Source organism: Theropithecus gelada, chromosome 6, assembly GCF_003255815.1.
Source record: "Theropithecus gelada isolate Dixy chromosome 6, Tgel_1.0, whole genome shotgun sequence".
Taxonomy (NCBI): domain Eukaryota; kingdom Metazoa; phylum Chordata; class Mammalia; order Primates; family Cercopithecidae; genus Theropithecus; species Theropithecus gelada.
Window position 1 is genome coordinate 138,657,258 of NC_037673.1, and position 72,089 is coordinate 138,729,346.

Here is a 72,089-nt window from a genome sequence, read left to right on the forward strand (position 1 = left end):
TTCACGCCATTCTCCTGCCTCAGCCTCTGGAGTAGCTGGGACTACAGGCGCCCACCACTTCGCCCGGCTAGTTTTTTGTATTTTTTAGTAGAGATGGGGTTTCACCGTGTTAGCCAGGATGGTCTTGATCTCCTAACCTCGTGATCCGCCAGTCTCGACCGCCCAAAGTGCTGGAATTACACTGCGCCTGGCCCAGGGGGTAATTTTTTAAAATCTCCCATTATCTCCATAAGGAAGCCGAGGCTCCAAGAGACTAGGTAATGTCCTCAACGATACACGTGTGGAAAGTGGAAAATGGATTTCTCAATCAGGTTTGTGCATCTGTCTGCAAAGTCCCAGTGCTGAGCCTCTCAACAGATGAAATAATTGAGAAAAGAAAAAAAGTGTCACTCAAAAACCACCTCCCTAATAGATAGTAGCACTCATATACCATCTCCCTAACAGATAGTAGCACTCATATACCATCTCCCTAACATACCGTTAGCAATTTAGGTTTATTTCCTTTGTCTTATGTATCTAAACAAAATGAAATTAAAAAAAAAAAACTTGGTAACTAGAGGATATGTAAAATGTTTATATCCTGTTTTGATTTTTTTTGTGTGCTACTAACATTATCATCGTAACCATCTTCCTTATTGCTTTGTGTCATCATTTTAAATGGTTGCACTCTATTTAGAAAGTGGTGGCCTTGTGGGAGAGATTCCTAGACGTGGAATTGGTAGGTCCAAGAGTATGAATGTTTTTATGGTTTTTGACACACATTGCTAAATTGCTTTCCAAAAGATCCATTTTAATTTGCACTTCAACCAACAATTTTGAGAGTGTCATTTTCATCACATTCTTTCTGGCATTAGTTATTGTTAGAAAATGAAAACAAGGCCGGGTGTGGTGGCTCACGCCTGTAATCCCAGCATTTTGGGAGGCCGAGGTGGGTTGATCATGAGGTCTGAAGATTGAGACCATCCTGGCCAACATGGTGAAACCTCTACTAAAAATACAAAGAAAATTAGCCAGGCGTGGTGGTGTGCCTGTAGTCCCAGCCCCTCAGGAGGCTGAGGCAGGAGGGTCGGTTGAACCTGGGAGGTGTTAAGTTGCAGTGAGCCGAGATGGTGCCACTTCACTCTAGCCTGGGTGACAGAGCAAGACTCTGTCTCAAAAAAAAAAAAAAAAAAAAGGCCAGGCACGGTGGCTCTCGCCTATAATCTCAGCACTTTGGGAAGCCAAGGTGGGTAGATCACTTGAGCTCAGCAGTTCGAGATCAGCCTGGGCAACATGGTGAAACCCTGTCTCTACAAAAAAATACAAAAATTAGCCAGACATGGTGGCATGTACCTATAGGCCCAGTTACTCTGGAGGGCTGAGGTGAGAGGATCATTTGAGCCTGGGAGGTGGAGGCTGCAGTGAGCCACGATCACACCACTGCACTCCAGCCTGGGCTACAGAGCAAGACTATGTCCCAAAAAGGAAATGAAAACAAGAAAAAGTCTAATATCTAGCAAATTGTTCACAGTAGTGAATGTTGAGAGTGGGCTGGGGCTGGTGAGGTGAGGGGTGTCTATTTTCTTTTCTTTTTGTTTTTGTTTTTTTTTGAGACAGAGTCTCACTCTGTCACCCAGGCTGGAGTGCAGTGGTGTGATCTCCGCTCATCGCAACCTCCACCTCCAAGGTTCAAGTGATTCTCCTGCCTCAGCCTCCTGAGTAGCTGGGACTACAGGTGCATGCTACCCTGCCCAGCTAATTCTTGTATTTTTTAAGTAGAGACAAGGTTTCACCATGTTGGCCAGGATGGTCTGGATCTCCTGACCTCGTGATCTGCCCGCCTCGGCCTCCCAAAGTGCTGGGATTATAGGCATGAGCCACTGCACCTGGTCAGGTGTCTATTTTCTACTGTATCTAATGTGGTACTATTAAAAATATTTTACTATAGGCACATATTACTTTTGTGTGTTTTATATATATATTTGTTTGTTTGTTTGTTTGCTTGTTTGTTTTTTGTTTTTTTTTGAGACGGAGTCTCGCTCTGTAGCCCAGGCTGGAGTGCAGTGGCGCCATCTCAGCTCACTGCAAGCTCCACCTCCCGGGTTCACGCCATTCTCCTGCCTCAGCCTCCTGAATAGCTGGTACTACAGGCACCCGCCACCACTCCTGGCTAATTTTTTGTATTTTTAGTAGAGACAGGGTTTCACTATGTTAGCCAGGATGGTCTCAATCTCCTGACCTTGTGATCTGCCCACCTCAGCCTCCCAAATGCTGGGATTACAGGCATGAGCCACAGTGCCTGGCCTGTCATATATATTTTAAACTTTATTTTGAAATAGTTTGTTTTATAGAAAAGTTGCAAAAATAATGCAAAGAATTCCCTGTATACCCTTTGTAATACATTATTTTTTGTTTTGTTTTGTTTTGTTTTTTGAGATGGAGTCTTGCTTTGTCACCAGGCTGGAGTACAGTGGCGCCATCTCGGCTCACTGCAACCACCGCCTCCCGGGTTCAACCTCCTGCCTCAACCTCTCGAGTAGCTGGGACTACAGGCATGCACCACCATACCTAGCTAATTTTTTGTATTTTTAGTAGAGACGAGGTTTCACCATGTTGGCCAGGATGGTCTTGATCTCTTGACCTTGTGATCTGTCCACCTCATTCTCCCAAAGTGCCGGGATTACAGGCGTGAGCCACCCTGCCCAGCCACATATTTTTAAAGATAAAGTAATTAAAATAAATGTTTTCTTTTTTTTTTTTTTTTTGAGACGGAGTCTCACTCTATTGCCCAGGCTGGAGCGCAGTGGCCGGATCTCAGCTCACTGCAAGCTCTGCTTCCCGGGTTTACGCCATTCTCCTGCCTCAGCCTCCCGAGTAGCTGGGACTACAGGCGCCCGCCACCTCGCCCAGTTAGTTTTTTGTATTTTTTAGTAGAGACGGGGTTTCACTGTGTTAGCCAGGATGGTCTCGATCTCCTGACCTCGTGATCCACCCGTCTCGGCCTCCCAAAGTGCTGGGATTACAGGCTTGAGCCACCACGCCCGGCCAAAATAAATGTTTTCTAAGTGTCAATCCTTACATCAACCTGTAAGTTGAGATTTCGTCACAAGTAGGCTGGGGCTGAACAGCAACTTGGGGAAATGCTTCTTAAAAATGTAAACTCTTATGCCTGAGCCAGACATACTGAATCAGAATGTTTGGGGGTGAGCTTGGAAAATCTGTTTTAAATAGCAATATTGTGGCTTCTTTACCTTGAGAGACCTCCAGTGTGCAAGGTTTGGGAAAAGTGAGTGAAATCTGAGCAGCTTTGTTGTAACTTTTCACCCTTGGTGCTGCTACTGCTGTGCCCCAGCTGAGCTGTCTGTAATTTGTTTTCACAAGAGCCTGCTCTCTCCCTCAAACTAGAAAAGACCCCTCCACAGGAGGCCAGGTCCAGAACGCAGGTTTGGGTGGTGTAGGCCCTCCTCACCCTCACCCCTTCTGTCCTGAGTGCTCCAGGGAGTGGAGGCCAAGGAGGAGGAGGAGTCCTCACTGTCTCTTGGCTCTCCTGGAGAAGCAAGCACGAGGCCCTGAGATGGGGAGGGAGCCCAGATTCTGGCTCTTGGTCTTTCTGCTGTTTCTTTTGTCTGATGCTGGTGCATTTCCATGACAGTTTGTTTCCCTTGGACACTGTGGGCTTGGTTTTTCCATGAGGGTGTGACGCTGTGATCATTCACCAGGCCCTTTTGGCCGTCTCAGTGGGGACCACAAGGTTCAAACCTTACCTGCCCTTTCTCCTGCCTCTTCCACTCTCTGCTCAGCCATCAACATTCCTTTCTGCCCCAGAAGTATTCTTTCCGAAATGTAGATCTGCCCATGTCCCTTAATGATGTCACTTATTGACTTCACTGTGGAAAAGGAGCGATGGGGAATGTGGCTGGAAGGACAGCAGAGAGCCAGACTGTGGAGACCTTTGAATTCCAGAGGAACAAAAGTATTTTGGGTGGCTCACACCTGTAATCCCAGCACTTTGAGAGACCAAGGCAGGCAGATCATCTGAGGTCAGGAGCTCGGGACCAGCTTGACCAACATGGTAAAACCCCATCTCTACTAAAAATACAAAATTAGCTGGGCGTGGTAGTGGGTGCCTATAATCCCAGCTGCTCGGGAGGCTGAGGCAGGAGAATCACTTGAACCTGGAAGGTGGAGGTTGCATTGAGTCAAGAGAGCACCAGTGCACTCCAACCTGGGCAACAGAGTGAGACTCGGTCTCAAAAAAAAAAAAAAAAAAAAAAAAGGCCAGGCGTGGTGGCTCACGCCTGTAATCTCAGCAGTTTGGGAGTCCGAGACAGGCGAATCACAGAATCACAAGATCAGGAGATCGAGACCATCGTGACTAACATGGTGAAACCCTATCTCTACTAAAAATCAAAAAATTAGCTGGGTGTGGTGGCGGGTGCCTGTAGTTCCAGCTACTCGAGAGGCTGAGACAGAATGGTGTGAACCCGGGAGGTAGAGGTTGCAGTGAGCCAAGATCACGCCACTGCACTCCAGCCTGGGCGACAGAGCAAGACTTGATCTCAAAAAAAAAAAAAAAAAAAAAAGTGTTTTATATAAAAACATATGCATAAAATATAAAATATAGGCCTGGCGCAGTATCTCACGCCTGTAAACCTAGCACTTTGGTTGGCCAAGGCAGGTGGATTGCCTGAGCTCAGGAGTTTGAGACCAGCCTGAGCAACACAGTGAAACCCCGTCTCTACTAAAATACAAAAAATCAGCCAGGCATGGTGGCGGGCACCTGTAGTCCCAGCTACTCAGGAGGCTGAGGCAGGAGAATCGCTTGAACCCAAGATCGTGCTACTGCACTCCAGCTTGGGTGACAGGGCGAGACTCCGTCTCCAAAATATACATATATTTATAGTTTTATATATATATATATACACACACACAATATACAAAAATATAGTGTTTTATGTATAAACACACACATAAAATACGTATACATGAAAACATACATACTAATATACATAAGTATGTTATGGACTAATACAGGCAATTTGGAAAAAAAGAAAGTAGAAAGTAGGGAAAAAGTTGCTAGTCGTTCTGCTAGCCACATAAAGCTGCTGGCTGCATTTGGTTGTGGTCGTGTGCAGGATAAGGGCGCAGGCCCTGAATCAGGTGAGTCTGGGTTCAGATGCCTTCCTTCTTCCTTATTAGCTGTGGGCAACCATCGGGCAGCTTTATTATCCTCTGGGAGCTTCGGTTTTCTCATTGGTGAAGTAAGGATAAAAAAAAAAGTTCCTAATGTGTAGGCTTGCCTTGAAGATGAAATGAGGTAAGTATGGAAAGCAGTTAGCTGGCTGCTTCCTAAGTGTTAGTTCTGTTTAATCTTGTTCATTTCCTTTCAGTCCTTTCACTCTTAAGAGGGGGGTGTGTGTGTGTGTTTGGTTTGTTTTTACACAGTTGTGATCACATTGTCTATATAATTTTATTTATTGCTTGTTTAGCATAACATCTGTAGCCAAGCATTTTCCATGTTATTTTCAACTCCTCATAAACATGCATCTTAATAGTTGCATAATAATCCGATGGAATGGATATATCATAGTTTAGTTAACCATGTCCTTATTGTTGGCCATAGGAATTGTTCCAGGTTTTCATTGTTACAGAAAACTCAAGGCATGGCTGGGCTTGGTGGCTCACGCTTATAATCCCAGCACTTTGGGAGGCTGAGGCGGGTAGATCACTTGAGTAGATCAGGAGTTTGAGACCAGCCTGGTCAACATGGCAAAACCCCGTCTCTACTAAAAATACAAAAATTAGCCAGGCCTGGTGGCAGGTGCCTGTAATCCCAGCTACTCAGGAGGCCGAGACAGGAGAATCGCTTGAACCTGGGAAGCAGAGTTTGCAGTGAACCGAGATCAAGCCACTTCACTGCAGCCTGGGTGACAGAGTGAAACTCCATCTCAAAAAAAAAAAAAAAAAACGAGAGAGAAAACTCCAGGTAGGAACACCTTTATGTGTCAAATATCACCAGCAAAACCCGCCCCACTTTTCCCAGCCTGTTAGAACAAGTTCCTTGAGAAAAATTCTTAGAAAGGATATTACAAAGTCAAATTATATGAATATTTATCAAGATTTGTGACTTATCCTGCCAAATTCATTCCTGTAAAGTGAGTTGCCACTTCTATTTCCAAGACAGTGGATGAGGCTGTGCCTGAGGGATGTGGATTTTGTTCTGCAGTGCTGCTGGTGAGGGCATGAGACTAGGGTTTTGATGGATTCATCCAGCAGCCACTGGGTGGGTGGCTGGGGCAGAGTCGGCGTTAGGAGGCTCTCAGCGGTGACTTAACCATCTGTGAACCTGGCCCCATCCCTATGACGATTAGCGCTCCCATCTGTAGGAGAGGGAGGCCCTGTGGTCATAGTGTCACATTCCTTTTCAGTCCAGCATAAGCACTTTCACATTGTTTTTTTCCTCCATGATTCAAATGACAAGGACTCTTCATCTTTAGGGATCACAGTATAAGACAGTGAATAAGTTCGTGAGCCCTGGTGTTATCCTGCCTGGATTGGGATCTCAACTCTACTATTTGTTAGCTGTGTGATCCTGGACCTCAGTTTCTCAGTCTGAGATATGGTACTTACCTCCTAGGATTAAATTAAACAGGTATTTTATACACAACATAGTAAGTGCTGAATGCTTCTTAGGTGTTCTTATCTATCGCCCTCTTTCTAAATGAAAGCACCTGGTTGAAAGAAACTAATTGAACCTCTGTATTCACACTTTCCTCCTCTTGAAAATGCAACAAAGGGACCTGTGTAAAGAAACAAGCCTGGGCGCGGTGGCTCATGTCTGTAATCCCAGCACTTTGGGAGGGCGAGGTGGGTGGATCACCTGAGGTCAGGAGTTTGAGACCAGCCTGACCAACATGGCGAAACCTCATCTCTACTAAAAATACAAAATTATCCGGGGGTGCTGGCACATGCTTGTAATCCCAGCTACTGGGAAGGCTGAGGCGGGAGAATCGCTTGAACCCAGGAGGTGGAGGTTGCAGTGAGCTGAGATCACGTCATTGCACTCCAGCCTGGGCAACAAAGAGCGAAACTCCATCTCAAAAAAAAAAGAAAGAAAGAAAGAAAGAGAAACAATACCAGAAAGCCCATCTGTACATTGCTAGGCAACCTTTCCAAGGTATGTACCCACCCTGAAACCATGGGGATGAAGGAAAGGAGGTTGGGAGGCTACATCTCTGGACATGGTACTTTCAGTGCTAAGACTGGGACAGTCCCTGGCAAACCAGGAGTGTTTGTCTCCCTAACATGTTGAGAGTGGGTGAAGGATCTGGTGAAGTTGTCCAAGGGTGGGAGAACAAGACTCTGGAGCGTTTGAGAAGGGTTTGCTTTTCCTTTAATTGTTGTTTGGCAAATCCCCTTGAAGCTCATTTCACCTGCAACTTCTAGGACTGAGTTGGCTGCCTGAAATAAGACCCACCTGGGGTGGGGGTGGGGGATAATTAAGTGTTTCCCAGGAAGCAGGGGCAAGGATACTTCAATATCTTCCAGATTCCTAGAATGTGAGTGATGTGAGCTTGCCTTGGGGTGAAGGCTGCTGGAGTCAGCTCTTTCCGATCCTGGCTAGTTTTCTGCTCCTAATAAAGGCTTCTTTCATGGCTGGGCAAGAGGAAGAGTCAGATGGCCCTACGTGGACAAGGGTTGGTTCCCGAATCTGTCCCAGGTAACTTCTTGTTCTTCTGGGTCTGTGTGTGTAATATCCCCAGAGACAGAGGCTAAGAGAAGGGAAAGTGACTACACTTACACTGCAGGCCAGCGGAGGGGGTGGTCAATAGCTGGTCCTTCCTCTTCCAGCTCTTTTAAAGCATTTTTAAATTGGATTAGCGTTTCAACAAACACTTGAAGGTTTGCTTTCCTCGGAGAGGCCCAAAGAGCTGAGGAAGAGCCTTCATCTGTTTACTTTTTCTTTATGTGGAAATCTACTTGGGCTGTTTCTACAACTAACTTGCCCCTCTCCCTTGGTGCCCCCTCCCCCAGGTAAACCCTCACCCCCTAACTTCCAGGCAGGCCTGAATTCACCCTCGGGGCCCTGGCTCACCATGGCTTTCTGGGTTGGCTGAACCCTCGTGCCCTCCAGGAGCACTTTGGAGCAGCAGGGCTCAGGCAGCTCTCTCTGACCTGTGCCAGCTTTGAAAGTTTTCCTGGAATGAAGAAGTGAGCTGACAGTGGCCAGCCCTGTGTACTTCATCTGCTTCTCGCAGGGAAGCCAACAGAAGCGGTCTCTTTCCTCCTGTGGGTAGAGAAAGACAGGAAGATGGGGCAAAGCCTTGGGAAAACAGGTGGCTCTCATACCCACCAGGGCTCTTTGTCCTCATCCTTTTTATTTAAGCCCCTGCTAGGAGCCAGGCAGTATGTGTGCGTGTGTGTGGATGTGTGTGTGTGTGAGTTGTGCAAACAGATATGTGCATGCATGTATGTACAGAGAGGAAAAAAAGACGGGCAGGGCATTGTGGAGCTGTGAAAGGGAAGGAGGGCAGGCAGTCGAAGTAGACTTCTATGCTTTATTCTGTGTATTATTATGTTATATATGAACACATTTAAAGTACATATTGAATAATAAGAGAATTATCCTCTGAAATCAGTATGATCACTGTTAACTGAAGTACAGGGTGAAGCCTTGGAAGATTCAAGAATGACTTCCCAGAGGAGGTGGCAGGTAAACAGAGATCACAGAATAAGTGGAGGTAGCTAGATTAATTTTACAGACATTTGTTGAGTGTCTGTTATGTGTCAGATACTATTTTATTTATTTTTTATTTATTTTTTTGAGACGGAGTCTCGCTCTGTCTCCCAAGCTGGAGTGCAGTGGCATGATCTCGGCTCACTGCAACAGCCGCCTCCCGGATTCAAGTGATTCTCCTGCCTCAGCCTCCTGAGTAGCTGGGACTACAGGTGTGCACCACCATGCCCAGCTAATTTTTGTATTTTTAGTAGAGTTGGGGTTTCACTATATTGGTCAGGCTGGTCTAGAACTGATCTTGTGATCTGCCCACCTCTGCCTCCCAAAGTGCTGAGATTACAGGCGTGAGCCACCACACCCAGTCCCAGATACTATTTTAGAAGCAAAGGATCTAGCAGAGAGTAAACACATAAAGATCCTGCCGTTGTGGAACATACAGTCCAGTGGAGGGAGAAAGATGAACAAAAAGATCATACGATGTCAGGTGGTATTAAAGAAGAATTAACACTGATGGCAAGGAAGACTTTATTCAAGACTACTGCAACAGGAGTTGACTTTTTTTGTTTTTGAGACTGAGTCTCACTCTGTCACCCACTGGAGTGCAGCGGTGCTATCTCGGTTCACTGCAACCTCTGCCTCCCAGGTTCAACTGATTCTCCTGCCTCAGCCCCCTGGGTAGCTGGGATTACAGGCACGTGCCACCACGCCTGGGTAATTTTTGTATTTTTAGTAGAGATGGGGTTTCACCATGGTGGTCAGGCTGCTCTTGAACTCCTGACTGACCTCAGGTCATCCACCCGCCTCAGCCTCCCGAAGTGCTGAGATTACAGGCATGAGCCATCACGTCTGGCCTAGGAGTCGACTTTTGCAATAGAGGAGGAGGTTGAGTTCATCACTGAATCCAGCAAAGACCTAGCTGGGCATGTATAATCAGAGTGAGGGGGTCATTGGGTGGAAAATCACTGAGAGAAGACACGAAGGGTAGGGGGACTCTTGCTAAACCAACTCAACAGGATTCTGTGGAAGGCAGGCCAAGGACTTACACAATAAAAGCAGGGGATGAGGAACTTGGTCAGATATTGAGGGTGGGGGAATGACTCAGCTGAATTCTTTGCTAAAGGCAGGCCACATGAAGAAGAGGATCCAGAGGAGCCTGTCTAAAGTTTGGTCAAGTAGAGAGTCTGTGTTGATGTTATGAAGAAAATGAAGCAGCTGTGGGATAGTGAGGTTACAGAGTAACAGGTTAGGCCCTTTTATATTTTTGAGATGGGGGTCTTCCTCTGTTGCCCGGGCTGTGGTGCAGTGGCTTGATCACAGCTCACTGCAGCCTCGAACTCCTGGGCCCAAGCAATCCTCCTGCCTCAGCCTCCCTACTAGCAGGGACAACAGGCATCTGTCATTGTGCTTGGCTCATAGGGGTGCTTTTTAAATTTAACTTAATTTTATTTTTGAGGTGAAGTGTTCGCTTTGTAGCGCAGGCTGGAATGTAGCGACACCATCTCGGCCCACTGCAATCTCCGTCTCCCAGGTTCAGCCAATTCTCCTCCCTCAGCATTCTGAGTAGCTGGGATTACAGCTGTCCTCCACCACGCCTAGCGAATTTTTGTATTTTTAGTAGAGACAGGGTTTCACCATGTTGGCCAGGTTAGTCTTGAACTCCTGACCTCAAGTGATCCACCTGCCTCGGCCTCCCAAAGTGCTGGGATTACAGGCGTGAGCCACCGCACCTGGCCTGCAGTGTTTTTTAATATTCAGTGTTAGCAAGGTCTTTAGGGTTGAAATCTGGATCATGTGTCAGAGCCAGACTTTCAAATGGCCCTCCTGGAGGGTGTATTCTGGGTAAAGGAAACAGCCTGTACAAAGGCCCTGAGGGTTGTGTTCATTGTGTTTGAGCAACAGTGAGGAGGAGGGGGTTTGTAGGCGAAGAGTGATAGGAAATAAGGTTGAAGAGGGTGGGGCGAGAGCAGATCATGCAGGCCTTATAGGATGTGATAAAAAGGGATGAGAAAGAAAGCTGGGAGGAGGGATAATTTGGATTTAGGGTGAGGGAGAGCTTTGCTCATCTGCAGGACCGCAAGGGGTTCTGTGCTGCAGGGGCGTAAGAAGGAGCATGTGCCATGTGGGGAAAGCAGGGAAGTGGGGCAGAGGGACATAGGGGAGGAAGATTAAGAGCCAAGGGGGAGGAGCAGGCATGCAGGTCCTTTTCCATCTTTACAGTCAGGGTTTCTCAATCATTTTAATGACAGCCTCAGCCCTTGCGTAAAAAGCAATAAAGGGAGGAATGCCTCTCTGTTTAACTTGAAGGAGAGCTACAGAGGATGGAAAAGAGGGTTGGTTGAAATAAAGTTGGAGCTGGTCTCGCTTGGCTGGCTGCCCTTTCTATAAATATCGCCCTCCCAGTCCTGGAAATGCAGCAGTTAGGGTCCTTGTGAGCTACTGAGGAACATCCTTCCTGTTCAAATGCCCAGAACTTGGCTGCCTGTACACTTCTGTATGCAAAGTGCCTAGAAGCTGGGGAGAGTGCAGGGTCAAAAGTGGGGAATTCTGAGCCCACTCCTTTTACCCCCCGGGGGTGGCCTCACTTCCTCTGGGGGCTCTGGCAGCTTGCTGGCCTGTCTTCAGCTTAGAAATCTGCAAAAGTCATTGGCCAGGCTCAGGAGAACTAATCCTTTGTGCCAGAGGGGTTGGTGGTGTGGTCGGGAGCGAGCTCCTAGCTGGTGCTGAGCCCTGCTGCCCCTGGGGTTTTGCTGGGGGAGAGGGAGAGGGTTAAGGGGCTAGTGTAATTTGGCAACATGTGAGTAAAAAAGCAGATGAGAACCCACAGAGTAACTAGACATTCTTCTCTTTGCATGCAAGATCCTGCTGAATGTTGGAAGAGGAAGGAATATTTTTCTTGCTTTTTAGACATGACATCCTGTGAGGGGAAGATTTGGAACAGATGGGGGCCAGGGGAGCCTCACTGTATTTGCTTGTTTCACCACTGCCTCCTCCCTCCCACAACCAGAAATGTCTTTTTCTTCCCTGCTAGGGAAGTTAATGTTAAGGCGGGTGGGGAGAGGGGGGGATGTCCTGTAGATGAGGAAAGTAAGTTATCAGGGGTCAGGGAAAGATAATCCATTAGGTTTCCAGAAAGAATTCACTTTTCATTGCAGTCTCCTTCTAGGTCCAAAGATAGACAACTAACTCAAAAGTGTATCTTCGGTTTAATCACTGCTCTGGTGATATTTGCATTAATGAGGGAGAAAAGAAAGGATCCCCAACAGATGGAGAAGGCAGCTCTCTGACTAGTGAAAGGTAAGGAATTTTTCTGAAATCTTGGGTGCACAATGTGGGAAAAACAAAATTGGTAATGTCTCATGGGATCAGTGCAGGCATCTGCACAGTTTTCACTCCGACTCCTGTCTGTCAGATTGACTGCAGTAGAGAAGATCGTAAATGTGGTGATGGAAGTGGGCTGTGACACACTTGATTGGCTGTAGCAGTGTTCCTGGTAGAGCCACATTCCCAGCACAGCTGTGGGTAGCTGGGCAGCTGGTATGATGTTAGCCTCCAAATCACAGCCGGTTCTTTCTGCTGTCAAATGTCCAGCCACTGAGCCCCCTTCCCCTGAACCTCTATAGAAGGGGGAGTTCTGCCGGTGGAGTCAGATGGCCTTGTTAGCCAGGGTGGGCCCGTCTAACTGCCTGTTGCATCTTGTCTGTTCCCCAAAGACAGCTTGGGTTGATGTGATGTGAAAAGGATGGGGCAGGAGGAGAAGGGGACAGATTCTGTGCTTTCCTTCTGTCGTTCCTTTTTGGCTGATGGGAGCCTGTGTTGGTGTTTTTCTCTTCCTTCGTAGGAGGAGATTTTGAGTTCTGGGGTCTGGCTGAGGAGACACGTGCCAGAGTATCTGGCCCATTTGGGTCAGGCTGCCTGACTCTGGCACACAGTTCTGGAAGGATGTCCTAGAGAGCTGGTTTACTGAGGCAAGAGCTGCAAGCTAACTAGGGAAAGAGAAGAGGAAAGTATTAGGTGGCTGTGTGCTCAGGATCCCCGGTTGAGATATTGAGAATTATGTCTGGGGAACAAAATCTAACAGGCTGTCCTCACATGAGATGTGTTCCCAGGCTGGAGTGCAATGGCGTGATCTTGGCTCACTGCAGCCTCTACTTCCTGGGCTCAAGAGATCCTCCCACCTCAGCCTCCCAAGTAGCTGGGACTGCAGGCACGTGGCACACCCCACGCTTGGCTTTTTCTTTCTTTTTCTTTTTTTTTGAGACAGAGTCTCACTCTGTCACCCAGGCTGCAGTACAGTGGCACAATCTTGGCTCACCACTGAGATCAAGCAATTCTCCTGCCTCAGCCCCTCGAATAGCTGGGACTACAGGTGTGCACCACCATGCCCGGCTGATTTCTTTTTGGTATTTTTAGTATTTTTAGAGATGGGGTTTCACCATGTTGGCTAGGCTGGTCTCAGAACTCCTTACCTCAAGTGATCCACCCACCTTGGCCTCCCAAAGTTCTGAGATTACAGGTGTGAGCCACTACGCCTGGCTGCCTGGCTATTTTTTTTTTTTTAGTAGAAATTGGGCGGGGGGTGGTTTGCCATGTTGCCTAGGCTGGTCTCGAACTCCTGGGCTCAAATGATCCACCTGCCTCAGCCATCCAAAGTGCTAGGATTGCAGACATGGGCCACTGCACTCGGCCAAGGAAAGACATAGTTTAAAAATCACTTGCTGGCCAAGCATGGTGGCTCACGCCTGTAATCCCAGCACTTTGGGAGGCTGAGGCAAGTGGATCACCCGAGGTTGGGAGTTTGAGATCAGCCTGACCAAAATGGTGAAACCCTGTCTTTACTAAAAATAGAAAATTAGCTGGGCATGGTGGTGGGCGCCTATAATCCCAGCTACTTGGGAGGCCGAGGCAGAAGAATCGCTTGAACCCGGGAGGCGGAGGTTGCAGTGAACTGTCCGGCCTGGGCAACAAGAGTGAAACTCTATCTCAGGGGAAAAAAAAAAAAAAAAAAGTCTCTTGCTAACAGAGTAATGTGGCCTGTGTGCCTAGCTAGGATGAGATCTCCCATCTGGATTCTTTACTCTTCTAACAATTAGACAATGTAACTTGATACATTCAATGGGAGCTCTAGGCTCTCCCTGTCTTCTCTGTTGTTACAATAGCCATAGGCAGGTTATCTGCCCATTGGAAAGGATGATGGGAAAACAACAAACCTGTCCTGGACCCTGCAGTTAGGACTTCAGGGGACACATGAGTGAATATAAATGATACAGGTCCGCTCCCATAGAACCCAAATGCAAATATAAGAACATTTAACTTGTAGTGGATTCTCTAGGGTCAGGCAAGGCTATAAGCAACAGACATAATTAGTTAATTCAACAAATATTATTTGAACCCTCACTGTTTGCTAGTCCCCATGGATACAGTGAAAAATGGGACAGACACAGCCGCCACCTTCCTGGACCTGTGGTCTTATGCTGTGTACACAGGTTTGTAGACAGGCTCTTGCGATACACTCTGTGAGAGGTGCTGAGATACAGGACATAAGAAGAGTCGTGGGCTTTTATGGAGAGGGGGGAAGTTGGGAAGACCTGCCCAGAGGAAGTGATGTTGAAGTTAATCCATGAATAAGCACAGTTGACACTGAATGTTTATGCTTAGTTGACCTGCTACAGGCCTTTGGTCCTGGTGTCATTTTTATTTGCACCATCTTTTACTCTGAAAAGTGCCTGGTTTGGGTGGTGAGCTCTTTGGTGCCCTAACTATGTGCCAGGCATTGCTCCAGGAACCCCATAATCAGAATAGCACTGGCTCAGAGTGAGTGAGTAAAACTGAGCTGTTTGTCAGTCACATGATTTATGTCACTCGATCCTGAGCTGGACCCCTATTTTATTAGTTAGGGATGCTTTGGGCTACAAATACGGGGAACCTCTGAACAGCGGCTTTAATCAGAATGGTATTTATTATTTTATTTTTGTTATTATTTTTTTGAGACGGAGTCTCGCTCTGTCGCCCAGGCTGGAGTGCAGTGGCACGATCTCGGCTCACTGAAACCTCCGTCTCCCGGGTTCAAGCGATTCTCCTGCCTCAGCCTCTCAAGTAGCTGGGACTACAGGTGCCTGCCACCACGCCCAGCTAATTTTTGTATTTTTAGTAGAGACAGGGTTTCACCATGTTGGCCAAGATGGTCTCCATCTCTTTTCTATTTTTTTGAGATGGAGTTTTGCTCTTGTTGCCCAGGCTGGAGTGCAATGGCGCGATCTCCACTCACCACAACCTCCACCTCCCAGGTTCAAGCGATTCTCCTGCCTCAGCCTTCCCAAATAGCTGGGATTATAGGCATGCGCCACCAAGCGTGGCTACTTTTGCATTTTTAGTAGAGATGGGGTTTCTCCGTGTGGGTCAGGCTGGTCTCGAGCTCCTGACCTCAGGTGATCCGCCCACCTTGGCCTCCCAAAGTGCTGGGATTACAGGCGTGAGCCACTGTGCCTGGCCAAAGGGCTGCTGCCTCCTCGTTGGGGAATCAAACCCCGTTCTCCCACGTGACAGGAGGGGATACTCACCACTACACTAACGAGGACGACAGTCTTGATCTCTTGATGTCGTGATCTGCCCACCTTGGCCTTCCACAGTGCTGGGATAACAGGCGTGAGCCACCGCACCCGGCCTACAAATTACCTTTTCAAACAAGCTTTTTCTTATAAAATGTTCACAGTTATCTATTAATAGTAAAAGGCAAAATACAAGTTAATGCTAACGTTTTAATCAAAATTATTTCAAAGCCAAAGAAGTAATATTTTGAAAATTTAATCTTAGTTTTACTTTAATGAGATATTTAATATCTGAAATTCCAGTGCTTATTGTCCATTTAACTTCCAAAGAAAAGAATTGGCATTGGCTGGTGCAATGGCTCATACCTGTGATCCCAGCATTTTGGGAGGCAGAGGCAGGCAGATCGCTTGAGCTAGGAGATCAGCCTGGGCAACACGGTGAAACCCTGACTCTAACAAAAATACAAAAATTAGTTTGGCATGGTGGTGAGCGCCTGTGGTCCCAGCTACTTGGAGGCTGAGGTGGGAGGATCACTTGAGTCCAGCAGGTCAAGGCTGCAGTGAGCCATGTTTTTGCCACTACTGCACTCCAGCCTGAGCGAAAGCACAAGACCATCTAAAAAAAAAAAAAAAAGTTATTATTGGTATTATACATCCTTCAAGTTTTATTTTATAAATATATTTCCCATATCTATGTGAGATACGTATCTGCATTTATGATACATACGTATGCAATATGATATAATTTTGCAAAATATCCTTCTGCCACCATGTGCAACTGGTGCTAATTTAGTAACACTGATTTGTGAGTCCTCTGGAACCATGAATAAGAACAGAAGCAAAAAAAAGGATATTCAGTGCTCCTGAATATCCTATTCATGCTCCTATTCATTTTGCAAGAATGTATTGCATTTGTGCTGAGAGGAAGGATTTGACAAGCTAATTTGTCTTTTCTCTTCCCTAAGTGCTCTACCACTCCAGTCCTTCCCACACTGCACTGCAGCACTGGTCTCTAGTGTTGGCAGTGGCATAATCCACAAGCTTTCTCGTTTAGACGCAGTTACCTTTTGTTTTGAGGGGGCAGGGGAAGAGGTGTGAAGTGTTTCTCTGGGGCCTGACTGCTGTTAGGTGTTACTTGTGACAACGGATATTGAGGGTGATAGGTCATGCTGTGTGACCCTCGATGACAGAGGTGCCCATGTGTTGTTTAACTTTTAGGCATGTGTTTGAAATAGGTGGGACCCTGAAGCACAGGGCCCAGGGCAGGGGCCTCTCTTGTCTGGTTCTAAGGGCAGCACTCTTGTTTTCCAGAAACCCTCAGTAGGCTTCCTTTCACATTTCATTGGATAGAATTAATCCCTGCCAGAAAGAAAGTAGATTTCCTTAACTTCCTTCTGCCAATCATGAGTCATTGCCTGGGATGAGCGCATGGTCTCTGGACAAAATTGGGGTTCTGTTAGGAAGAAGAAATGGCTAGACAGTCAACCAGTGATATCTCCAAAATTATTATTCCCATTTTTCTGAAGGGGAAATTGAAGCTTACAATGGTTAAGGTCGTACACCTGGAAGTGGTGGAACTGTGGTTTGAACCAAGGAAGGTTGGCTAAGGAATCTGTCTTAACCACTCTACTTGCTGTTTCCCATGGCCGAGGAGCAGGAGTTAGCTATATTGGGGTTTGAGAAAATCCCAGTCAGAGGAAATAGCATGTGCTGAAGCCTGGAGAGGCAAGGGGTGGCATGGTCACTCTGCAGATTGAGAGATGCCGAGTGACTCAAGTCTGTTGTGTGAGGGGAATGCTGGGGGATGAGGCTGGAGAGGGTGTGCAGCTGGGGCTGCTGGGTGAAGATGGGAGGGGACGAGATTGGGAATGGCATGGGCTGGAAGGTTGTTGAAAGACTTTACTAGGGAAGAGATCCAGGTAACCTGAAATAGGAGAGGCAGAAGGGAAGGCATGCAATCAAGAGAGATTTAGAAAGCAGAATTGGGATTTCATGATATGAAGGTGGAGGAGAATCACCTGAGTTTATGACTTAGAAATGGGTTACCATTCAGAAATAGAAGGCAGTGTTACCAGTGGAGGGTCTTGACTGTGAGTTGTCCAGGTTCTTGGCATTTTGAACAAAGAATTGGACAACACACCCAAAGCAATGAAAGAATGAAGCAATGAAAGCACAGACTTATTGAAATGAAAGTACACTCGACAGAGTGGGAGTGGGCTCGAGCAAGCCCTGGTTACAGAATTTTCTGGGGTTTAAATACTCTCTAGAGGTTTCCCATTGGTTACTTGGCTACAACCTATGTCAATGAAGACTTGCCCATGACTAGTCTGTATGGTTGTGGGAGGTGACCAATTAGAGGCTGAAGTGAAGTTACAAAGTTACAACCTATGCAAATGAAGACTTGGCCAGGGACCAGTCTGATTGATTGTGGGAGGGGACCAATCAGAGGTACTTTCCATTTTTCATTTGCAGTGCAGAAACGGGGTGGGGTTGTAAAAGAAGTAGCCTCTGATCCTTTTGTTACTTGGACATAGAGAGGTAAGATTTTCCTTTTGATTCAGTTCTAGGAAGTCAGCATGAATCAGCCTTAGGTTCCCTACCTTCTTCAGACCCTGTTCTCCTGCCTCAGCAGTACCAGGTGAGGGCATAGGGGAGAAGGAGTTCACTTTTTATTTTTTGAGTCTCATTTTGGACATGTTGAGTTCAAGGACATAGAGTGGAGCTGTCCTGTAAACATTAGAGTCTGAAACTCAGGAGAGACATCTGGACTAGGGAGCAATGTGGGCAGCTTCAACACGTAGAACCCCTGGGTTCTATGGTGGGTGAGAATGTGGAACACATGAAAAGAGAGTCTAGGACGGAGCCATGCATGAGGAAAAGAGGCCCATAGAGGAAACCAAGAAGACATGCCTCACACACAAGAAGCCAGGAGAATTTGGTGACACTAATGCTGAGGAAAGGGAGTTTTAAGCAGGAAAGAAAGATAAGACCTGAGAAGTACCACAAAGGTCATTGATGATGACAGCAAGAGTGTAACAGCCAGATAATAGAAAGTTGATGGGAATGTGGTTCCTTCGTTCAAGATATTAAATATGAAGGAAAGTGTATGTGAGGATCCAAGGAAAGCTTTTTTTAAAAAAAAAAAAACAAAAAAAACATGCAGGAAGATTGGAGCATATTTAATTGCTTCTGAGAGGTAGACTTCTGGTAGACCAGAAGTTGAAGATAGAGAGGAGGTGGGTAGTGTGAGGACCTGAGAAGGTGGGGAAGAGTATGGGATCCCGACTCAGATAGAAAGAGGACTCCCATCGGAGCAGGTGGAGTAGAGACCAGGAGAATGGGTGGGACTGGGACATGGAGGAGCTTCATTTTAGATGGTTTGTTTCCTAAATAGAGTAGCTGCAAGAGAGGGAGTGGTGGATCAGATATTTAGGGAAGCTGAGTTGGGATTGTCTCCTGTAAGAACAAGAGAGCTGAGTGGGAAGCAGGGCTGGCTTCATGAGTGGGCAACTTGAGCAATTGCACGGGTCCCTACGCTTAGAAGGGCTTCATGCTTTGTATAGTGCTCTGACGTCACTGTCTTGAAATTGTTAATGATGTTGGAACGCAGGCCCCCTCATTTTCATATTTGTTTTGAGTGTAAGAGTGCCTCATGCAATATCTGGGACATACTGAGATTAGCAGTTACTCACAGCTGGGCATGGTGGCTCACACCTATAATCCCAGCACTTTGGGAGTCCGAGGCGGATGGATCCCCTGAGGTCAGGAGTTTGAGACCAGCCTGGTCAACATGGCAAAACTCCATCTCTACTAAAAATACAAAAAATTAGCTGGGCGTGGTGGCAGGCGCCTATAATCCCAGCTACTCAGGAGGCTGAGGCAGGAGAATCGCTTGAACCCTGGAGGCAGAGGCTGCAGTGAACTGAGATTGGGCCATTGCACTTCAGCCTGGGCAACAAGAGCAAAACTCTTGTTTCAAAACAAACAAACCAATTACTCTTTATCTGAAATTCTAATTTACGTATCCCTATTTTATCTGGCAACCCTAACTGGGTGCTACAAATTATGTAGCTGGTGCTGCTGGGAAGACAGGAGAATTGCAAAGTGGTGTCACAGGCCCGGGGGAGGTTTCCTCTGTGAAGTATCCGAGAGTGGGGAAGTGATGGGTATAGAGACTGGACTTGTGGCTCTAACCTGTGGGGCTGTGGAATGGTCTCCAGCAGGGCCAGCCATCTGAATGTCAATGCAGGACAGCCAGGTGGCGTGGAATATCAGGATTGTCTGCAGACACCTCACTTGGGTGAGACCAAAAGCCCTTACCTTGGTTGGTGAGGCCCTGCTGTCCCTCTCACCCTTGCATACTGCAGCCCGCTGCTCTGCTGGCTCTTCTGCAAACACCCTTTGCTCCTGTCGTCTCAAGGCCTCTGCTCTCATGGTTCCCTCTGCCTGGAATGTTCTTCCTGTAGGTATCCCCAAGGCTTGTGCCTCTTGTTCCCCCTGGGCCCCTGAGAGGCCTTTCCTGATTACTTTATTACTTCCTACTCCATCTTTCTTCATGTCACTTCCCACCTCCTGACATATTATATATGTATATTTTCTGTCTCTTTCCATTAAAATGAAAGTACTGTGAGAATGAGAAGTTGGTCTTGCTCACTGATATAACCCCTATTCCTGGACATGCAGGGGAAACTGAGATATTTGTTGAACTGATATGTTAACTAATGATACATGGGCCAGGTGAAGTGGCTCACGCCTGTAATCCCACCACTTTGGGTGGCCGAGGTGTGTAGATCACCTGAGGTCAGGAGTTCAAGACCAGCCTGGGCAACATAGTGAAACCCCATCTCTACTAAAAATACAAAAATTAGCCGGGAATGGTGGCAGGTGCCTGTAATCCCAGATACTTGGGAGGCTAAGGCAGAGAATTGCTTGAATCCCAGAGGCGGAGGTTGCAGTGAGCTGAGATCACGCCACTGGACTCCAGCCTGGGCAACAGAGCGAGAGTCTGTCTCAAAAAGAAGAAAAAAAAAAAATTAGCTGGGCATGGTGATGTGTGCCTATAGAACCAGCTACTCGGGAGGATTGCTGGAGCCCAGGAGTTGGAGGCTGCAGTGAGCTAAGATTGTGCCACTACACTCTAGCCTGGGTGACAGAGTGAGACTGCCTCTTAGAAAATTAAGAAAACAAACAAACAAACAAAACTTTATCACCTAGATTTTGGTAGTAGTATTTGGGCATTTCTAGTGAATGTTAGCTAATTACTCACTTCGCCTAGGTGACAGAGTAACTCAGCCCTGTGGTATCACTCATGCTTACCACTGCCAATGAATGTCTGTGCCAAAAATCAGATTCGATCTTAAAGCAGGAGAGATTTGTTTAGGTGGAAATCTGTTTTTGGTTTCCTTTCCATTATCGCCCATTCCCTCTGGGAGGAGAACACCTTTTCCTGTGGAGTTGGATGGGGCTGACCTTTGCCCTGTGTCCTTAAGAGTAGGCAGGTGGTCTGAGCCAGTTGAGTCCTTCCTGGTACTTCTCTGCCAGAGTTCTTGGGGAAGATGGTCTATTTCTGCTGGACTTGGTAGGATGTGAGTGTGAGGTTGTTGATTAATATTCTGCTCACTAAGTAGAGAAAGGACAGGGAGAGCTCTGATGTTTGAGGCCTTAGATCCAGCTACTCCCTAGTGACATGAGCTAATGAATTCCTTTTTTTTTTTTTTAATTTATGCCAGATTGACTCTAGTTTCTATCACTCACAGCTGAGCAAGCTCTGACCCATACATGTTATATTGCTCAGGCTGGAGTGCAGTGGCTATTCGTAGACGTGATCAGATCATAGTGCACTGCAGCCTTGAACTCCAGGGCTCAAGCAATCCTTCTGTCTCAGCCTCTCAAGTAGCTGGGATTATAGGCATGCGTCACTGCACCCAGTCCACACAATTTTGATTGAAAAATTAGAACAACTTGACCTGTGAGATAATAGTAGAAGATTAGACAGTTAAGTGAATTAATGAGTTATGAGAGGAGCTTCTCCTGATTTCCCTGATTCTTTTTATTATGGGAGTGGGAGCAGGGGCAGAGGGTAGAGATGAGGATGAATGAAGGAGATTGAAGTGAGCCCACAGGCGTGGCCTTTGCCAAATGGGGGTAGGGATGCTGGGGCCCCGGTTCCCTCCCAGCTGCGGTTCCCTGGCAGTGGCTGAGGAGAGCCTGGGGTCGGCAGGCAGCTGGATTGGAGAGAGCTGTCAACTGTAAGCCAGCTCTGGGCTCCTGTCCTGTTTCTGTGTGTGCTTTGGGGCACATCTTCAACTTTCTGAGCCTCGCTTTCTCTTTCATAAAACGGGAGTGCTGACTGTGCCCTGCTGACCTCCAAGTTTGTGTGAGAGGCTCCCAGGAGCTGATGAGAATCTCTGAAACCATCATGAGAACCATCAGGACTTTCTAGCTGTAGGGTGGTTTGCCTCTTTCATTTGCTTGAAGGCTGGACTAGACAAGTGCTAGGAAGACCCTCAGGACTTGGGCTGGGATCTGACCTTCATGAATTGCAGACTATAGACCTTAGGTAAAAAGTGGTCAAGAGGAGGCCGGGTGCCGTGGCTCACGCCTGTAATCCCAGCACTTTGGGAAGCTGGGGTAGGCGAATCATGAGGTCAGGAGATTGAGACCATCCTGGCTAACGTGGTGAAACCCTGTCTCTACTAAAACTACAAAAAATTAGCGGGGCGTGGTGGTGAGTGCCTGTAGTCCCAGCTACTTGGGAGGCTGAGGCAGGAGAATGGTGTGAACCCGGAAGGCGGAGCTTGCAGTGAGCCAAGATCGCGCCACTGCACTCCAGCCTGGGCGACAGAGCGGTACTCCGTCTCCAAAAAAGCAAACAAAAAGAAAGTGGGCAAGAGGAAGACTAAAATGTATGGCCCATAGCCTGAAAGTTCTTCAGGGTCATGGATGAGGATGTGAAAGGAGTTTGTTGGGCAGGGCAGACTCTGGCCTAGGGCAGGTTTCTGGCTGGAGTAGTTAATTTAGTGCCTTTTACTTGTTGGAAAGACAGAAAGATACTTTTTTTTCCCCTTTCTTTTAAAAAAGTAATACAGAGTTTTCTGAATACGAAAGCATGAGCTGGGCACCGTGGCTCATGCATATAATCCCAGCATTTTGGGAGGCAGAGGTGGGTGGATCTCCCAGGAGTTCTAGACCAGTCTGGGCAACATGGCGAAACCCCATCTCTACAAAAAATACAAAAATTAGCTGTGCACGGTGGCACACGCCTGTAGTCTCAGCTACTTGGGAGGCTAAGACCAGAGGATGGCTTGAGCCCAGGAGGTCAAGGCTGCAGTGAGCCATGTTCATGCCACTGCATGCCAGCCTGCGTGACAGAGTGAGACTGTATCTCAAACAAACAAAAAAAGAACTTTGAAAATAAAAATATGTGTAAGGAAATCAAAACAACTCATGATTATCCAACTACCATAAATAACACTGGTAATATTTTTGTCTATCTCCTGGTATTTACTTCATTGTGCCTATGTGTCATGTGTATGAGAGATGGCTTATAAATAAAATTTGGTATGTACAGCTTCAGAATCTGTTTTTCACATAATATAAACATCTTCCTATATCTTTAGATTTTTCTTACAGCCTAATTTTTAATTGTTACGTAACAGTTTTAACTGTTCTACCATATATGATGTATTCCTTTTATTGGATAGAAGACGTTCCAGTTTTTTAGGATTATAAAATCATATTGTGGTTAAATCTTTACAGATAAATCTTTGTCCATGTGGAATTATGGGGTCCAATGGGATGTCCATGTAAGAATTTTTGTATATGCTCTGGCCAAACTGACCCTAAAGGAATGCTAATTTGCCTTCCTATTGTTGTGTAAGGGGCATCATGATTCTCTGAATCCTGGCCCTTGCTGGGTATTATTGGATTTTTAGGACTTTGCCAAATGCTGGTCTTGCTCTGTCGCCTAGGCTGGAGGGCAGTGGTACAATCATAGCTCACTGCAGCTTTGAACTCCTGGGCTCAAGCTATCCTCCTGCCTCAGCCTCCTTAGGAGCTGGGACTACAGGCATGCCACTATGTCTGGCTAAATTTTTATTTTTGTAGAGACGGGGCCTCACTATGTTGCCCAGGCTGGTTTCGAACTTCTGGCCTCAAGAAATCCTCCCACTTTGGCTTCCCAAAGTGTTGGCATTACAGGTGTGAGGCACCATGCCTGGCCTTGTTTTTATTTGATTATGCCTCTTTTTCTGGTTACCAGTAAGGTTGTTTTGTTCCCCCATATAATTAATAGCTATTTATATGTTTTTGTGAATTGCTTTATTCATTTTCCTTTTGGGGTGCTTGTATTTTTCTTACTGATTTATACAGACTGTTTGTAATAAAAATATTAACGCTTTTTGGGGATCAATACGTTTTTAGTAGTGTGATGAAATAATTTAATAATGGATCAAAGCAGAAGGTTTGATTCCAGGGGGAAAATTTTTTAAGCTACCCACCTCTTGCCCTACACATAAATCCAGAGATAAGTAGTATCTTCCAAATTAAACATGTCTTAAAGCATGGACAGGCCCCTTCCTCCCTCCCTCCCTCCCTCCCTCCCTTCCTCCCTCCCTCCCTTCCTCCCTTCCTCTCTCCTCCTTTCTCTCTCTCTCTCTTTCTTCCTCTCTTCCTCTTTCTTCCTCTCTTCCTCTCTCTTTCTCTCTCTCTCTCTTTCCTCTCTTTCTCTCTCTCTCTCTCTCTTTTTATGGAGTCTCACTCTGTCTCCCAGGCTGGAGTGCAGTGGCACAATCTCCGTTCACTGCAACCACCGTCTCCCAGCTTCAAGCTATTCTCCTGCCTCAGCCTCAGTCTCCTGAGTAGCTGGGATTACAGATGTGAGCCACCACGCCTGACTAATTTGTGTATTTTTAGTAGAGATGGGGTTTTGCCACATTGGCCAGGCTGGTCTCAAACTCCTGACCTCAGGTGATGCGCCTCGGCCTCCCAAAGTGTTGGGATTACAGGCGTGAGCCACTGCACCTGGCCATTACCTTTGTTCCACGAATGAGTTAGGCTGTGGCAACTAGACTAGGGTGACTCCCCACACCCTGCCCCTAGAGCTGGTCACAGGCAGAGCTGAGCTTGAACTTGGGCTTCACACCTGTGTTCACATGTGCCACTTGTCATTGCCTGTGACTTTCCTGTCTCTCCTCCTCATCTTTCAAACACTCCCTGGAGCCATTTAGTGCCTAGATGATGCGTGTTTTTATACCAGCCACTCTACTCAAAAGCAAAATCTGTTTGAAAGCTGTGTTACAGGTTCTTCCAGAACTTCCAGTTTTTAAGACTGCCTTCCCCTTGCTGCAGCTTCCTTTGTACCATGCAGCCACTAGCTCCGAAGGGACCTTCTGCCAGGGAATTTGATTCCTTGGATAGAGCCCTTCTGTTGACCACTGACCTCAGGGCTAGGTCCCCAAAATGTCGCCTCTCTATGATCATTTCTGCAAAGTAGCAACAGGTCAGTTAGGATGTGGATTTTCTCACTCTCTCAAAGGTTCTTTTATTTAAATATGTTCATACATTTTTCTCCTGCCGCTCTCTTTCCTGAAAGAATGAAGTTAGAGGATTAGGTTGCTAAATTTAGCTCTTGCTGACGCACTGGCCTCTCACTAGCAGTCTCCTCGTGTCTCAGTGTTTCTCTAAGCCTCGCTTTTTTGCTGGTAGACGCACACCATCACATCCTACATAATATTTAGCTCTGAGGCGTTTCCAGATGGGAAGTGCGTTTCTGTATTTTCATAGCCGTGTTCTCTACGTGAATGGACTGGCGTGAAGCTGGGGGCTGACGGCTGGCAGGGCAGGTAGGGGGGCTGGCAGTGACCTGAGAGAGGTGAAGATCCCCAGGGTGGTGGTGGGGAAAGCAATGCAGAGTCCTTGTCAGATGTTTGCTTGCTGTGAGGAGAGAGAGATGGCTGTGAGAGGAGATCTGGGGATGGTATTTGACTGGGATATGAATGGAGCATTTTCAGGCAGGGGAGGCCCTCCTACTTGAAGCAAGCCTGAGTGTTGTTAAATAAACAAATTATTCTGGCACTTGTAAAAATGGTAAGGAAGACTTTGCTCAGGAGTCTTACAACAGGGTTGTTGCAATAGGGGAGAAAGATGGGGCTCAGCTCTAAATGCAGCAAGACAGTTGAGGATTTACAGCCAAGGAACAGAGAGGAGGGGGTCAGTGGATGGAAAATTACTAAGAGGAGACATCAAGGGAATGGGATTCTCGCTAGACTTAAAAGGACTCTTGCTAAGGGCAGGCCAAGGACTTACACATCCAAGGTAGGGGATGAAGCGCTTTATCAGACATCAAGGGTAGGGGACTCCCTAAACTGAATTTGCAGGACTCTTGCTAAGACTGGGCTCTGCAGGCCTGGCAAGGACAGGAGGGATACAGAAGGCCAAGGTTCAGAAGAAGGCTCAGAAGAGCCTAACTAAAGTTTTGTCAAAGAAAGGGTTTTTGTCAGTGCTTCCTCTCGTTCAGGGAGATAAAAATTCTTCTTTTCTCTGAATAATATAGGTCCATTTCTTGTTCGATCACCTTTTGTTCATTAAGGACCAGCTTGAATGTCTGTTGGGGCCTGGCAGGAGAGGATACTTGCTGGATGGTGCTAACCATTAGGCATTTAAACGAGGGAGATTCATGATCTGCTGTGGTGATGGGTCCTTTGAAGTTTATGTCAAGTCATCCAGCTTGCAAGGCTACTTTAGATCTTGGGGGGAAGATCAGCTATAAGACAGCCTAGAGTTGCAATGAGGATTTGGGCAGTCAGCCTTTAGCTCTCAGTGACGTCAGGAGGGTGGGAGAAAACTTAGAAAGTAGAAAAATTGAGAATTTGGTAAGAACTGTGAAATGTGCAGAATGGCAAGATCCAGTCCAATTCACAGTAGGTAACAAGGTAAAAAGTAAAATGTGATTTACCAAGAGGTGAAAACTCAAAGGCAATGAACAGGACTAGAATTTGATATTCTGCAAGGATGTGCTATAGTTTTCTATTGAAATACAAATAAGCGCTGGTCCCTGGATGGGCGTGTTGAAATGTCAGCATGGAAGGCGGTCTGGTGTTAGGCAGGTCTCAGTTCAAAGCCCATCACCTTACCGGAGACGCTGGGCAGATTGGTTGCTCTCCTAGTGTCTGTTTCCTTAGCTGTGAGACATGATGAAAGCTAACATTTATTATTTCTCGCGTGCCAGGCACTGCCATGAGCATTTCACATGCTTTATCTCATTTAATCCTCACAACTTCGTGAAGCAGGTAAATCATCATCTCCATTTTGCAGAAGAGTAAACTGAGGCTTTAATATATCCCATAATATGTCCACAGATGTTGCCAACCTGCAAGTAGAGATTGAAGCTCATGTACTTAAAATGAGTTTGGCACTTATCAGGTACCTGATAAATGTAAAACATTTTTTCCTCCAGAGTATATGTGGGAGAACTGGAGCTATAGAGTGTGTCTGCGCCCAGTCAGATTCAGTAGGCGGGGCTCTCCCCCAAAGAGGGAAAATCCTGAGACACTTATCAGTGGAGGGATGGAGCCTGCTGTGAGGGTCCTGGCAGAATCCCTGCATTTTGTCCTCGGGGGGCAGCTCTCCTGGGAGTTGGAGAGAGGCTTTGACCCAGCCTTTGCTGGCCACTGGGCAGGACCTAGCTGGGAGCAAATGCCAGCAGAGGCTTGTCCAGAGATGACTCTCACTGGCTGTGCTGTGTTTGCTGTGTACCTGGTAGGCATGCATCTCAGTTATTCTCACATCTCTGCAGTAGGTATCCTTCACCTTCCCATGCAGATGGAATTGAAGCTCCAAGAGGGTAACCAATTGCCCAGACACATTTGAAGTAGTGAGGCAGGGATTTGAGCCCAGGTCTGGTCCCTGGGCCCATGCTCTCTGTTCTGCTGTGCATCCTGGGTGATCAGGGAAGCAGACCCAAGCTAGGGAAGAAGTTATGTGAGCAGGGCTGAGGCACTGGAACAGAGTGGGTAATGCAGGACCTTGGGAATCAAACACACTGGAGTTCAAATCCTGGCTCTGCCACTTCTTAGCTCTGTGAGCATGGAAGTGACTTAACTTCTCTGATCCTTGGGTCCTCCTCCATAAAAGAGGAGAGCCATAACTACCCAGAGAGTGTAAGGATGACATGAGAATATATATAGAGCCTTGGCATGGGCCTGGGTATGATGAGCATTCAGTGAATGCTGGCTGCTGTGGGCACGTGGGAATTGCTGGGAACTTTCTCATCCACTTGATCTCCTTGGCCCTTAGGGAAGGCAGACGCTGGAGGGCAAGTCTCTCAGACATGGGAGAGACCCTTAGCTTTATTTATCCACCCTGGGATGTATCCCTGGGAGGTGTGTATCAAAATTATAGCCACCAAATATAATTTGGAAGGACTTAATAATATGATATAAGGTTGGAAGGACAAGGGAGAGGCTAGGCCTAGGTATGGCATCCTTACAGTGGTCCAACTTCCCTCTTGCTGGTGATGTCCAAAGAGAAAGGCCAGCACAGCGGCTCAGATGGACCTAGTGGGACTGCCTGGAAGAACCTATGCAGTGGGCTTGGGCAGGGCCCACAGTTACTGGTGGCAGGGGTGGGCACTGTCAGTGTCTCCCCCAGCCTCCACTGAACCTTTCACATCAGGTGCCCTAGAGTGGCACCTGTTTACCTAGACCTGCCCTCCAGAGACACTGTCTCCCCACCTTGTGAGCTCCTGGCTGCCATGACCTCTGCACTTGCCCAGAGAGGCTGTGAGGATGAAATGCTGATATGCATGAAGCTCTTAGCCTAATACTTCACATGCAGTGAGCACCCACCTTCTGACTGTGGCTCATTAATTTGTGGATTCAAGTACCGTTTTAGGTTGAGAGGTCATAGTTATGAAGAAAACAGTCCCCACCCTCATGGAGGTCACACTCTAGTAGGAAAGATGGATGAGAAACATGTAAGCAAGTAGATCTGATTGTACTATTGGAATGAAGAAAGGTAAAGCAGGGAGAGGGAACAAAGACGTCCTTGGTGGGGCTGGGAAGGCTTTTATTGGGAGACAACAAGTGAGCAGAGACCCTGGGGATGCGGAGGTGCCAATCATGAGAATGCTGGGGGACGCCCGGTGCGGTAGCTCATACCTGTAATCCCAGCACTTTGGGAGACCGAGGCGTGTGAATCACTTGAGGTCAGGAGTTTGAGACCAGCCTCGCCAACATGATGAAACCCTGTTTCTACTAAAAGTAAAAAATTAGCCAGGTGTGATGGCGTGCCTGTAATCCCAGCTATTGGGGAGACTGAGGCAGGAGAATCACTTGAAGCCAGGAGGCAGAGGCTGCAGTGAGCGGATATCGCACCACTGCACTCTAGCCTGGGCGACAGAGCAGGACTCTATCTAGACAGACAGACAGGTAGATAGAATGAATGTTGGGGGGCATCCCAGCAGAGTCATCAGGTGGGACTGAATCTGGTACAAGATGGAGAGGAGGGATAACTGGGAAATGAGGCCAGGGTGGAGGCTACCAGGTCACATAGGACCTCATCATTGTTTTCAACAATCATTATTTCTAGATGTCGCTAGGCAGGATCAGCTGTTCCTCCTCTTGTGCTGTTCTGGTGGTATGCCCACAGGCATGGTAGCAAGTCACCCTGTGTTAGGACTGTGTATTTTACCACCACACTGAGGGCTCTGGAGGCCAGGCACTATGGCTGTTTCGTATATACCCAGCACCTAGCGTGGGAGCTGTTTATTGAAATTATAGCTACTGAAGGTTGGAAGGACGAGGGGCAGACCAGGCCTGGGTATGGTATCCTTAGATCAGTCCAACTTCCCTCTTCCTGGTGATGTCCAAAGAGGAAGGAGCATGGAGTCTGTGCTTCGTACATTTAAAGATGAATCTTAGTGGCAATGGATGCTGTCTGTTGGGGGTTTCTGTGAGCTATCCACAGCAGTTAGCATTTTATATTTCATCATCTCATTGAATCAATACAATAGCCTTGTCCCGAAAGTGTCATCTCCATTTTATGGATGAAGAAATAAGCCTTAGAGGCCGTCCCATGCCCCAAGCACACATACCTAGGAACTTGCTGAGCTGAGATTTGAAGCCAGGACTCTAAGGACCACACTTTCAACTCTGACCAAGCTGGAAGGTCGGCTGCCTCTGACAGGGGCTTGGCCCAGGCCTGCCCTTCCAAGGGCTGTGGTGTTTACTGCCCAGGGTCTTGGCATCCTTCGGCCTTCTTGGTCCCTCAGGGGTACCTTGCACCCCAGCCTGCCCTGTAGCATCCCAGGGAGCCTGAGGGGCTGTCCCTCAGACCTTCTCACAGCTTTGTAATCCACAAATGGAAAAGTGGCACTTAAAATGAATCTATTCAGGTGGGAGCTGTGTAAGACATGAAAATAAGGCTTTTGAGCTGCTCCACATAAACTTGAGTGTAAATGAAAAGCTTTTTATTTGGTTTCTGAGCCAGACTTTGAGAAGCCAGTGGGCCATGCGGTCTGGAAGCGCACGTTATGGGCGCTGGGTCGGAACAGGGGCCACTTTGAATGGCAAGGAGGGAGAATCGCTCCAGTGAAGCTGGAACGGCCAAGAAGCTGGGATGTCAATAAACACAGGCAGGACACAGAAAGCCTTTTCCAAAGAGATGGAAGGCGGGGAAGTGAAGGAAAGGCAGTGCCTCACTCCCGGCGCATTTGAGAAGGAAAATGCTTGAGGTAACCCGTGTTGGCAGCTTTTATAGCTTCCTCCCGATAATGTGCTGGGCAGACCTTGAACAGGCTGGTGTTTTATTTTCATGTAACGAAGCCGAGTGGACCAGGGGCAGCTCTCCAGCAATGGCTGGCCTGGGGCTGTGCCCACGGAGGGAGACAGGGCTGCCTGAGTCCTGGGGCAGGGGGCAGCCCTCCTGCCTGCTGGGCAAACCATGGGGAAGGCGGGGACCAGGATTTCTGACTTCCTCTGGATGATGTTTGGTTTGTCACAATCCTTAGACGTAAGGCCCCCTTATGGCCAGTGCCAGTGAGGGAGGTGGCAGGCGGCTGCGGGAAGGCAACGGCTCTGAGAAGGAGGGCACAGGTCCACGCTGTCTAAATGTTGCCGGTTGTGAACTACACAGGAACCTTAGCATGGGGAACCCACAGAAAGGTCTTTGTGCCCTTGGCTGCCTTTTGCCAAGGTACTTTCCATGACTAGATTTACCTTGCATTTATATTCTCTTCTCTTTGGTAATATGTACATATGCGTGTGAGGTATATTTGGACCTGGGATTATGTGTGTGGTTAAAAATATACATCAGTACGTTAGTGACCTGCATGGGTGCATTAAGCAATGTATTTTGAGAGCCATGGGCTGGAGGGAAACACCCAACTAGCTACCTTGAGACACTAGCAAAGCCCAAAGTACTTCCGTTAGATGAGAGTATGATCTACTGTTTTATATGTTTGTTACAGATATTTTTTCTTCCTGTTTTCTCCTGGACATTCTATGGAAACAATATATGTATTTAAACAAAATTTTAAATGTCAATCTTAAGAATTTCAGGGATTTTTTTTTTTTTTTGAGATGGAGTCTCATTCTGTCACCCAGGCTGGAGTGCAGTGGTGCGATCTTGGCTCACTGCAACCTTTGCCTCCTAGGTTCAAGCAATTCTCCTGCCTCAGCCTCCCAAGTAGCTGGGACTACAAGCGTGCGCCACCATGCCCAGCTGATTTTTTGTATTCTTAGTAGAGACAGGGTTTCACTGTGTTAGCCAGGCTGGTCTTGATCTCCTGACCTCGTGATCCGTCTGACTCGGCCTCCCAAAGTGCTGGAATTATAGGCGTGAGCCACTGCACCCAGCAAATGTCAGGGTTTTTTAAACCCATGTTTATTTTGAAAAATTGAAAATATCAGGAAAAATAAGAAAATAAAAGTCTTCTGCAATGCTATCATTCAGGATAATTGCCGCTGTTCTTTAGGTATTTGTATGCTCTTCCAGACATGTTCCTAATGAGTATATATTAATGTAAAATAAAATATCAATGGCTCACATTTGAGTGTTACTATTTGCCAGCACTTTGCATGTATGGACTCACTTGATCCTCAACAATTCAATGATTGGTTTTATTGTTAAACCCATTGTACAGACAAGCCGAAGCCCAGAATGATTACCTTGCTTAAGATCACATAGGCAAGTAGCCAAGCCAGGATTTGAACATAGGCAATCTGGTTCCAGAGCCTATGCTCTTAAGGCACTTGCTATACTAACTTGCAAAAAGAATTCAGAGAATACTAACCATACCAATTTGTAACCCGCTGTTTTTCCCACTCAAAATATTATGAGCTCCCTTCCATGCCAATAACCTTACCTCTAGAACATCATTTAAAATGGCTCTGTTGTGATGCATACATCCCAAAAATGGAATGCTACAATGCTGTTTCCCTTTCTGGCTGTTTTGGGTAATAATAATAATTAAACTTAAAAATAGCAGATATTGAGGTTCTGTGTCTGGTGCTGTCCTAAGATCTGTTTACATCTTATCTAATTTAATCCTTGTAATAACTCGGGCTTCTTACAGGGGAAGAAGTTAGGGAAGAACAGGAAGAAATTTGCCATGACATCTTCCTTACATAAAACTTCAAGGTTAGATTTTTGACCTTATCTTCAAATAAAATTATATATGTAATAATGTTTTTGTGTTCTTATTAATTTTTTTAAACTTATTTGGAAATAATTTGACTCACAGGAAGCTACAAAAAAAGTACAGAGAATTCCTGTGTTCCCTTCATCTGGCTTCCCCCAATGATATCTTAAATAACTAGTATGCATCAAAACCGGGAAATCGACATTAGCGTTTCCTGTTAGCTCAGGTTGTATATTTGTTACCAAATTTTTTTTTTTTTTTTTTTTTGAGATGGAATTTCACTCTTGTTGCCCAGGCTGGAGTACAGTGGCGCTATCTCGGCTCACTGCAACCTCCGCCTCCCGGGTTCAAGCAGTTCTCCTGCCTCAGCCCCCGAAGCAGCTGAGATTATAGGCACCCGCCAACACGCCTGGCTAATTTTTTGTATTTTTAGTAGAGATAGGGGTTTCATCGTATTGGTCAGGCTGGTCTCAAACTCCTGACCTCAGGTGATCTGCCCGCCTTGGTCTTCCACAGTGCTGGGATTACAGGTGTGAACCACCACTCCTGGCCTAAAATTTTTCTTTAAACACTTAAAATATGTCACACTATGATAATCTAGTTTTTTTATTCTTTGTTGTGAAGTATACAGGAGCCTCTAAGTGGAAGTGGCTCAGGCCTCTTTCTTGGCCTTTGAGAGGTTAACACTATTATTTGCTCCATTCAACCAGCAAGGGATTGGAGGTCTAGGGAGGTTGTCACGTGCACAAGGTCACACAGCTATAGTAAGCTTCTGAGTTGGGACTTAGCCCCTCTGCTTCTAAAATCCCCTGTCTGAACCTCATACTCTCCAGCAATGGTTCTAGTTTTTCACTGTTCTTTGCTACTCAGGCTGAGGCCCCGAATATGAGTAGATGTGTGTTAACAAGAGTCTGTGCATGCATGTACCTATACACAGACAGTTCCCCTGCTCTCTGGAGTCCCTTCTCCCGGACTGGAGAATGCCGAACTGGAGAGGACCTCAGGAATTGAGCACATATCCTGACTCATTATTTAACGGGATGGGAGGATCAGGCCAGCTCGGGGACCATCTGCTGTGTCCTGTGTTGGCCTATCCCCAAGGGCTCTGGGCCATATTCTCCTGTAAATCCTCTACCTTATTCTCATGGTTGCCTCTCCCCAACTCTCCTCCAGTTGCTTGTTTTGCCTTTTACCCAACTTCCAGCCATCTGGCTCCACATGCTCTCAGTTCCATGCTTGGGTGGCAGTGGGCTTAGCCTGAGATGCCTGGACTTCACTCTCACATTGCTTCTCTCATCCTCCAGCCCCTGTGCCCCATGGCCAGTGGCTGAGACAAGAGAAAAGGAGAAAAAGCCACATGTATAGGGAAGACCCAGGAGAAGAAATTTCTCTAAAGTCCCCTCTAGAGGAAAAGATATTTTTACCTCCACCCCAGTCACTCCCTCTCTTTTGTTGCCTTCTCTTCCCCTTTTATTCATAGCTATAGCTGCCAGCCCAATCCACTTTTGTAACCCAAAAAGCAGACAAAGGCCTCAGCCCTTGCCTTCCCAGACACAGTCATGGTCTCATGATCTGCCAACCTAAGCAGAGCTGGCATGTGGGATTTATGTAGCTCTGTCCAAGCTTTTACAGGAGTCTGTGCTTAGAATTGTCAGAGTGCAGAGCAGTGTTGTTCCAGATCCCTACCACCCACTTCAGAAAACCCAGATGTGCCTGCCACTCTAGGTTGATCTGACAGTTGTATGCACGCGTATGCATGTGTATGAGAGCAACTGACATGCATACCTGGTGGCCTGTGTGGGCCTCCTGAACATAGAACTAAGCACTCGCTTGCTGAGACCTGTGGCTGCTTTTGGTGGAAAAGTGACCCCAGGGCCAGGGGCTGCACCTGGTAGAGACCAGGGTGGGAGATTGATGAGTTTGCAGGAGTGCTGCCTGGAAGAGCTGGGAGCACTGGTTTGTGAGCTAAGCAGGGGTTGTTAAACAGCATCGCCACCCCTAACCTCATGGCATGCTGGCTGCTGTCTCCTGCCATCCTCTGAAGCATGTAGTGGGGCTATATTTCCTAACAGGAAGCCTGTCAGACTGAGAGGAGGGGAAAGAGAGAGGATTAATTTGTTCCCCACTTAGACCTGAACTTCCTTAGCTCCTCAAAGCTTGGTCTGCTGTTGAGATCTCTGGTGTGCAGGGGTGAACAGCTACCCTCCCTAAACATGTGGTAGGCTATAGAGAGAACATTCTAGGACTACAGGTGACAGTCAGGTGCCTGCCAGAGAGGGACTTTCCAGAGGACAGCTAAGTAAAGGAAATCCTATCTATCTTGTGAGTATATCTGGACTCTTTGCATTTCTCACCACTTCTGTTACTACTCCCTTGGTCCAAGCCACCATTACGTTTTGCCTGGATTACTGCGGTCAGTTCCTAACTGCTTCTACTGCTGACCTGCCATTCTCAACATGGCAGTCAGAATGATCCTCCTAAAGTATTATCAAGCCAGGCACTGTAGCTCATGCCTGTAATCTTAGCACTTTTGGAAGGCCAAGGTGGGAAAATTGCTTGAACACAAAAATGTAAGACCAGCCCGAAAAACATAGAGGGACCTTGTCTGTACAGAAACTTAAAAAAAATAATCTGGGTGTGGTGGCACATGCCTGTAGTCCTAGCTACTTGGGAGGCTGAGGTGGGAGGATTGCTTGAGCTGGGGAGGTTGAGGTTGCAGTGAGCCATGATTGCACCACTGAACTACAGCTTGGGTGACAGAGTAAGACCCTGTCTCAGAAAAAAAAAAAAAAAAAAGGAATCAGCAGGTCCCATCAGTCTGCTCAAAAATCCTTCAACGGCTGCATGTGCTACTCAGAATAAAAGCCAGAGTCTTTACAATGGCCTTATGAAGTTCTGCCTGAATTGGCCTGTTGCTGCTGCTTTGACACCATGTCCTGTTACTTGCCCTTTGCTCATTCTATTTCAGTTGTACTGCCCTCCTTGTTGTTCCTACAACATTCTAGACTTGTTACCTAGAATAATTTACTTGTTGTTCCCTTTGCCCAGAATACTTTCTCCCCCGCTACCTACAAGCTTTACTTTTACATCTATATCAAGTCTTTGTTAAAGTGTCTCCACCCCATCTAAATTTTCATTCCTTTTACTGCATTCCTTATCCCGCTCCCCTTCATTGTTTTCCTCCCGACCTCTTGTCGCCATCTGACATACTGGTATTTTGCTTTTTTATGTTGTTATTTCTGTTTAAAATGTAAGTTCCATAGAGGCAGGGATATTTGTTTATCTTCTTTACCACTGTATCCCTGGCATTTAGGACAGTACCCTGTGTCTAGGAGATGCTAAGACATATTTTCAAATGAATTAATAAATAAGTCCATATCAGTGAATATTTTAAGATTCAACTTAGAAATAATGAACCTTCAAATCCATGAACATGGTAAACCTCTCCACTTGGCTAGATCTTTATTAATCTTTTAGCCACAGTTTGTAGTTTTCAGTGTACAAGCTATGCATGTTTCTTGTTAAACTTATAGATAAGTATTTTAAGTTTTTAAAAATGCTATCACAAATGGTATTTTAAATTTTACATTCCAATTGTTTATTGCTGATCTATAGAAATGCAGTTTGCTGTTGTATATTAATTATTTTGACTTTGTATCCTGCAACTTTGCTAAATTTACTTACTAGTTCTGGTGATTTTTTGGGTAGCTTCTATAGGATTTTCTACATATACAATCATGTAGTCTCCAAATGAGGAGTTTTACTTTTCTTCTAATTTTTATTATTTTTATTTTCTTTTGTGGTTTTACTTCCCTGGCCAGGAGTCTGGTATAATATAGAAGTGGTGAGAGTGGACATTTTTGCCTTATTCCTGTATATAGGCAAGTGCTTTCTCTCTCTCTCATCTGTCTGCCTGTCTCTATTTCTGTCTCTCTGTGCGCGCGCGTGTGTGTGTCCCTTACTCTTTAGCAAATTTTTTTTTTTTTTTTTTTGAGATGGAGTCTCGCTCTGTTGCCCAGGCTGGAGTGCCGTGGTGCAATCTTGGCCCACTGCAACCTCCGCCTCCAGGTTCAAGCGATTCTCCTGCCTCAGCCTCCCAAGTAGCTGGGATTACAGGCACCCACCACCATGCCTGGCTAATGTTTTGTATTTTTAGTACAGACAGGGTTTCACTATGTTGGCCAGGCTGGTCGTGAACTCCTGACCTTGTGATCTGCCCGCCTCAACCTCCCAGAGTGCTGGGATTACAGGCGTGAGCCTCTGCGCCCGGCCTTACTCTTTAGCAAATTTACAGTTGCCTGCACTTGCCTAAGCCAAGCTCACAAAGATTTTTCTCCTATGTTTTCTTCTAAAAGTGTGATAGTCTTAAGTTTTATATTTGGGTCTATGATCTATCTTCGGGAGGCATTTTGGACACTGATGGGGACATTGTTGTTTGTCAAAGTGACAGGGGAGGGGTTTAACCAGCAATGGATTGGCAGGAATGCTAGATGTACAAGAAATACACACACCATAACAAAAAGCCTCATGACTCATATGACCATCAAATGCCCTACCAAACATTTATATAGGCAAAATGTTTATAATTATATAGATATCTATTTAGCTTTCATTTCAAAATGCCAAAAATTTTAAGGAAGATTTCGACAATATTAATAGAATCTTTCCTTTCTTCTCTTGAATCCAAAGTTTTTCCTCAAAAGGTCCTATTTCATTATGTCTTTTAGTATATTTGTGCCTGTGCATTTACATATTGAATTAGATATTTTATTATAAACTCATTTCCTTTCACTTCTTTATAATTCAATTATGGCATTAAATTAATTTTTTATCTTGTGTGTGTAGCTGGTTATATTATCATACATTAGCAACATGATGAGATTAAAAACATTGAGCTGAGTGAAAAAAGATTGGAATGACATCTATAAAAATACCACTTATTAAAATATTAACATTTTATAATTAAAAGTTTCAGAAACCTACATACATATTAACTATACACATCTTACAGTAACACATAGGGAAAGATGCACATTACACACATTAGGATAGCTGCCTGAGGGAAGAAGAAAATGTGAGTAGGGAATGAGTTACAACAGGAGATAATGACATCACAGGAGAGAAGCCTTGCTCAGACCATCAAGGGGTAGACTTAATCCCCTGCCCTGGGACTTCGTTAAAAAAGAAAATATTTTAAAAATTAAATTTGTAAGCCAGGCGTGGTGGCTCAAGCCTGTAATCCCAGCACTTTGGGAGGTCAAGATGGGCGGATCACCAGGTCAGGAGCTCGCGACCATCCTGGCTAACATGGTGAAACCCCATCTCTACTAAAAATACAAAAAAATTAGCCGGGCATGGTGGTGCATGCCTATAGTCCCAGCCACTCGGGAGGCTGAGGCAGGAGAATGGCGGGAGCCTGGGAGGAGGAGCTTGCAGTGAGCCGAAATTGCGCCATTGCACTCCAGCCTGGGTGACAGAGCGAGACTCCGTCTCAAAAAAAAAAAAAAAATTAAATTTGTATTTATCAATTTTACCTTAATAAAGCTGTTAAAAAAGAATAAGTTGGCCAGGCATGGTAGCTCATGCCTGTAATCCCAGCACTTTGGAAGGCCAAGGCGGATGAATCACTTGAGCCCAGGAGTTGGAGACCAGCCTGGGCAATATGACAAGATCCCGTTTCTACAAAAAATAAAAAATTAACTGGGCATGGTGGCATGTGCCTGTAATCCCTGCAACGTGGGAGGGCGAGGTGGCGGAAGAATGGCTTGAACCTGGGAAGTCAAGTCTGCAATGAGTTGTGATTGTGCCACTGCACTCTAGCCCGAGTGACAGAATGAGACCCTGTCTCAAAAAAATAGCAGTAATAAATAAAGTTCCATACCTAGGAAGGTGAAAGCAGCAGACAGCCTCGTAGGCAGGGCAGGAGGAGGAGGACCTAGGCATTGCTCTGTAACACTCCCAATGTCACCAAGGGGCCGGGGAAGAAAAAAGCAAGCAAACAGACTTGTACATAGATATTCATAGCAGCTTTATTTGTCATAGCCAAGACCCAGAAACAACACAAATGTCCACTTGCGGGTGAATGGGTAAACAAATTGTGATATATCCAAAATGTCCCAGGGTGGTATTTCCCCTCCGAGAACCCAAAGTCCAAATTTCTTTCTTATTTTATTTATTTATTTATTTATTTATTTTAAGATGGAGCCTCGCTCTGTCGCCCAGGCTGGATCGCAGCTCACTGCAAGCTCCGCCTCCCAGGTTTACGCCATTCTCCTGCCTCAGCCTCCCGAGTAGCTGGGACCACAGGCGCCCGCCACCTTGCCTGACTAGTTTTTTTTTTTTTTTTTTTGTATTTTTTAGTAGAGACGGGGTTTCACCGCGTTAGCCAGGATGGTCTTGATCTCCTGACCTCGTGATCCGCCCGTCTTGACCTCCCAAAGTGCTGGGATTACAGGCTTGAGCCATCGCTCCCGGCCCCAAATTTCTGTTTTAAATTTTTTTACTTTTACTTTTTTGAGACAGAGTTTCGCTCTTGTTGCCCAGGCTGGAGTGCAACAGCGCAGTCTCGGCTCACCGAAACCTTCGCTTCCCTGGTTCAAGCGATTCTCCTTCCTCAGGCTTCCAGATAGCTGGGATTACAGGCATGTGCCACCACAACTGGCTAATTTTGTTTTTTTAGCAGAGACAGGGTTTCACCGTGTTGGTCAGGCTGGTCTTGAATTCCTGACCTCAGGTGATCCGCCTGCCTCGGCCTCCCAAGTGCTGGGATTACAGGTGTGAGCTACCGCACCCGGCCTTGTTTTTATTTTTCTCCGAGATGGAGTCTTGCTGTGTTGCTGAGGCCAGATTGCAGTGGCACAGTCTTGGCTAACTACAACCTCCGCCTCCTGGGTTCAAGCGATTCTCCTGCCTCAGCCTCCCAAGTAGCTGGGATTACAAGTGTGCCCCACCACACCCTGCCATTTTTTGTATTTTTAGTAGAGATGGGGTTTCAACATGCTGGCTAGGCTGGTCTCGAACTCCTGACTTCAAGTGATCTACCTGCCTCAGCCGCTCAAAGTGCTGGAATTGCAGGCATGAGCCACCGCACCTGGCCCTCTTCATAGATGTTTTTTTTTTTTTTGAGATGGAGTTTCGCTCTTGTTGCCCAGGCTACAGTGCAATGGTGCGATCTGGGCTCACTGCAACCTCTGCCCTGCTGGGTTCAAGTGATTCTTCTGTCTCAGCCTCCTGAGTAGCTGGGATTACAGGTGCCTGCCACTACGCCCGGCTAATTTTTGATTTTTTTTGTAGAGACGGGGTTTCACCATGTTGGCCAGGCTGGTCTCAAACTCCTGACCTCAGATGATCCACCCCCTTTCGTCTCCCAAAGATCTGGGATTACAGGCATGAACCACCGTGCCTGGCCAGATGTTTAACTGTATGATATGGTATTGTTATCTATAGGTACAGTGTGATACAGCGGATCTCTAGAACTTGATCTTGCATAATCAAAACTTTATACTGTACCCATTGATTAGCGACTATGAATTTCCCTCTTGCCCCAGCCCCTGGTAACCCCCATTCTCCTTTCTGCTTCTATGAGTTCAACAATTTTAGGTATCTCCTATAAATGGAATCCTGCAGAGACAAGCCTTCTCTGATGGGCTTATTTCGCTTGGCACAATGTCCTTCAAGTTCATCATGTTGTCATGTATTGCAGGGTTTTCTTCTCTTTTTAAGGCTGAATAGTGTTCTGTTATATGTATATACCACATTTTAAAAATCATTCATCAGGCCGGGCGCGGTGGCTCACACCTGCAATCCCAGCACTTTGGGAGGCCAAGGTGGGCGGATACGAGGTCAGGAGATCAAGACCATCCTGGCTAACACGGTGAAACCCTGTCTCTACTAAAAATACAAAAAAATTAGCCGGGCGTGGTGGTGGGCACCTGTAGTCCCAGCTACTCGGGAGGCTGAGGCAGGAGAATGGTATGAACCCGGGAAGCAGAACTTGCAGTGAGCCGAGATCGCGCCACTGCACTCCAGCCTGGGCGACAGAGTGAAACTCCATCTCAAAAAATAAAAAAGAGAAAGAAAATCATTCATCTTTGGATGACATTTAGGTTTACCTATTGTGAATAAGTGCTGTAATGAACATGGAGTGCGGTTAGCTCTTTTACATCCTGATTTTAATTCTTTTAAGTAAATAACCAGAAGTGGGATTGCTGGATCATATAGTAGTTCTATTTTTAATTTCTTAAGGAATTTCTGTACTGTTTTCCATAGTAGTTCCACCATTTTGTACTCTCACTAATAGTGTACCAAGGTTCCAGTTTCTCCACATCCTCATAAATGCTTGTTGTCTTTTACAATTTATTTTTATTTTTTTAAATAATAGCCATCCTGACAGACTTGGTGGTATCTCATTGTGGTTTCGTTTTGCATTTGCCTGATGATTAGTGATGTTGAGCATGTTTTCATATATCTGTTGGCCATTCGTATGTTTCCTTTGCCAAAACATCATTTGAGTCCTTCGCCCATTTTTTTTCTTTTTTTGTAGAGATGGGGCCTTCCTACGTTGCACAGGCTGGTCTTGTATATACATTTATGTTGATCTTTTATTCCTCGTAGTAACCTTATGAAATAGTTACTAATTATTAAATATTTTTAGATGAGGAAAATGGGACATGAAGAGGTTAAATGGGTTGTTTAAAATCACATGCAGATAAATGGCAGAACGGAGATTTACAAACCTAGATGGTCTGGTTTTGGAGTCCCTGCTCCTAACTGTTGCACCATATTGCCTCCCAATGTTTAAAAATTAGGAGATTTCGGCCAGGCACAGTGGCTCATGCCTGTAATCCCACCACTTTGGGACACTGAGGCAAGCGGATCATCTGAGGTCAGGAATTCAAAACCAGTCTGACCAACATGGTGAAACCCTGTCTCTACTAAAATACAAAAATTAGCTGGGTGTTGAGGCATCCACCTGTAATCCCAGCTATTAAAGAGACTGAGGCAGGAGAATTGCTTAAACCTGGGAGGCGGAGATTGCAGTGAGCTGAGATCGTGCCATTTGCACTCCAGCCTGGGCAACAAGAGCGAAACTCCATCTCAAAAATAAATAAATAAAAATTAGGAGATTTCGTGTTAAACTGTGGAGAGCTGGCTTCTCTTGAAATATCAGAAAGAGAGAGGACACTGGGCCATATCCGCTGTGGTCACAATTGGCTGGTGCTGCATCAGGCCAGCCCCTTAGCAGGGTGGTGGTCTCTGGCTCACCCCCAGCCCCACCAGTCCCCCACTTCCCTGACTCTGAGTTCCTGTTCACTTGACCCAGTTCCTACACTCGTTTGTACCAACAGACATTTTCGTCTTCAACCCCTGGGTTAAGGTTGTAAGATAATATTTATAGATATGAATATTTATACAAAGAATATTTATAAAAGTGCCAGGCACTTTTGTTCTGAGAGAGGAAGTGTTTTCTTCCCCATTTGATGTATGAGTAACTGAGGCATGGTGAGGGCCCGTACTCACATGAGTAACAGACGGGGTTTGAACTGTACAGTGCTTTGAGCTGTATTATCTCTCCTTCCTTTGTGGTCTGGGGGTCCCTGCACCCTGTTAAAGATTCTAGGCCGGGTGCGGTGGTTCACACCTATAATCCCAGCACTTTGGGAGGCCGAGGCGGGTGGATTATCTGAGGTCAGGAATTTGAGACCAGCCTGGCCAATATAGTGAAACCCCATCTCTACTAAAAATACAAAACTGGCCGGGCGCGGTGGCTCAAGCCTGTAATCCCAGCACTTTGGGAGGCCGAGACGGGCGGATCACGAGGTCAGGAGATCGAGACCATCCTGGCTAACACGGTGAAACCCCGTCTCTATTAAGAAATACAAAAAACTAGCCGGGCGAGGTGGCGGGCGCCTGTAGTCCCAGCTACTCGGGAGGCTGAGGCCGGAGAATGGCGTGAACCCGGGAGGCGGAGCTTGCAGTGAGCTGAGATCCGGCCACTGCAGTCCAGCCTGGGTGACAGAGCGAGACTCCGTCTCAAAAAAAAAAAAAAAAAAAAAAAAAAATACAAAACTAAGCTGAGCATGGTGGTGTGCACCTGTAATCCCAGCTACTCGAGAGACTGAAGCAGGAGAATCACTTGAAACTGGGAGCAGAGGTTGCAGTTAGCTGAGCTTGTGCCACTGCACTCCAGTCTGGGGGATAGAGTGAGACTCCATCTGAAAACAAAAAAAAAAAGATTCCGGGGGTAAAGTTGATCATTCAAGCGGATGAAATTTCAGTACTGAAGGAACCACGTGTGAAGAAGCCATACGAACAGCCCACGTCTGTTTTTGTCTATGCACTGAGTAGATTCTAGCCTTAGCATAGTCAGCTCTCTAGAACTATTTCTTGAATGAAAAATAGACCAGCAGGAGTCATCTGTTGAGAGTCTCATAAAGAGGAGAGAAATCTGACAAAATTTCAAACAGCGAATCAGCACCTAGTTAGAAGTTAAAACAAATTTATTTACTGAATTTTTTTTTTTCTTTATAACCGGAGGAAATGCCCTGTTTTTTTTTTTTGTTTTTTTTTTTTAGCTAATATTAAGAATTTTTGTTTTTGTAAGAAAATGATATAATTCTGGCCCATTTCTCAAGCAAGTTTATTTTTAAAAATCCCACAATTCTTTTTAAGTGTTTTGGGAGTTGGAGCAAGTGATAACAAAAGCAGCTGAGAAATGAGGCTTTTGCCTGGTTATTGTCTAACCAGGTGGGTTGAGGTCCCTGAACTTTAAGAAGCTTTTGTGCTTCCAGCTGTACCAGGGGGATTAGTGGCTTAGTCCTACCTCATGGGAGCACATTTTATTGTTACTTCTCATAGAGCTGAAACCATAATGTTATGGTTTTTTACACAGCACCATCTGCTTCAGGCTCTCCACATGCTTAGAGTGTTTCCCCTCACTCCCCCTTCAAGTTTCTCCCTCCAAATAAGTTCAGTATCTGGAAGAGTGAATTCACTTTGGGCATAGCAACAGATGTGCATGGTAATATGTAAAATGCAATCGGTTAGTTACCAATCAGTCATGTGGTCATCAAATGTTTCATGCAGGCGAGGCAGTGTGCTACACTGCTGTGATGGAAACAAAGATAGCTAAAATGTGGTTTTTGATTTACTGGACCTAGTGGGGGCATATTATACGAAGACATACAAAAAGGTTTAATAACTGTAGGAAATAAAAAAGTTAATGCAAATAAGAAGAGAGAATATACAGCTCATCATTAATTTCCAAATGAAGGCTGCAGATGTTAAGTGCTATAGGAAGTTGGTGTTCTCTTTGATAAAGTTCCTTCTTGAGAAGCAAAGTCCAGAATGAATGTGCACAATGCAATTAGAGGGACACTTTGACGGGAACAAAGCTGCTTGTGTAAATGCAAGGGGGAATGCTGGTCTCTCTTCAGCATGGTCCGGAAATTCATTCTGTAACAAAGGACTGTAATTCCAAGTCAATGACACCTTCTAAATCCTCTCAGACTATGCCCAAAATTATAGAGAAGGAATGGCGAGTCAATTCCGTTTAGTCAGAACTGGATAGCTGTGTACTTTGCTCAAATGCCTGGGATCTAATGGAGATGGGACAGCAGCCAGGAGATAAAGCAAGTCAATACAGGCCTGGGAGAACTCTGATGCTGGAGCAGATAATGAGGAAGGGGCCAGGATTTGAAAGCATGACCTCTAAGTCTTCCTGTGTAATGAACGGAATATAATGGAGGGCTGAGATCTGAGACCCTCGTGCACCTGTGTCTGTGGCTACCCAGTCAGCAGCCTGGCTTTATCCCTAGATAACTTGGATGAGCTCTATGGGAACTTGAAAACCTTCAGGCTACCATTACTGCTTACTGAAAAGAGTAGAAGGCAAGAAATTTCCTCTAAAGGAAATAGGTGTGGAGCTTCATGGTTAAGAACTTGAACTTTCATGTCAGGACCTAGCTTCCCTACTTACCAGCTGTGTGGCCTTGAGCAAGTCACTTACCTTCTCCAAGTCTCAGATTTATCACCTGAAAAATAGGAGAAAAAATGATAGTACCTACCCTGTTGTGTTATTGTGAGGATTAAATAAGACAGGGGATTCAAAAGGCACTTAGCAGTGTATATGGCACATGTGAGATCACAATAAATTATATGTTACTGTTATTAAAGAAGATGAGGCAGGAGGATTGCTTGAGGCTAGGAGTTGGAGACCAACCTGGGCCCTCATTTAAAAAAAAAAAAATTAGCTGGGTGTGGCAGTGCATACCTGTAAGTCCTAGCTAGTGGGGAAACTGAGGTGGGAGGATCCCTTGAGCCCAGGAGTTTGAGGTTACACTGAGCTAAGATTGCACTGCTGCTCGCCAGCCTGGGTAACACAGCAAGACCCTGTTTCTTAAAAAAAAAAAAAAAAAAAAAAGTCATGGCCGGGCGCAGTGGCTCACGCCTGTAATCCCAGCACTTTGGGAGGCTGAGGCGGGTGGATCATGAGGTCAGGAGATCGAGACCATCCTGGCTAACATGGTGAAACCCCGTCTCTACTAAAAATACAAAAATTTAGCTGGTGTAGTGGCGGGCACCTGTAGTCCCAGCTACTCGGGAGGCTGAGGCAGGAGAATGGCTTGAACCCGGGAGGCAGAGCTTGCAGTGAGCCGAGATCACGCCACTGCACTCCAGCCTGGGTGATAGAGCGAGACTCCGTCTCAAAACAAACAAACAAACAAAAAAAACAGTCATGAGGATAAATATTTTTAAATTACCATTTCCTTGTAGAAGTTCAGGAACTGGCTTAGAAACAAAGCAGGAATTATTCCACTCTTCCCCTAGGTTCTCCATCTGCCACCTTTGAGAAGATAGCGAACTCATGTTAGTGTTATGGTAACTCATGGGACAGGGTGGGATGAGGTTTTACAGCAGGGCCCTCACTTCTAAAATCCAGACTTACATAAAGCTCAAAGGGCAGCTCTCTGAAGGCATAGGTGCAAGACTGCTGCTGAGGAAACAGAATATTTTTATTTCTCTCCCCTTAGAAAATCTTAGAGCAGTTCTTCTTAAGCTCTGACATGCAGATGAGTCAGAGCTGCACGAAGCACTGCTCTGAGATGTGAACCTGAGATTCTGCACTTCTGACAAGCTCCCAGATGATGCCAACGCTACTGGCCCTCAGACTACATTTTAAGTAGCAAAGTCCTAAAAGGCCTTGGGTCATTTAGTCCAGTGGCATGACTGAACCCTCTCTATGACTTCCCTGAAAAGGCTAATTCCGTTTTTTATTGGAAACCTCCAGTGATGACAAGCTCCCTACATGCCAGGCAGCCTTTTCTGTTTCCCAATGGCAGGGATGATGGGAATGGCTTTTTACTGAGCTGATGCTCACCTCTGTATGACACCCATCCATTGGTTCTAGTTTATTATTTTGGCAAGGGGTGGGCGTTACACAGGTGATGCCTGATCCTGAGGCTCTGAACACTGGTTTTGGTCTTCTACGGGGGTTGTCTGTGGATGGGCTTTGTCGGTGGTGGTAGAGGGGCAGCAATCCCCTAAAAATGTTTGTAGAATTTGGTTTCCATGTGCAGTTTCCTGGGGAGAGTTCCCATAGCTTTCAACAGTTTTTCAAGAGAGTCTGTGGGCTGTAGAAGATTAAAAAGCATTGGATTCCTCATGGAATGCCGTATCCCTCACAGGTCTTCTGTTTGGAAGGCTGGATCTTCCCAAGTTTTTAGATCTCTTATTTATCGGAGTCTCTTTCTGTTTAAAAATTTTTTTTGAGATGGGGTCTCGCACTGTCGCCTGGGCTGGAGTGCGGTGGCACGATCTCGGCTCACTGCAACCTCCACCTCCTGGGTTCAAGCAATTCTCCTGCCTCAGCCTCCCAAGTAGCTGGGATTATAGGTGCCCACCACCATGCCCAGCTAATTTTTTGTATTTTTAGTAGAGACAGGGTTTCACTATGTTGGCCAGGCTGGTCTCAAACTCCTTACCTCGTGATCCGCCCGCCTCAGTTTCCCAAAGTGCTGGGATTACAGGCATGAGCCACTGCGCCCGGCCTTGAGTCTCTTTTATTTGTTTACTTTTACTTAAGTCTCCATGGAACATGGTTTCAGGGATCCTTGTAATCCTGATAGTTTTTCCTAGTGTGTCTGTATCCCTCTAATTTGGTACCCAGCATCATGAACAAGCTAAAAAGCCACCTGACCAGCAGGAAGGGTAAGCTGTCTCTCTTTCATTTGACCTGAGGCTTCTTTTAGTTCTTCCTAAAAGTGTAATATCTGCTTTGGAAACCTTAGTACACTTAATAGGGCTATCAGTTTGGAATGTTTATGTTGCAGATTTAAAAAAAGAAAAATAAAAAATTTAAACGGAATTCACTGGTATATTTACAGGGCTGGGGGCAGCAGGGTAGCTATGGCTTCAGGTGAGGCTTAATCCATAGGCTCAGATTCCTTTATCAAGGATCCAGCTTTCTTTTTCTTTCTTTCTTTTTGAGACAGGGTCTCACTCCATCACCCAGGCTGCAGTGCAGTGGCACAATCTTGGCTCACTGCAGTCTCCACCTCCCAGGCTCAAGTGATCCTCCTGCTTCAGCCTCCTGAGTAGCTGGGACTACAGGTACGTGCTACCACGCCTGGCTCATTTTCTTGATTTTTTTTTTTTTTTTTTTTTAGAGTCAAGGTCTCATTACGTTGCCGGGGGTGGTCCAGATCTCCTGGGCTGAAGCAATCTGCCTACCTTGACCTCCTAGAGTGCTGGGATTACAAGTGTGAGCCACCGCGCCTGGCTGCCAGCTTTTTGTTCTCTCTCTCCACAGTCACCAGAGTCCTGAGTATTTTTCACGTGCACTACATTGAGGCCTATCTTCCACCATCCTGGATGGTTTGTGTGGTTTCTGGACTATGTATAGGGGACCTGATATTCATTGCTATGAAGTATCTTGCTAGTCCATCGTCCTGATTATACCATCTTCCCTCTCAGACTCCCTGCTTAGCTTAGGGTCATCTTCAAATCTGATCAGCATGCCAGCAAATTAATGGTGTTGACCCAGACAGGGTCAAAGACAGAGCCAACAACATGCCCTTCAGGCACTCCTGCCAGGGTTGGTGTCACATATCCTTTGAACATGGATGAGCATTTCTCAAAGCATATTCCTTTTTTTTTTTTTTCTTTCAATATCCTCTCTTGAGCTCACCTTTGGCAGGCTATTGATTGATTGATTGAGACATGGTCTTGCTATATTGACCAGGCCGGCCTTGATCCTCCTGCTTCAGCCTCCTGAGTAACTGGGACTACAGGCACTGGCCACCACACCTAGTTCAAATCATATTCTGAAGAATACCAGTCTGAAGGATACTCCTCAGTAACAGAGTCCTGTGAGCAACACTGGAGACTCAGAAGGGTGGGGAGGGAGAAAAGGGTGGGTAACGAGAAATCACTTAATGGGTATGACATCCATTATTTGGGTGATGGATACACTAAAAGCTCAGACATCACCACTGCACAATATATCCATGTAACAACATTGCACTTGTACCCCTTAAGTTTACACAAAACAACCCCAAACCAACCAGAGCCTTGTAATCAAATATGTTTAGATAGTGCTGTCTACCATAACCCCTTCTGGAAGGCTCATGCTGCTTACGTGCATATCACAAATTCTGAGAAGAAATTGTTAGATGTAATTTTCTAAGCATAACTGACCATGAGGCTCTCCCCTTTCCTGCCATGATAACCTGTATATAAATGTTGTAGAGGGCACAGGCTGAGCAGTGCTAATGTGGATGTTCCACCCGTTACCAGTCCATTTAGTGGTGTTATCTGATTTCCTCTATCATTAACCACAAGGGTGAAATGACAGATGACATGAAACGCCTTGCTGAAAACTGGTTTATCTTGCCAGCGTATCATCAATTCAGAAGGGAGTCTGTCTTCAGTTGGACACGATTCACCTGTTGCTGCTCTCATCCTAAGTCTGCCAGGTTGGCAGATTTAGGCACCCTGGGGGAGTATTTTCAGGTGTTCTGTTAAGAGCAAAACCCAGACATGCCTGGAGGCTCTCAGGAAAACCCAAAGCCAGAGAGTAGCCTATCGTCAACCGCAGTGGTCGCAGTAACTGAAATTTAATAATAGTCCACAGTTATTGAACTTTCACTTTGTGCCAGGCCCATAATACATACTTCCTCACTAAATCCTCACAAGAACCAGATGAGGTGGGCAATACGACATCCTTACTTTATAAATGAGGAGCCTGACGCATACAGAGCTTGGAGAAGTTACTCAAAGGGATACAGCTAACAACAAATGGAGCCAACTGTCAAACTCAAGTTTGACTCACTCTGTAGTCCACGTGTTCATCAGATTCACTCTTTTTTTTCTTTTCACAATCACACAATCATCAGGCATTTATTAAATGTTAGCTTTGGGTCTGGCTCAGTATTTGGTGAAACTGAAGACACGACAAAATATTAACAGACACAAGGAATTGACACTTTATTTGGGGGAACTTTTGTAGTTCAGCGGAGAGAATACTTAGCAAGCAAATAGAAGTGAGTGCATGAAAACAGAGTGCCAAATGCCACATAAGTGGCACAAGGTATGCTTCTGCGGCCTGCTCAGACCTGGACGGCCGGATCTCTACAGCTTGCTTTTAGAAATCCACTTGCCTATGGATGCCTCACTTCCAGTCTTCCGCTTTGTCCGTTCTCACAAATTCCCCTGTCGGTCTTTGTCTTCCCCTTGTGTGACCTCCGCTTGTCCTCAGGGGAAACCACTAACCTCTTGGCTCCTCAGTTCTCGGTCTGTGGTGAACTCCCCGCTGACATCCACAGCGCTTGGAGGTGACCTAGTTTGAGGGAAATGCTGGCTTTTCAGTTATATCTCCAATAGGCTGAGCTGGCAGCTTGTCAGCAGGCTTATGTCACCTAATGACTGTGTCAATTCCCTCCTTGCCTGGCTTCCTGCTAGTAAATATCCTCAGGATGCTCTTGGAATCCAGAAGGTGTAGGAGGCATGTGAGGTGGCCAAAGAGAAAACAGGAAAAAGAAAGGGGGAGAGAAGCAGAGAGGGCCTGCTCTTCCCTGCCAAAGCCAAAAAGAATGCACACCAGGGAAGAAAATGCTCTAAAACAGAGAGAGAAACTTGTGATGAGGTATCTCCCTATAGAACAGTTTTGCTGTAAAGGACATTTGCTTTTTAAATTTTTTTTTTTTTTTTTTCCTGGCTTAGTCTGATCTCTCATTTCCCCCCTCATGCCCTTCCTTCCTGTTTGGCGCTTTTCAAGTGGTATTACTTCTCATCCACAATAGTGACCTGCTGGGAGTCATAGCGGAGACATTTCCTCTCCTGTGGCTCTAGTTGTATTTTTAATCATTGACCTCCCCTCTCTTTCTTTCCCCTCTGGTTCTCTTCATAAACATTTTCTTAAGGCTGGGCAGCAAAGCCTCAGGTGTGCCCATCATGTCCCTCAAAGCTTAGCTGTGTTTGGGGCTGGATTTTTTTTATGCCCTCTCCAGGGGCTGCAGCATCCAGCATTCTGCACCATGACCTCCCTTTTGCCCAGTGAGCTACAGCCTTGAGTTTGGATGGTGCATACTCAGCGGTTTGGCTCTTGCATTTGAGGGGAATAGTAATGCTGTGAGCTCACTGCCAGGGAGCTGCTCTCAGGATTCTGGGCCCTTCCAGCCCCGTTGGAGTTGGGTTAAAGGTTTCAAGTGGCAGTAGGGACGCTGGTCTATCCATCCTTGCGTCGGGCCACACAAGGTCATTCTGGGAGACCTGGTCAGCTCCATGGTCCTCTCCAAAGACTTAAGAAGGCAAAATTCAAGTTCGCACAAACCATCAGAACAGATGAATTTGTTAAGAGTTCTCTGTTGGCCGGGCGCGGTGGCTCAAGCCTGTAATCCCAGCACTTTGGGAGGCCGAGACAGGCGGATCACAATGTCAGGAGATCGAGACCATCCTGGCTAACACGGTAAAACCCCGTCTCCTAAAAAATACAAAAAACTAGCCGGGCGAGGTGGCGGGCGCCTGTATTCCTAGCTACTAGGGAGGCTGAGGCAGGAGAATGGCATAAACCCAGGAGGCGGAGCTTGCAGTGAGCTGAGATCCAGCCACTGCACTCCAGCCTGGGCGACAAAGCGAGACTCCGTCTCAAAAAAAAAAAAAAAAAAAAAAAAAAAAAAAGTTCTCTGTCATTTTCTCCAAACAGGTATTAATAAAACCATGGATTCATAATCCAGAAGTTTAGCCTCAAGTTTTTCTGCCAGAATACTGCTACTTTTACTGAATGTGTATCTCCCAGGGTTGAGAAGTAATTCTTCCCTCTCTTTAGTCCTTCCTTTGATTAGTTCATTTGTTCATTCATTCATCCATCCATCTGTATGTTCAATCAGTAAGCATTTGTTGAGCAGTTCATGGCCAGGCACTGGGTAAACACAACAGACAAGGCCCTACCCTTTTGTGGTTTATGGTCCATGGGAAGAGACCGCCAAGATGTAAAACAGGAACATGTCACCATCCACTGGGAGCCCTCTGTGGAGGGAATGGCCAGGATGCTATGGTAGAGAAGCAGGAGCGGAAGGCCCATCTGAGCTCAGATGCAAAGGATGTGAAGGAGCTGGTAGGTCTACTGAGCATTCCCTGCAGAGGGTCAGCAGGTGTGCATATATATATATATATATATATATATATATAGAGAGAGAGAGAGAGAGAGAGAGAGAGAGAGAGAGGCAGGCAGGCGGCAGGATGGGAGTGCAGGCTGTTATGTACAAAACTTTAGCAGTCTTAACTCCAATAGGACCCTTGGGGGAAGACTGTCACCATATCAACTACTCAACTTTTGAATGCCAGGGCCCGCCCATGGCAGACAAGAAATTAAAATCCACAGCATCTGCCCCTATTCCGTGTACCCACCTGGCCCCACCAAGTTTTATATCCTTGACTGAGTCTATAATGAACTGTCAGCAGATGTTCATGTGCTGTCTCTTCAGCCAGGTCTGTAATCTCCTGGCAAGCCCGTTCTGTCACTCTCCCAGTTGCTGCTGTTGATCCATTCAAGGGAGTGGTTTCCTGAATCCTATCACAGTTTTGTAGTACTCGGAGCCTAAAGTTATAACAAATGTTTGCATGGTATATAATATGTTCCTTCCAATATGCTCACTTATCTATATTAAAAGGTATTAACCACCATTCATAGCAAATGGAACTATGGCTCCAAGAGGATAAATAACCCGTGGAGCTCCAGGCTGGTGGAGGAGAGGAGCTGGGAATCGCTCCTGCCTTTTCTGGCTGTTAAGTGACTTTCTCACAGTTGCAATTACTGTCATGGATACCAGTGGGTACAGTTTCTGTTTGGAGTCTTCTTGGGAAGGGATAGAACAGTCGAGAAACTGCCCCACTATCAAACCCACGGAATCCAAAGAATTTGCACCCACAAATCTCCTGCCTCTCATGAAGCCCATTCTGCTTGTCCCACCCTGGCGAGACTTTAAAGCCGATCCCTGAGCTGAAATGACCGGATGGAGTGAGCACTATGTATTATGTTGGTATTTAATAAAGGGTGCGTTGTTCCCTACTTGGCAGTGGGGCCAAGTCGCTGTTCTAGCAGGTGGTGGGTAACTGGACCCAAGCCCCCGATCTTCTCTCAGGAACTCCCTGGTTAAGCCTTTGATATCAGAACAAGAGGAGAAAACAGTGACATAGGACACTTCCTGTCCCAAAGGGGATGTGACACAGGACACCTGAAACAACAGGCAGAAGAAAAGTTTCACTGGAGCCGCTTCGGAGAGCTGCCCTCAGCCTGCCCGCCATGAGCCATCTCAGATTTGGAAAGAGTAGGACTGGGCCAGCTGTTTCCATGTTTAGCTCAGTGGATTAGCTTTGGTCCTCTATGGGTTAGGCACTGACATTCCAGTTCCTGCCACCTAGAGGGTGTGACCCAGTGATGGAGATGGACAAGCAGGTGATAAAAATTAGTATAATGAGGTTCAAGTTTTAATAGAGAAAATAGAGACTAGGCACCTAGACTATCCTAGAGAAGTCAGGGAAGGCTTCCTGGAGGAAGAGGAGTCTAGGCTGGGACTTGAAGGATGAATAGAATTTGACCACATACAGTTAGTTTCACAGGCTCCAAAGGTCTTAAAAAGGAAAGCTTAGGCTTAAGAAATCTGACAAATATAAGAAATTGAAACTTTAATGCTAGGTTTGTTTCCTTCTGCCCCTACCCCCATACCATCCACATCCCCCTATGCCCCAAGTCTCTAGCTCCTCCCTGTTACTAGAGGCATGGCTCACATTGCATGGGGCATGTGCAAAGGGCTGATATGTGGTTGGTTGTCTTGGGGCTAGATATATGCAAATGAAACTTTTATCTTTAGAATCTTGGAAGCAAGAGTCCCAGATTAAAATCACCCAACATGTTTTTGATTTTTTTTTTTTTTTTTTTTTTTTAATCTGGTTCATATCCAACCAGTAATTCACTTCAGGGCTGTGAAAGTTAACTATTTGAGATTGTCACAAATTCCAAGTGTGTTTTATGCAACAGAGATTAAAAAGATATGGGAGTTTGGATATTTTGGTCATAATCTCAACTCTGCCAGAGACTTTTTTGTTTTTTAGAGACAAGGCCTTGCTCTGTTGCCCAGGCCGGTGTGCAGTGGTGTGATCATAGCTCACTGCAGCCTCAAACTCCTGGGTCCAAGTGACCCTCTGCCTCGGCCTCCTGAATAGCTAGGACTACAGGTGCACAACCTTACACTTGACTAGTTTTGTTCTGAGACAGAGTCTCCCTCTGTCGCCCAGGCTGGGGTACAGTGGCGCGATCTTGGCTCACTGCAAGCTCCGCCTCTCAGGTTCAAGCCATTCTCCTGCCTCAGCCTCCCGAGTAGCTGGGACTACAGGTGCCCACCACCACGCCCGGCTAATTTTTTGTATTTTTAGTAGAGACAGGGTTTCACCATGTTGGCCAGGATGGTCTTGATCTCCTGACCTCGTGATCCACCCGCCTTGGCTTCCCAAAGAGCTGGGATTACAGGTGTGAGCCACTGCGCCTAGCCTTTTTTTTTTGTTTTTTGTTTTTGTTGTTGTTTTTTTGTTTGTTTTTGAGATAGAATCTCACTCTGTCACCCAGGCTGGAGTGCAATGGCACTATCTTGGCTCACTGCAACCTCTGCCTCCTGGGTTCAAGCAATTCTCCCTGCCTCAGCCTCCCAAGTAGCTGGGATTACAGGCACCCGCCACCATGCCCAGCTAATTTTTGTATTTTTAGTAGAGACAGGGTTTTACTATGTTGGCCAGGCTGGTCTGCAACCCCAGACCTCTGGTCATCTGCCTGCCTCGGCCTCCCAAAGTGCTGGGATTACAGGTGTGAGCCACCGGGCCCGGCCACTTGACTAGTTTTTTTTTTTTTTTTTTTTTTTTGGGGGGGAAGGCGGGGAGATGGGGATCTTGCGTTGTTGGCCAAGCTGGTTTTGAATTCCTAGGCTCAAGCAGTCCTCCTGCATCAGCCTCCCAAAGTGCTGAGAGTACAGGTGTGAGCCACTATGCCTGGTCAAGACTATCCTTATGATTTTGGATGAATCATGTCACTCTAACCAAAAAAGAGAACAAAATGTCCGACATTTATCCATCTATTACATGGGGTTTTTTTTTGTTTGTTTTTGTTTTTTTTTTTAAGACTCTTGTTGCCCAGGTGGGAGTGCAGTGGTGTGATCTCGGCTCACTGCAACTTCTGCCTCCCAGGTTCTAGTGATTCTTCTGCCTCAGCTTCTGAGTAGCTGAGATTACAAGCATGAGCCACCACACCCAGCTAATTTTGTATTTTTCAGTAGAGATGGGGTTTCACCATATTGATCAAACTGGTCTTGAACTCCTGACCTCAGGTGATCCACCTGCCTTAGCCTCTCAGAGTGCTGGGATCACAGGCATGAGCCACTATGCTATTATTTAATAGTAATAAAATCTATTTTATTCGCCCCATTTTTTTACTTTGAAATATTAAAAACTATAGAAAAATTGTAAGAATAAAAGAATGCTATATGTGGGTGTATATATACAAGTGTGTATATTTTTGCTGAGCCATTTTGAAAGTAAGTTGCAGGTATCATCACAGTTCCCTCCTACAGTACTTCCACATGCATCTCTGCATTCTCCTACTGGAATTCTCAAATTCAGAAAATGTATTATGGATGTAATACTCTTCTTTAACGTACAGTCCATATTAAAGTTTCCCTTATTGTCTCTATCATGTTCCTTTTCTCTTGTTTGTTTTTGTTTCTGACCCAGGCCAATCAAGGATACATATTGCATTAAGCTGTGTGCTTTAATCTTTGGTGTGCTTTAATCAAGAATGATTCCCCAGCCTTTTTTACTCCCAGGAGCTGACGTTTTTGAGGAGTCCAGGACAGTCATTTTGCAGATGACCTGGCTGATTTGTTCAACAGTTAGCAGCAGTTGAATACCTCCCATGTGCTGGGCACTGTGCTGTGATAGGAAAACATCTGAATCAAGGTTTTCCTTTTAGTGCTCACAGTCTAGTGGGAGAGCCTGAGGATAAATAAGTTACGGAAAAGTGAAAAATGCTGGGGGAGACTGAAGAGCATTCCCGCCTAGGCATGCATCTGCCCTAAAAATTAAAGAAATGGGGCCCGAGACAGGCCGGGCTCTGTGGCTCACAACTGTAATCCCAGCACTTTGGGAGGCCGAAGTGGGCAGATCACGAGGTCAAGAGATCGAGACCATCCTGGCCAACATAATGAAACTATGTCTCTACTAAAAATACAAAAATTAGCTAGGCATGGTGGCACACGCCTGTAGTCCCAGCTACTTGGGAGGCTGAGGCAGGAGAATCGCTTGAATCCGGGTGGTGGAGGTCGTAGTGAGCCAAGATGGTGCCACCGCACTCCAGCCTGGTGACACAGTGAGACTCCATCTCAAATAGGGCCCGAGACAAGAAAAGATGAAGTGGAAAAGTCGGGGGGTGCTTTGAAGAAAGGTCTGTCTTTGAGGTGGTGATACTTAAGTTGGAGGCTGGGGTGACAGTAGGGGTGACAGTGGTGGCGGTGGCATTCCAGGCAGGGGAAACAGCAGTGTGCACAGGCCTGGAGGCTGGAAGTGTTTGGCCTGGTTGAGGAACTGAACAACGGCCAGTTTGACTGCAGCATGGTGAGCAGGAGGCAGGAGGTAGGAGAGGAGGTTGATGCCACGGGCAGGGGTTAGACCATGGTGTGGCTTTTCGATCTAATTTTAGGTGCAATGAGAAGCCCTTAGAGAGTTGATAAAGTGGACCCCATGAACTGAGGCATGCTTTAAAAAGATTACCAGCTGCTGTTTGAAGCACCCCGAAGCCATTTGCCGGGTTCGAATGAAATTTCTTCCGCAAATTCGAGAGGATGGATAAATTCAAGGTGTTGTTTGTGAGAATTTAGAGCTATCACAAAAGGTGGTTTAAAAATCCTGACTTATGTTTGTTATTTGAAATTATACCTGGGTAATTTCTGAGGCATGGACTTGGCTTTCCAGAGAGGTGGATGGGGACATCTCTTGTTCTCTCATCTTGTCTGGTTTGTTCCCTTCATCAGTGACGTCATCACACCCTAGAAACCACACAGTAGTCCCATTGCCTCCCGGGCAGTTTTTAATTTGGACTTCCGCTGGCGCCCCTGGGGAATCCTGCCACCCCTGGCTGAGGAGTGCATGCCTCCCGCCTGCTCTCCCCGGGCTCCCCTTCCGCAGAGCCCACCCACCTTTGCTTCAGGTCCTTCAGGCCAACTACACTGGAACTAAACCAATGCATAAGAGGAAACAGCAGGCACAGCGAGGCCCCTGCCTGTTCCTGGGCAGGCCCCATGCACCTGGAGGCGCACACAGTGCCTGTGCTCTTTGACCTCCTGCATGGGCTCACCTGGCCAGGGTCTGGGGAGGGTGGCCGCCAGGTGTGTAAGGGCCACAAGGATGCTGGCAGTCTGCTTGAAGCTTCAGAATCAGAGACCGAGAGGAAAGACTCCCAGTTGCAGAAGAACATCTCCAGGGTTTATTGCACTGAAGTTAGAGTTGCCTTAACCTGTCTGCTGCAGCTTTATGCTGGTTGATGTGTATTTAATTCACAAACTTGTGTTAATTTCTTCTGCTTTTTTATCCTCCACAAAGTGTGTCCTTGTCACAGTTCTTCTCATACACGCATTCATCCTGACCTTGCTGAGGGCTTCCTGTGTTGAGAGCTGGGTGAGGTTACTGAAGAAAGTGCCCAACCCAGAGTCTGCAGTGGGTGGAACAACCATGATGCAGTGCTGCAGGTGTGGAGATGCTTATCAGACACTTCCTTGCCCACGACCTGGCCCCTGCAGCCCACACTCCGCTGCAGGAGCCCTCTCAGGTCCTGGAGCACACCATGCTCCCTGCTTCCTTAGGGTCTTGGCATTTGCTGTTCCCTCTGCTAGAATGCTCTTCCTGCGCCACCTCCTTCACCTAGTCAACTGCTACCCTTCTCTGCCCACCCTGGCAATGCCTGATAACCTTGCTATCTGCATGCGTAGGACCGTGTCTCTTTCCTCCAGACTACACAGTTCCATTTGGAATAATGCGTGTACAAATGTGTGTGATTATTTGATTACTGTTTGTCTCCCCTAGTTGGGTGTAAACTTTGTAAGGAATGGAAAGATGTCTGTGGTTGCTCATCACATAACCTCAGTGTGCCCCAGGTCTAACTCTTTAGTGGTAGGGTTCTCCAGAGAACTGCTAGTTACTGATGGAATCTCAGGAAGTGTGTGCATGGTGGGTGGCTTCTGTGAAGTCGGGAAGTCAAGGCTTGCTCTCCACTGGGCAGAATCCAGTAAGATGAAATGAGAGAGAGATAGAATGCAGAGCACTCGAGAGTGTTTGGAGATACTGGGTGTTTTCTGTCATCCTAAATAGCCAGCACCCAGGATACCCACCCACTTGCCTTCAGAGCAGACTATAAGGAATCTTCCTGTTCATTCTCCCCATCTCCCCATTCTCCATATTGAGTTTTTCTGGAAAGAAGCAAGGGGTGTGTTTCATTTTTCTGTTCTGTGCCAAACCTCAACTAGGGAGAGGAAGTTCTATAATCAGATTTTTCCCTTCTGGGCTCCTTTGTTAGGATGTTGCCTTGAAAGAATGTCTCGTTTCACTGGAGACCTCAGCCAGCCTCAGCGTGAGCCCTGTTCCACTTGGGTTGTATTTACTTCCAAATGGTGTGAGACAAATGCACTTCTGTGTCCCCACTTCCCTGGGATGTCCTGCTGCACAACCTTCTGAATTAAAACTTAGGATCTGTGTGGCAGTGGGTGAGTAACTCAGGAGCTGGGTGGGGACGTGGTGGTTGCAATGTGGAGGAAGAGACTATTCTTGTGTGGTCCCAAACTGTGACCCAGGCATTAATATTCAACTAGCCTGGCTGCTCTACCTTCTGATAAGATCAAATAACAGCAGCATGTGGTCAGAGACTCAAATGCCTACAAAGCCTAGGAAAGTGGGGCACCCCATCAGTTGAAAACTGTACTCTCTAGTTAACCCTTGTCCCCACCACTCCCGATGGTCCCCAAGACAAAAATGACCACTGGTTTTAAAGAGCAGACTTATTGGCTGGCCACGCATCTTAGTTTCCATTTTGGTTGTTGGATATTTGGGGATAGGGACTATGGTGAACTAGAAAGCCTGTGCCCCCTAAGAGGACAGCTACTTCTCAACTCCAGGTCATTGTTGCCACATGAAAATATGGGCCCTATGTCACCAGATAATCTGTTTCTTAAAGAGAAGCCAGATAGCTGAATTTGTTTTTATTTTTACAACGTTTACATTTCTTGTAGAGACAATCTTGCTACATTGTCTAGGCTGGTCTTGAATTCCTGGGCTCAAGCGATCTTCCCACCTTGGCCTCCGAAAGTGCGGGATTACAGGTGTGAGCCACTGGGCCCAGCCAGATATGTGAATTTGCATGAAAAATCTTCTAATTTTTAAACGTTGGGAACAAATACGTGTTTTAAGTCTGGGTGCGGTGGCTCATGCCTGTAATCCTAGCACTTTGGGAGGCCAAGGCTGGCAGATCACCTGAGGTCAGGAGTTCGAGACTAGCCTGGCCAACGTGGTGAAACACTGTCTTTACTAAAAATACAAAAATGAGGCCTGGTGGTAGGTGCCTGTAATGCCAGCTACTTGGGAGGCTGAGGCAGGAGAATCGCTTAAATCTGGGAGACAGAGGTTGCAGTGAGCCGAGATTGTGCCACTGCACTCCAGCCTGGGCGACAGAGTGAGACCCTGTCTCAAAACAAAACAAAAAAACTCAAATACATGTTTTTAAACAAATTTGTGCTGGGCATGGTGTTACACACCTATAATTCCAGCTACCCAGGAAAGAATTCAAGGGCAAGCCAGAGGTAGAAGAAAACAGCTTTATTGAAGAGGCAGTGTTATAGCTCCAACAGTGTTACTGCCCCATGACAGCTCCTGCAGAGCAGGGCTACCTCACAGGCAAAGAGCAGCAGCTCAGAGCAGATTGCAGTCACATTTATACTCACCTTTAATAACATGCAGATTAAAGGGTGGTTGACGCGGAATTCTAGGGAAGAGGTAGTAACTTTTAGGTCATCGGGTCATTTCCATAGAAAAGGGCGGTAACTCCCAGGTGTTGCCATGGCACACCGGTGGGTGTGTCTGATTGGAAAGCTGCTTCCACCCAGGCCCTGTTTTTGCTAGTTCTCAGTCTGGTCCGGTGTCTGAGCCCCACCTCTGGAGTCAAGTCCTGCCTCCTACTTCACTATGACTGTACCACTGAACTCCAGCCTAGGCCACAGAGGGAGACCCCATCTTTAAATAAATAAATATATATATATATATGGTGTATGCCAAATGCAACTTGCGTGTGGGTTTTGCTTTGTTCAAAAGTTGTCAGTTAGCAGTCTCTTGGCCAGTGTGGGGTGGGTCATCTGAAAGCATCCACTTCTTTAGATGGCACGACATGAGCAAGTGGGTATAAATGGAGAAAAATAGAAGCCCAAAGAACAACTGCAGGGAAGCTGCATGGGCTGGTCCAGGGAATTAAGCCTTGGTCCGGAGAGGCCTGGATTTGTACTCCAGCTCTTCCATGCACGAGGATGTGAAGGGCCTGATCACTCCACTTCACCCAGCGCCAGCTTTCCACTATGTGATGTGAGATGAGTGGCATTTGTTTCACAGAGCACGTCAGGGTGCCCAGCGCAGGGCTCAGGAGCCGTCACTCCAGCAGGCCTCACCTTTAACAAGCTCTAATGGAACTTTTTTGTTGGTTTTTTGTTGTTGTTGTTGTTGTTGTTGTTGTTTTATTTTGAGATGGAGTTTTGCTCTTCTTGTCCAGGTTGAGTGCAATGGCGCTATCTCAGCTCACCGCAACCTCCGCCTCCCAGGTTCAAGCGATTCTCCTGCCTCAGCCTCCCTAGTAGCTGGGGTTACTGGCATGTGTCACCACGCCCGGCTAATTTTGTATTTTTTAGTAGAGATGGGGTTTCTCCATATTGGTCAGGCTGGTCTTGAACTCCCGACCTCAGGTGATCTACCCGCCTTGGCCTCCCAAAGTGCTGGGATTACAGGAGTGAGCCGCTCTACCTGGCCATTTTCCTGTTTTTTAAATAGTCCTATGTCCCCAGTCCCCAGTTGGGACTCAGCTCTCTCCCTTGACCCCTAGGTATTCCTGGGGTTCTGACCCACCTCTCTCTGCTATGTCTCTTGAATTCCTTCTCGCCTCTACTTTTCCTTACCGCTCGCTCCTGTCATAGTCATTACCTCTACCTGGATGTGGTCATTGTTTCCACACCACCAGCGCTGCTTCCCCTCAAAGCGCTTCACACGTGTCTCCAGTCCCACCTCCCTGAAAGTGCAGCTCTGCTCGTGGCAGGCAGTGTTCAGACCCCTCCAGCCTGTTGGTTGAACTTCCCTAGCCCTGCTGTTATGAACTCCCCATGACCAGCCACCATCCCTTTCTCCATTTTCTCCCCTGCCAACCTGTCCCTACCCATCTGCTGTTACTCCCTACCTTACTCCCCTCACCTAGCGTACCCCAGCCCTTCAGCTTTCTGTCACTTCCTCCAATTTGCCGTCGTCTTTCTAGGGTCTGTGCAGTTGTTCCTCCTGACACTTGGCACGGTGATATCCCCTGTGTCTCCCCAGCTAACCTTCATTTGTGTCTTGGGGGTCTGCCTCATAAACTTCTTTCTTACCTGCTCTCATTACACCCTAAACTCCTTCACTCTTATCCCTACAAGTATTTGTGTATAAACTTGTCCATCTCTGTCCTTCCTATTAGACCAAAGTTCTGGAGAGGCGGTGCCGTGTCTGGTTGTTCTGTGCATCCCACATTTATGGAATGAATGTAGACTCTCCTTCCACATCTCTTCATATACCTCTTCCTGGAGAGAAACGGAACTGCCTGCTATTCCCTGCACACACCTCAGAGTCCTCCAATGCATGAACTCTGCCATCGTCTGCCTAGGTTTAAAGCCTCCCTCTGCCCATTCCTGGCTGTAGGCATTGAATGGGTCACTTTACCTCTCTGGGTCTTAATTTCTTCAGCTGTAAAATGGGACTCATAAGAGTGCCTGTCTCATAGAATGCCCATCCTGCCTCATGGTGGCTGTGTAATGCTGGGCCACTGAACCTCCCTGAGCTTGGTTTTCTTGTCAGTGTGATGTGGATGTTGATGATGGTACTATATCATCCCCATTGTGTTGGGGATTAAAGAAGTCCGGGAACGTGCCGGAAGCGTGTGGCCCGATGCCTGGTGCAGAGCGTGGGCTTGTTAAGTGCTTATTGCTGTTATGATTGTTATTAGTCTAGCAGTGGCTCTGGCACAAATTAGAGAGACCTGTGTTTCTGGTTATGCTTTAGGGCCATCTGTGGGGAGGTGTGTTAGACCCTCCTGGCTCCATCCTGTGCTAACCTTTACATTGCTTAGTGGTGAGGGAAGAGACTGATTAAATAGAAAGACCCCACCCTCTCCAGTCTAATCTTTCTTTGGCTTGGCTCAAGTACTTCATTATTGGGTCTGTTTTTTGTTTTTTGTGTTTTTTGTTTTTTTTTTTGCCTAGGAAATAAAGAATTAGCAAGATAGGCCGGGCGCGGTGGCTCAAGCCTGTAATCCCAGCACTTTGGGAGGCCGAGACGGGCGGATCACGAGGTCAGGAGATCGAGACCATCCTGGCTAACATGGTGAAACCCTGTCTCTACTAAAAAATACAAAAAAAACTAGCCGGGCGAGGTGGCGGGCGCCTGTAGTCCCAGCTACTCGGGAGGCTGAGGCAGGAGAATGGCGTGAACCCGGGAGGCGGAGCTTGCAGTGAGCTGAGATCTGGCCACTGCACTCCAGCCTGGGCGACAGAGCGAGACTCCATCTCAAAAAAAAAAAAAAAAAAAAAAAGAATTAGCAAGATAATCTGCTTAATCTGTTTTGTGTGACTGATGGAGCCTCCGGTTATATATTGCTTCCTCAGGGAAGCCTTCCCTGACCACCTCAACTGAGGGTATATCCCCAGTCACTCTCCATCTCAACACTAGCTTTATTTCTTTCATAGGATTTTTCCTAATTGATGACTTTATGGTCTGTCCTGTTGCCTAGACTATACGTTCCACGAGGTTATAGACTTTGCACTGCTCACTGGGAGGAAAACTGGACGGGAAAGAAGAAAAGAAAACCTTGTAGGGGTCCTTGAATATGCTTTAAAAGTCTAAGATTTTAATCTGCTGTTTACTCTGACTTGGGAATTGAAACTATTAAGAGACAGAGGGGCCAGGCGTGGTGGCACATGCCTGTCATCCCAGCACTTTGGGAGGCCAAGGCAGGTGGATTGCTTGAGCTCGGGAGGTCAAGATGAGCCTGCACAATCTAGCAAGACCTCATCTCTACAAAAAAAAAAAAAAAAAAAAAAAAATTAGCCAGGTGTGATGGTGTGTGCCTGTAGTCCCAGCTATTTAGGAGACTAATGAGAGATAGGAGGATCACTTGAGCCTGGGAGGCAGAGATTGCAGTGAGTTGAGATTGTGCCCCCACACTCAAGCCTGGGCCACAGAGCTAGACCCTGTCTCAAAAATAAAACATAAAAAAAAAGAGACCAGTCACGGTGGCTCATGCCTATAATCCCAGCACTTTGGGAAGCTGAGGCAAGGTCAGGAGATCGAGACCATCCTGGCTAACACTGTGAAACCCCATCTCTACTAAAAATACAAAAAAAAAAAAAAAAAGCCGGGCGTGGTGGCAGGCACCTGTAGTCCCAGCTACTCGGGAGGGGAGGCAGAGCTTGCAGTGAGCCAAGATCCCATCACTGCACTCCAGCCTGGGTGACAGAGCGAGACTCTGTCTAAAAAAAAAAAAAAAAAAAAAAAGACGAAGAAGAAAAAGAAACAGAGGAAGGCAGCTCTATTTGTGTCACTGTAGTTTAACTCAGTTGCTGGTGGATTCTCTTAATTTCACACAGATGTTTCCTTCTGAGTGTGGCTCATTAATCTCTAGGGAGGACGCCAAACCTTCTCACCCCATTCCAGCTGAGGAGGCTCTTCTCCTTGGTCGGCTGTTGCCCACGTGAAGTCTCCTGGCACAGCTGCACCCAGGTCCTCTCTTATCATAGGGTTGGAATAGAACAGGTAGTAGAAAGAATAGCAGCTAACGCTCATCTGTAGAACTTTTCCTGTGTGCCTGGTGCTTTACATAGATATGTCATTGAATTCCCACAGTAACTCAATGAGGTAAGTACTGTTATCTGATGGAAGAGCAAGGTGCGGCTTGAGGAGCATAAGTTATTAGCCTAAAATCATAAAATTTGTAAAGATCAGGACCAACGTTGGAACCATGTCATCTGTTTTAAAAGCTACTGCTGTGCTGCCAAGCTGCTGAATACTTCAGATCATTGAATTTTGACTTTGGGATGTGTTGCGGGCAGGGAGAGGAGGAGGAGGGGAAGGAAATGTTGCAGATTTATTTTCCTAATTTTACTTGGCTTCAGCTAATATTAAAATTATTTTAAGCACTCCACTGGCAAAGGCGGAAGAGAGAATCCAATTTGATATTAAATATTTGCAATGGAAAATTTGCAGAGTCTTTTTGAGTAGAAGATATTTCCGAGTAATTCCCGTGGGACTAATTCGGCCAGTTGTTCCCTTCTGCAGCATGCTTCCTGTGGTTGCTTCACTGTTCTCAGAAATGAACATTCCTGACTTTGAAGTCCTGGGGTTATGCTGGGCTAGATGCTGAACTGTGCCTTGGTGTCCCTGGCAATGTATGAATAAAGGGGAGAGGGTTAGGAATTGCACTTAATTGCCTGAGTTATAATTCTGTGATCTATGACAATTGTATTAAACCAGGCGTCTTTAGCCGGGTGTGGGCTCTATCATGATCGTAATACTCATAGTAGCTGATGCTGACTGAGCATTTGCTTGTGTGCTGCACAGGATACTGAGACCTTTCTATGCCCCCACTCTTTTCATCCTAACAATGGCCTTATTGTAAAGGTCCCATTAACCCTATTTTATAGACTAAGAAACTGGGGATCAGAGAGGTTAAGTTCTGGGCCTAGTTGGCAAGTGGCAGAGCTGGGACAAGAAGCCAGGATTGTTTGACTCAAAAATCCCATGCCCTAACTAGTATGCTGTGTGCCAGAACCATCTTTGAAGGTTTTTTTTTTCCTCCCCCACCAGGATGGAGTGCAGTGGCACAATCTCGGCTCACTGCAACCTCCACCTCCCAGGTTCAAATAATTCTCCTGCCTCAGCCTCCTGAGTAGCTGGGACTATAGGTGTGTGCCACCATGCCAGGCTAATTTTTGTATTTTTAGTAGAGATGGGGTTTTACCATGTTAGGCAGGCCAGTCTTGAACTCTTGACCTCAGGTGATTCGCCTATCTCAGCCTCCTAAAGTGCTGGGATTACAGGCATGAGCCACTGCACCCAGCCCGTCTTTGAAGCTTTAACTGGTTGATGGAAGAGCTGATCCCTTCCAGACCACTTGCCATGGTGAGCTAGAATTCCTGGCACAAAGTGTGGATATCCTCCTCGTTAGACTTGGTTGCCCTGTCACCTACTGCCTTACCACGGATGATCTCCGTCTGGCATATAGCCAGACAGATAAGGGAAGAGGGTCTTTCCTCACTGTAAGTTTCAAGGGCCATGCTGTCAGCCCATCAGATGAAAACATCCTTGAGTCTGTGAAGCAGCACTGTCCATTTCCTCATTGCAGTCATGTAGTTTGAATCAATGGCAGTTCTACCAAAGTCTAGTTTCTCACTAGGTGAACATCTGGGATGTAAACTCCAGGAGGGTGGAGACCTTGCAAATTTTGTTCACAGCTGCATTCCAAGTGCTCAGAGCAGCATCTAGCATTTCACAGGCTCAGCACACATTTGTTGACTCTTTAATCCTGACGGGTCTGCTGCTTGCACTACCAGTCTGTCTTCCTCCGAGCTGGACCAGCTCATGCTGTTCTTTGTGCATACGATGGTGTTCCCTCTGTGCAACATGCTGTTCCCTACCCTGCCTGCTTAGTACCCTCTCCCCTTCAGGTCTCAGTCTAAATGTCACCTCTTGAGATGGGCCTTCCTGATCTCCATATAGGCTGTCTCCTATGTCCAAATAGCGTGTCTGTGTTAAAAGGTCTCACAACACTACTTTTCCTTCAAGGCATGTGTCTTAATTTATAATTATACTTACATGAGTAGAACTGTTTCACATGTGACCTCTGCTTAAACTTTTAGTTCCATGAGGGCAGAGATCCTGTCTATTTTGCTCGCTTTTATCCTCCTAGGGCTTAGTAGGTACTCACTAAACATTTGTGAGCAAATGAGTTCTCCACTTTCCCCACCAATACCAACATCCCTCAGAGTGATAGATTCTAATGCATTTAGTATTTACAACTGGATGAAGCATTTTCTCCCCATCCCTGACCCTCATAACCACTTCCTTGGCACTAATCAGACTTGCTGCTTCACAGACGGAAGGGATTTATTTTCCCTTTGGATCTGCTGTAACTCAGGTTTAGGGAAGGCTGTGATCTGCCCTCACTGCAGCTACTTAGCCCCAGGCCCAGGGAGCCAGGGCTGCTGTTTTTAGAGCAACTGAGTAACTTCAAGTTCTCGAGAGTCATCTATAAAAAGTCTTAGTCTTCAACCCTTTATTCCGTGGGCAAGGTGAAAAGAGTGGTGCCTCTACAGACTGCCTCCCTCCTTAGCACGCACTCAGTCTTTTGTTCCTTCTCCCTACTTCTGATGTCTTGTTAGCACTGAAATGAATGGATCTTTCACCAGGGAAAATGGGGGAGGTTGGAAACATCAAAACCGGTAATGCTTTTCATCAGGTAGGAACCAGAGCAGGAGGGAGGCGTGTGAGCAAAGCGTGTCTCGGGCTGTGAACTGTCGCTGGGTGCTGGCACCCTTGGCCTTTTAGAGTCACCACTCTGTAGGGTAAGACGGACGTGCAGAGAGGCCAGAGGTTTCTGCGTGGCTCCCTCTGGTCTCGCTCCTTGCTTCTTTCCCCTTTCTTCTTCCTGACATACGCAGCTCAGACTCCTCCTCACTTGGCCCTTCTTCGTCAGTATTGGCTTTCAGCTCTCCCAGCCCGACATCCTGTGGACGCTGCAGTTCAGACAAATAGCAAGATCATCAAAGAGAGGAGCATGAATGAAAAACTGCTTTATGACATGCCTTCACAGTGTCTTTTTAGAAGTTCAAAGGATGTGGAGAAGAGGCAGGGGAATCAAAGAAGATGGGGGAGAGCAATGAACTCTCCAAGGAATCATTGGGTTTTTCATTGTATATTTTCTATGACGCTTGTGATGTAAAAATCAAAAGTATTCCCAGCCCTGAAGGGTTCTCAGTGAGTAGATCTGATGCAAAGAAGGAAACAACACACCTTGCCGTGGAAGGCTCTGCCCTGGCATTCTGAGTCCCCCATTTTGTATCTGCAGTTCCTGTTTGGACCTCAGTCGAATACTTTGATCAGGGAAGACTGTCCAGAGATGGAGATTGAATGCCGCTTATGTGGTTCGATGTAAATGAATAATTTAGTCTGTGCAGATATTCCCCATTAACTCTTCCATTTAAAGACGAGCTAGGGTCTGGCTGTAGCGATGGATATGCAGAACGTAGAAAAGATCTGGCATATATCATACAATCCAGAGATTTTTTTTTTGAAGTCTCGCTCTGTCACCCGGGCTGGAGTGCAGTGGTGTGATCTTGGCTCACTGCAATCTCTGCCTCCCGGGTTCAAGTGATTCTCCTGCTTTAGCCTCCTGAGTAGCTGGGATTGCCACCACGCCCAGCTAATTTTTGTATTTTTAGTACAGACAGGGTTTCACCAGGTTAGCCAGGCTGATCTTGAACTCCTGACCTCAGGTGATCAACCCATCTCAGCCTCCCACCGTGCTGGGATCACAGGTGTGATCCCAGAGACTTCTTTTCTGACGCACAGGAGAACCAAGATTTGGCTTGTGGCTGGAGTTGGTCCTGATTGATATGCTGGTGGGAACATCATTAATATTTTCATGTAGGAATGCCTTATGCCCAATCCACCCAGAAGGTTTTGGCAGCTAACACAGTGCCTGGCACATAGAGGGTGCTTGAATGAAATGAATGAATGACCAAACAAATGAACAAGTTTGTTTTTGTAACCCTAGAGTAGACTCTTTCATGTGGATTCTCCTTGGGCCAGTCAGGCCCAGAATACGAGGACATGAGATGAGATCTGAATGACTGCATTAGTTAAATCTGCAAGGGATTTCAAGGCAAGGGACGTATATACCAACTTAAACTGGGTTGAGGCTGAAGGAATTTTGCTGGAATAATATTATTGAAAATGCCAGCCTAGTATTTAATAGCACACTAGGGTGACCATAGTCAATAATAATTTAATGGCATAATACATTTGAAAATAACTAAAATTATATAATTGGATTGTTGTAACAAAGGAAAATGCTTGAGGAGGTGGATACCCCATTTTCTATGATGTGATTATTGCACATTGCATGCCTGCATCAAAACATCACATGTACCCGCATAAGTATATACACTTACTATGTACCCACAAAAATTTTTTGAAAAAGAAAACTCCAGGGGTAGATTTGACCTCTGCCTCGGCTGGTTTAAGGGGCTCCAGCAATTCCTGAGGGCTCTGTCTTACTCTCTGCATCTCTCCACTCTGCTTCTGTGTGCTTTAGCTCTCTGTTTTCAGGTAGACTCTCCTCTGGGGGTGCCAAGGCAAAGGAAGTATTATTTGATGGTTAAGAACACAGCCGGCTGGGCGCGGGGGCTCACGCCTGTAATCCCGGCACTTTGGGAGGCTGAGGCGGGCAGATCACGGGGTCAGGAGATTGAGACCATCCTGGCTAACACGGTGAAACCCCATCTCTACTAAAAATACAAAAAAATTAGCTGGGCGTGGTGGTGGGCGCCTGTAGTCCCAGCTACTCAGGAGACTGAGGCAGGAGAATGGTGTGAACCCGGGAGGTGGAGCTTGCAGTGAGCTGAGATGGTGCCACTGCACTCCAGCCTGGGTGACAGAGCAACACTCTGTCTCAACAACAACGACAAAAAAAAAAAAAAAAAGAACACAGCCTCTGGAGCCCAAAATAGTCTCGGTTTAAATTCCCAGTCTGTCACTTGTTAGTTGTACAAACTTAAGTCAACATTTCTGTGCCTCAGTGTCCTGGTATGTACCTTAGAAATGATGATAGTCATAGCTAAATTTTATTGAGCATTTGTTGGGTGCCTGATGGTCTTCCAAGTGCTTTACATATAAGACCTCACTAATCTTCACAACAACCCATGGAGTAGGTACTATTATTAGCCCCATTTCAAAAGTGAAGTAAACTGAGGCACAAAATATTTAAATATTGCCTGTTACACAGCTAGTACCTATGGAGCGAGAGTTTAAACCCGGGCAATCTGATTCCAGAGCCAGTAATATTGACCTCCAAACTATGCCACCTCATACGATAGAACTTACAACTTTTGGAGTTGATGTGGGAATTAAAGGAGATATATATAAAGACACTTGAGGCAGTTCTTAGCACATAAGGTGTATTCAAAGTTATCTAAAGAAAAAAAGCTGCCAGTAACTTCTGACCTATATTCTGTGCTCTCAGTAACATGAGCAAAGAGCAATTCTTCCTAAGAGATCCTCAGAATTCTCAGAATTGGGTCTTGTTGACTCGCTTTGGGTCCCATATCCGATGCTGAACCAGTCATTATGGCTAAGAGCTGTCAGTGTTCCACTGAGCCAGGCTGGTTCATAGGCTCACCCTGAAGCTGATGGTAGTGGTGGCACCGCCTCAACTAAAAAGTGAAGGAGGGTTGTTTCTTTGGAACAACAACAAAAAAAGGTAGCATTACTAGAGGTAGAGAAACAAGAAGTCCCTTTGTCATGCATTTACACTAGCAAAAGAGGCTGTCTGGATTTCTTGGGGAAAAGACACACTGCAGCTGATGAACTGAACGAGAGGGTGGCCAGAGGCCCTTCCACTAAGTCCTATTGAACCCTGCAGCATAGACTAGCGAGGGAAGAGAGTTGGAGGGGTTTGGCAAGAAGCACCATCTTTTTTTTTTTAATTTTAAGTTCCAGGATACATGTGCAGAACATGCAGGTCTGTTACATAGGTAAACGTGTGCCATGATGGTTTGCTGCACCTATCAACCCATCACCTAGGTAACAAGCCCCCCATGCATTAGCTATTTATCCTGATACTTCCCCCTCACCCGCCCCCGCTCCCACCACAGGCCCCAGGGTGTGTTGTTTCCCTCCCTGTGTCCATGTGTTCTCATTGTTCAGCTCCCACTTACAAGTGAGAACATGTGGAAGAAGCACCATCTTTAACGCTCAACCTGCTATGTCACTAGGGGCATCATTCAGAGAGGTCGTCAGGAAGTCCATGGCCAGTTCATTGAATCTGCAGGAGGGTAAATAGGACATAATTACCCAAATGGCATGTGGGCAGGCCCCAGGCCATCCTGCAAGAAGTGCTGGGTAAGCATCTGCAACCACTAATGATGCCCCTCAAGGCCCTGGTGTTGCTCAGAGGTGGCGCCGCCAGCCCTGAAGCCCCTATTCCCATGCTCCTGGGTGAGTCAGGCTGTGCTGAAGGAGGGCCCCACCTGATTCACCAGTCCCACTTCCTTTACTTCCTGGTGGTCCCCACCCACACAGCCACCACACCCAGAGCAGCACTGACCAATAGGACCAAAATTAGCTTCTGAGGCATAATGGGAAAACTTGGTCCAAGATCCTGTGGGCGATGGGTAAATTACAAAGGGACCCCGGATTAAAGATATCAGTTCACCAGTTTCCACTTAAACCCCTACCACCTTCCACTTACTGGGGCCATTTGTTGCTGGAGTAGGCATACAGAGACATTTCCTTTAGTGCCAAGTTTAAGCAGCTACCTCCTGTCAAGCATCTAAGGGTTAGTTTGGAAATGAGAGTGTGCAATGGTACCAGTACCATAAAAATAACTGGCTGGTTGTATTAATCTGTTCTTGGATTGCTATAAAGAACTACCTGAGACTGAATTTATACCACAGGCTCTATAGGCAGCATGGCTAGGGAGGCCTCAGGAAGCTTACAGTGATGGTGGAAGGCAGAGGGGAAGCAGGCATGTCTGTCCTACATGGCTGGAGCAGGAGGAAGAGAAGGGAGAGGTGCCACACATTTTTAAACAATCAAATCTCATGAGAACTCACTGTCACAAGAACAAGGGAAAAATCTATCCCCATGATCCAGTCACCTCCCACCAGGCCCCTCCTCCAACACCGGGGATTACAATTTGACCTGAGATTGGGTCGGGACACAAATCCAAACCATATCAATAGTAGAGACTCAGCTGCTGTTTCACAACTACTTTTTTACTAGGGTGTGTGTGTTGGGAGTGGGAGTCTAGTCGTTCTGGATATTATTGCTCAGGCTCATTTTTCTAAAGATGACTTCTACTTTACCCTGCCTTATCAGATTCCATTCACTGATGAGCTTGCTTAGTAATCAGTAAAAAATGAGACCAGCAACGTCACAGCTTTCTCTCTCTCAGTTCTTCACTGAGACCCCAGAACCAACTCCTCCTGCAAACTCTGGGAACTTCATCCACAATATCTCTTCCTCTCTCCCTCCCGTTTCAACAGTATGTGTTTTCTGACTCCTTCCTCTAAACCTATACTAAAATGACCCATCCTAAAAATAATCACCTTCCCACAACTTTCCACTTTCCTTGTAGCTATCCATACCCTTCCTTTCTACCAAATGTCTTCTTTTTGTTGTTTTTTTAAGCGAAAGCAAGTTTATTAGGAAAGCAAAGAAATAAAGAATGGCTACTCCGTATGCAGAGCAGCAACTTGGGCTGCTGGACTAAGGATGCATATAATTATTTCTTGATTTTATGCTAAAAAAGGGTGGATTATTCATGAGTTTTCTGAGAAAGGGGTTGGGCAATTCCTGGAACTGAGGGTTCCTCCCCTTTTAAAACCATATAGGGTAACTTCCTGACATTGCCATGGCATTTGTAAACTGTCATGGCTCTAGTGGGAGTGTCTGTTAGCATGCTAATTTTTTTTTTTTTTTTTTTTTTGAGACGGAGTCTAGCTCCATTGCCCAGACTGGAGTGCAGTGGCCGGATCTCAGCTCACTGCAAGCTCCGCCCCCCGAGTTCACGCCATTCTCCTGCCTCAGCCTCCCGAGTAGCTGGGACTACAGGCGCCCGCCACCATGCCCGGCTAAGTTTTGTATTTTTAGTAGAGACAGGGTTTCACAGTGTTACCCAGGGTGGTCTCGATCTCCTGACCTCATGATCCACCCACTTCGGCCTCCCAAAGGGCTGGGATTACAGGCGTGAGCCACTGTGCCCGGCTGCTAATGCATTATAATTAGCATATAATGAGCAGTGAGGACGACCAGAGGTCAGTGTTTTCGCCTCCTTGGTTTTGGTGCTCTCCACCAAATATCTTGAAAGACATTTGCCTGCTATCTCCACTGCTCAACTCCAGTTACAGTCTGGTTTCTGCTTCTACCATGGCACTGAAACTGCCCTGCCAGGCTTATAGCAAGCAACTCTGAACTCCAAATGTTTTAAGAGTTTCATCCCTATCAGTGAAAACAAATTGAGTATGTGCCTCAACGTATGAATATTTATTTATAAATTATATACATATGCTAATGTATAGATATTGTATCTACTACGAAATATAAACCAAAATAAATACTTTAAGAGATGATTTAGGCCGGGCGCGGTGGCTCAAGCCTGTAATCCCAGCACTTTGGGAGGCCGAGACGGGCGGATCACGAGGTCAGGAGATCGAGACCATCCTGGCTGACACGGTGAAACCCCGTCTCTACTAAAAAATACAAAAAAACTAGCCGGGCAAGGTGGCGGGGGCCTGTAGTCCCAGCTACTCGGGAGGCTGAGGCAGGAGAATGGCGTGAACCCGGGAGGCGGAGCTTGCAGTGAGCCAAGATCACGCCACTGCACTCCAGCCTGGGCGACAGAGCGAGACTCCCTCTCAAAAAAAAAAAAAAAAAAGATGATTTAAATATAGAAGTTTGAATATTTTCCCTAGTGGATTGTCTCCTGCTTGCCTCTTTGGTCTACTTACTGATTTCAATATATTTATTTTTTGGTCAGCTTTATTGAGATATAATTTAATGTGGTAAAATCAATTTTAAGTATACAATTCAATGATTTTAGACAAATGTATAAAGTCTTATAACCGCTATCCCAATCATAATATAGAACATTCCAACACCTCCAAAAGGTCCCTCATTTTTATTTTCAGTGAATTCCTTACCTCTTCCCCGACCCCTAGCAACGAGCCACCTGCGTTTTAATCAGTATAATTTGCATTTTCTAGAATTTCATATAAATTAAATAACACAGAAGGTAGTTTTTTTTTGTATCTGATGTCTTTCACTTACCATGATGCTTCTGAGATTCGTTCATGCTGCTGCATGTGTGGGTAGTGTTTTCATTTTTATGGCTCAGTAATTATCTGTTGTATGAGGATGCTATAATATGTTTACTCATTTACCTGTTGAAGGACAGAAATTTATGACTAAAGTTGCTATAAGCATTGACATATAAGTATTTGTGTAGATATGCATTTTTATTTCTCTTAGGTCAATACCTAGGAGTGGGATTTCTAAGTCATATGGTAAGTATATGTTTAACTTTATCAGAAACTGCCAAACTGTTTTGTAA